This window comes from Bubalus bubalis, chromosome X (assembly GCF_019923935.1).
Source record: "Bubalus bubalis isolate 160015118507 breed Murrah chromosome X, NDDB_SH_1, whole genome shotgun sequence".
In the NCBI taxonomy this organism is placed as follows: Eukaryota; Metazoa; Chordata; class Mammalia; order Artiodactyla; family Bovidae; genus Bubalus; species Bubalus bubalis.
Window position 1 is genome coordinate 112,283,745 of NC_059181.1, and position 72,089 is coordinate 112,355,833.

Consider the following 72,089-nt stretch of genomic DNA (forward strand, 5'->3'; position numbering starts at 1 on the left):
TGAGCGCTCGCTTTCCTGACACGGCAATTTGGAAGCTCAAGTGGAGATGGTGGCATCACAAAGCAAGCCAGGTCTCAGTGATGACAATCAGCAGAATGCCCCTGTCAGTCTGTGCTGGGCCAGGGATCTAACCTGATCTGAGGGTTAGGAAAGTTCTCCTGAAGAAGTGTGGACAAAGATGATGTCACTCACACACACACACACACACACACACTGGAATGTTATTCAGCCATAAGGAAAAAGAAAATCTGCCATTTGTGATAACATGAATGGAACTTGAGGACATTATGCTGCTGCTGCTGCTAAGTTGCTTCAGTCGTGCCCGACTCTGTGCGACCCCATAGACGACAGCCTACCAGGCTCTTGTATCCATGGGATTCTCCAGGCAAGAATACTGGAGTGGGTTGCCATTTCCTTCTCCAATGCATGTATGCATGCTAAATCGCTTCAGTCATGTCCAACTCTGTGCGACCCTGTGGACAGCAGCCCACCAGGTCCCTCTGTCCATGGGATTCTCTAGGCAAGAATACTGGAGTGGGTTACCATTTCCTTCTCCTGAGGACATTATACTAAGTTAAATAAGGCAAATACTGTGTGGTATCACTTATATGTGGAATCGCAAAAAAAAAAAAAAAAAACAGTGAAACTCAGAAACAGAGAGTAGGGGGCTGGTGGGCTGGTGGGCAGAGGAAACCAGGAGAGGTTGGTAAAGGGTACAAACTTTCACTCGTAAGATGGATAAGGTCTGAGGATCTAACATATAGCATGCTGACTATAGTCACTAACATTATATTGTATAATTGAAATGTCCTAAGAGGAGAACTTAAAGTTTCTCACCAAAAAAAAAGAGAGAGAGAGATATGAGGTGATAGATGTGTTAATTAACTCGATGGTAGGAATCTGCTCACAATCATCACGTGTACACACTTTAAGTATCTTTCAATTTTGTCAATTATAGCACACACAAAAAAAACTGGGGAAAAAAGTTGACTTACTAGAACAATGAAATCAATGATTGAAAAACTAGTTATGATACCACCTCCGAGAAAGCACGCTCTGAGTCTGGGGTGCTGTCTGGCAGGATGTGTGGTGCATTCCGAACCAGGGCCAGTAACCAACATGAGGCACCATGTTCCCCAGACTCAGAATACACGGGGCTAAGGACTAAGGGATGATGATGAGAATGATGCCTAACGACATGCTAGTACAAATGTTTGCACTTTGTTTCTTATTCTCTGATTTCTGCTATTTTCGAAGCTTATTATTCAAGAGAGAAATATCTCTTTCAGGGAACACAACAGTGGTTCCACGGAATTAGAAGCTGAAACTGCCACCTTATGCCACTAGGCCGATACACTCCCCAAAAAATAAATAAATAAAAAGAAACCGTGTCAGCTAAGGTGATTGATCCTGATCATCACTAAGTACTACCTATTAATACATTGCAGAAACAATTTGTTTCCACTTCCCTGCATCACAAGGCAAGCCAGGTCTCAGTGATCCTTTACGTTGTTTTCATCATAACAGTGAATGTTCTTGTACATGTCATGGGTGACAGGAGATATACCTAAAATTGGAACTTCTGTGTCACAGACAATGTGAATATTTAACCTTTCAAGATGCTGTCAAATTACTGTCTTAAGTGGTTGTACCCTTTTGCACCTTCACCAGCAATGATTGAGTTCACATTTCTGTACATTCTTGTGAATATTTATTAATTTTTGCCAATCTTATGAGCATAAATTATCTCATTGCTGATTAATTTGCATTCCCCTGATTACTTGTCTATAGTGATATTTTTAAAAGTGTCAATTCTCAATTGTCCACAAGAATGATAGTTACATTCTGAGCAGTGGATGTACCATCTCATGAAGCACTTCTTGTATTCACACCCATGCAACAGATTTTTCTCTCTAATTACATCTGGGTTGACTACTATCAAATTTTGTTCTTGTTGAGTCACCCAGTAGTCTCCAACTCTTTGCAACCCCATGGACTGAAGCATGCCAGGCTTCCCTGTTCCTTATCATCTCCCGAAGTTTGCCCAAGTTCACGTCCATTCCATCAGTGATGCCATCCAGGCATCTCATCCTCTGATGCCCTCTTCTTCTGCTCTCAGTCTTTCCAAGCATCAGGGTCTTTTCCAGTGAGTCAGCTGTTTGAATCAGGTGACCAAAATACTGGAGCTTCAGCTTCAGCATCAGTCCTTCCAATGAATATTCAGGGTTGATTTCCTTTAAGATTGACTGGTTTGATCTCCTTGCTGTCCAAGTTACTCTCACGAGTCTTCTCCAGCACCACAGTTTGAAGGCATCAATTCTTTGGGATTCTGCTTTCTTTATGGTCCAGCTCTCACAACCATATGTGAACCACTGGGAAAACCATAACCTTGACTATACGGACCTTTGTTGGTAGAGTGATGTCTCTGCTTTTCAACACACTGCCTAGGTTTGTCATAGCTTTCCTGCCAAGAAGCATTGTGTTCTTATTTCATGGTTGCAGTCACCATCCACAGTGATTTTAGAGCCCAGGAAGAAAAACTATCAAATTTAGTTCCCTTAAAAATACAGGATGAAAGAGGAAACCCAGTGCAGGATTTAAATCTCCATCTGATAGTCTATAAGGTGGATACTTCACATGGCTTTTATTGCCCCCCACCAATCTTGAATTAGTGTTTTGTAAAACAGGAAGTGCCTAGGCTCAATCCTAGAGATTTCATCCTCCTGAGTTTTTGTTAATAATGCAGATTTCTAGCAGCATAATGTGAATTGCTCAGGAGTATTGCACTGGTACAGAACTGCCATGCCTTGCCTGCTGACAGCAACATCAAATGCTGCAATCAAGTACAAGTCACAGCGAGCCAGAGCTGACTCTTCACAACCAGGATGTCCACAGCCCATACTTTGCAGAAAGGAAAACTAAAGCTCAGAAAGCACAACCCATGAAGTGGCAGAGAGCTGAGTTCTTAACCGTGTGCTCTAGCTTAGTCCATGAGAGATCAGGGTGGCTATGTGCACCTGGTCACAGGCTCATTTTCCACGGATTCTATGACACGAATGAGGTTGCTGTTGGACAATTGTTCATGAGTCTTTCGAGTGTCCGCATGTCTTGGGGAGGTTTTGTCCTTTGTCCTTAACCCAGCAGTCTTGCATCTTCTGCCAGCATTTATGAGACTATGGCAGTCTGCCTTGTTACTCAGAAGTACAGTAAAATCTCAGACACTTTTCTCAGACACTTCAACTTACAGTTGAAGACAGTAATTTCAAAAGCTGTTAATACAGTTGTCCTCTGGTCAAATTAGTTTTGGAAAAGTTGAGGCCAAAAAAAAAAAAAAAAAAAGAGAGAGATTAAAAAAAGATAAAAGGGAAGGAAAGCAGTGTCTTTTTCTGTCAGCTCCTTTAATAAACTACAGAGCATTATGAATTGCTCCTAGATGTGGGGGTGAGGTGGAGTATGCTACATTTCAAGAATTATTTATGTAGGAAAAATTCCTTCCTCCTCCCCACTATGCTGCTGCTGCTGCTAAGTTGCTTCAGTTGTGTCCAACTCTGTGTGACCCCATAGACGGCAGCCCACTAGGCTCCCCCGTCCCTGGGATTCTCCAGGCAAGAATACTGGAGTGGGTTGCCATTTCCTCCTCCGATGCATGAAAGTGAAAAGTGAAAGTGAAGTCGCTCAGTCGTGTCCGACTCTTAGCGACCCCATGGACTGCAGCCTACCAGGCTCCTCCGTCCATGGGATTTTCCAGGCAAGAGTACTGGAGTGGGGTGCCATCGCCTTCTCCGCCTCCCCGCTACACTATAGAATGCTTATTAACATTGGAAAGAATAACAAGGACAATAGAATACGATTAGTAGAAAACCATTTGGAAGGTCAGAGTAAAATTTAGAAAGAAAAAAGATGGAAATGCAGTTGAAGGGGATCGTTTTCACATCACTTGAAAACTAGACCAAGGTAGTTGAACAAGTGCTCCAGCATCACCTACAAGATGCTTTTCCAGATGTGGCCAAACCAAGTGAGTTAATGGGATTTTGCCCAAGAGTCAGATTTTAGAATCAGGAGGGGACTTTCAGACAATGTTAACTCTCTCATTTTACACATGCAGCACTGAGGCACAGGAGAAGGCAGGCACCTAATTCATTAGTGACAAATGATGGGATTCAAACTGAAGGGTTCTGAGTCTCTTTTTTGTGTTCCTCACACACTTTGCAGACAAGGCAATGGCAACCCACTCCAGTACTCTTGCCTGGAACATCCCATGGACGGAGGAGCCTGATAGGCTGCAGTCCATGGGGTCGCTAGGAGTCGGACACGACTGAGTGACTTCACTTCACTTTTCACTTTCATGCATTGAAGAAGGAAATGGCAACCCACTCCAGTATTCTTGCCTGGAGAATCCCAGGGACAGAGGAGCCTGGTGAGCTGCCGTCTGTGGGGTTGCATAGAATTGGACACAACTGAATCGATTTAGTAGCAGCAGCAGCACACACTTTGTATTATCATATTGTCCCACTGTATAATTTATTCATAACAACTTTAAGGTCTCTAAAGGCAAATACCATGTTGTTCCACTTAAAAGCTCCTACTGCAGGGTAGCAAGCACCCGAATATATATCATAGTCCCAACGGTCACTTGTCCTATCCAGCGCTGCCCATAACGACTTTCTGCCATGACGGAGATCCTCGTTTTTTCCCCGTCTGATATCGTCACCAGAGCCGTGTGTAGCTACCAAACACTTGGTGTGGGGCTACAGGGACTGAGAAAGCAATTTTTTAATTCCATTTAATTTTAATTAATGAAAATGTACATTTAAAAAGCCACATTTATCTGGCGGTGTTGCAGTGACTAAATGTGGTGACCACAGAGGTGTCAGAGGACTGACTTTGAAGCGGAATTAAGAGCCAAGGCTGATGTACAAATTCCAGCTAGGCTTTTTTGTTGGTGCTTGATGCCGCTCAGCGGCTGGCACAGGCCGTTTGGGTCCACTCATTCATTAGACAACGTTTACCACGCCCTACAAGGGCCGGGCCTTGCGTGGGGCGCATGGGCAGAAACAACTAGACATGCCACGCCTTTACGAATGGGCGTGGCCTAGGAACGGCAGGAGAGCCGCACGTGCCACAGGGGAGAGGATGTCACGTAAGCGTCACTGCCCCGAGGTCTTCTGGGTCTTGGGCGGCCATCAGAGAGGGAGTACCTCAGCGTGGCGGCCACCCCGAATTATGCCTACTGATAGAAAGTCGACCCGGGGGAGGATTCGGTCGAGGACCCTGGCAAAGATCCGAGCACTGCAGTGGGCGCGCTCCAAGAAGGTCAATTTGGGAGGGGAGAGCAGTGCGGAGAACCCAGCGACGGGGTCACAGCCTAGGGGTAGAATGGCGTCCGCACAGCAGTCTAGGGGGCAGGCCACATCTGTGCATGGCGTCCGGGGTGGGACACGCCGGTCTACACTAAAGGTGTGGGTCAGCCAGCGCTTCGGGCTGTTCCTGATAGGTTTCTGGTTCCTCCTGCTGCTGTGCTTCTACATGAGTACTGGTGAGTGCCTGCCCAGAGGACATTGGGCAGGGGTCCCTCAGGGGAACTGGAGGGTGAGGGTGAGGGGAAGATGTCAAAGCGGGTGGCGGGGGGGGGAACCTCTGCGCGCTGTGGTGCGAAGGCCATCCATGCCTCCCTCACAGTCGGCCCTCTTATTGATAGACAAATGGCTTCCCTCCTCCTCTCCCTTCAGAAGCACCTTCCGTCCCTTCCATCAGCTCAGAAAAACCTTCCCTCCCCACTTGCCTGCACAAAGCCCTACCCCCTCTCACCTCCTGCCATTTTATAAAACAAAATGGAGGTGAAATTCTCGGAACATAAAATAAACTGGTAGTGAACAGTGTGGTGGCATTTAGATATTGAAACGTTGAGCAGCCACCACCTCTCTCTAGTTCCAAAATATTTTCCTCTCCCCGAATTTAAACCTATACCCACTAAGACTGCAGTTACTCCTCATTTCCCAGGCCCTGTCCCTATGGATTTGTTTTGGACTTTTACTATCCATGGGAACATGTAATATTTGTCCTTCCTTGTATATGGCTTATTCTATTTGGTGTAATGGTTTCGAGATTTTGGAACGTTGTAGCATATGTATTGGTGCTTCATCCCTTTTTTATGGCTGAATACTATTCTGTGGTATGAATATACTCCATTTTGTTTGTCCATTTATCAAATTGCTGGGCTTTTGGGTTTTTCCCCAGGGTTTTTCTCTTTCCACTTGCTGGGTATTTTGAATAATACTGTTATGAATGTGCTTAGTCACTCAGTCATGCCCGACTCTACGACCCCATGGACTGTATGGTATGAATATACTCCATTTTGTTTGTCCATTTATCAAATTGCTGGCTTTTAGGTTTTTCCCTAGGGTTTTTCTCTTTCCACTTGCTGGGTATTTTGAATAATACTGTTATGAATGTGCTTAGTCACTCAGTCATGCCTGACTCTACAACCCCATGGACTGTAGTCTGCCAGGCTCCTCTGTGCATGGGGATTTTCCAGGCAGGAATACTGGAGTGGGTTACCATGCTTTTCTTCAGGGGATCTTCCCAACCCAGGGATCAAGCTCAGGTCTCCCACATTGCAGGTGGATTCTTTACCATCTGAACCACCAGGGAAGCCCAAGAATACTGAAGTGGAGTGCCGTTCCCTTCTCCAGGGGATCTTGCCAAGCTAGGAATTGAACCAGGGTTTCCTGCATTGCAGGCAGGTTCTTTACAGCTGAGCTACCAGGGAAGCTCCATTGTTATGAATATTCCTCTACAAATTTTTGTATATGTTTTCACTTCTCCTGAGCATGTACCTAGGAGTGGAATTGCTAGGTCAAATGGGAATTCCATGTTGACCTGTTTGAGGAAGTCCCCAATTTTTTCCAAAGTGGTTGAGCCACTGACAGTGTATGTGTGCTGTGTGCTAAGTCTCTTCAGTCATGTCTGACTCTGGGACCCTATGGACTGTAGCCCGCCAGGTTCATTTGTCCCTGGGATTCTCCAGGCAAGATTACTGGAGTGGGTTGTCATGCCCTTCTCCAGGGCATCTTCCCAACCAGTGGTGAAACCCATGTCTCTTACATCTCCTGCATTGGCAGGCAGGTTCCCAGGTGGCACTAATGGTAAAGAACCCACCTGCCGATGCAGGAGACTTAAGAGACACCGGTTCAATTCCTAGGTGGGGTAGATCCCCTGGAGAAAGAAATGGCAACCCACTCCAGTATTCTTTGCTGGACAATCCCATGGACAGAGAAGCCTGACAGGCAGTAGCCCATAGGATTGCAAAGAGTCAGACGTGACTGAAGCGACTTAGTACATAGCACAGCACAGCACTCCCTAGGAAGCCCATGACAGTGTATGAGGGTCCTCATTTAACCAGGATTTTTTACCATCTCCCTTATGTATGAGCGCCATCCTAGTGCAAGTGAAGTGGTATCGTATTGTGGTTTTCATTAGTATTTCCCTAATGACTAATGATATTGAGTAGCTTTTCATATGCTTTTTGCAGAAATACCTATTCAAATCATTTAACCATTTAAAAGTGGATTGTTTGTGGTTTTGTTACTGAGTTGTAAGAGTTCTTCATATATTCAGAATATGTGATTTTTAAATATTTTCTCTCATTCTGTAGGTTTTCTTTTTAAAAAATTTATGCATTTTTAATTGAAGGATACTTTCCTTACAGTATTGTGTTGGTTTCTGCCATATATCAACATGAATCAGCCATAGGTATACATATGTCCCCCTCTCTTGATTCCCCCTCCCTCCTCCCACCCCATCCCACCCCTCTAGGTTGAGTTCCCTGAGTCAAACAGCAAATTCCCTTTGGCTATATATTTTACATATGGTAAAATGTAATATGTATATGTTTCCACTGTACTCTCTCCATTTGTTCCACCCTCTCCTTCCTGCTTCCACCCCCATATTGGTAAGTCTCTTCTCTATGTTTGAGTCTCCATTGTTGCCCTGCAAATAGATTCATCAATACCATCTTTCTAGATTCCAGATATATGCATTAGTGTACAATATTTGTTTTTCTGACTTCACTGTATGATAGGCACTAGGTTCATCCACCTCATTAGAACTGACTCAAAACATGTTCCTTTTTGTGGCTGAGTAATATTCCATTGTATGTATGCATCACAGCTTCTTTATCCATTCATCTGTTTTATTTTAATAGTTTTGTGGTTTTAGTCCTTATATTTAGGTTGTTGATCTGGTTTGTATTAATTTTTGTTTGTGGTGCATGTTAGGGGTCTAACGTTCTTTTACATGTGAATATTTGAACTGTGGTGTTGGAGAAGACTCTTCAGAGTCCCTTGGACTGCAAGGAGATCCAACTAGTCCATTCTAAAGGAGATCAGTCCTGGGTGTTCATTGGAAGGACTGATGCTAAAGCTGAAACTCCAGTACTTTGGCCGCCTCATGCGAAGAGTTGACTCATTGGAAAAGACTCTGATGCTGGGAGGGATTGGGGGCAGGAGGAGAAGGGGACGACAGAGGATGAGATGTCTGGATGGCATCACTGACTCAATGGACATGAGTTTGAGTAACTCCAGGAGTTGGTGATGGACAGGGAGGCCTGGCGTGCTGTGATTCATGGGGTCGCAAAGAGTCGGACATGACTGAGCGACTGAACTGAACTGAACTGATTCAGTTATTTCAGTGCCATTTGTTGAAGAGACTATTCATTCCCCTTCGAATAGTCTTGGCACCCTGTTGAAAATCAGTTGACCATAGACCTATGGGTTTATTGATGGACTCTTAAGTTCTGTTTTGTTGGTCTATGTGTCTGTTCCTATGCCAGTACCATACTCTGATTGCTATAGGTTTGTAGCAAGTTGAGAAAGTTGGACATGTGATTCCTTCAGTTTTGTTTCTTCTCATATTGCTTTGAGTATTCAAGGCCTCTTATAATTCCATATAAATTTGAGGACTAACTTTTCTATTTATGCAAAAAGGTCATAAGTTTTGATAGAGATTGTATTTAATCTGTAGATCACAGTGGACAGTATTGCTATCATAACAGCATTAAGTCTTTTAAGCTATGAACATGGCATGTCTTTCCATTAATGGATATCTTCTTTAATTTATTTCAGCAATGTTTTATAGTATTCATTATACAAGTTTTTAACCTCCTTGGTCAAATTTAGTCCTCTATATTTTATTCTTTTGGGTGCTATTGTAAATTGAGTTGTTTTCTTAATTTCCTTTTTGGATTATTTATTGCTGGTATATAGAAGCACAACTTACTTTTGCATGTTGATCATGTACCCTACAACTTGGCTGAATTGTATGAGCTCTAGTAAGTTTTGTTGTGAACTTTAAAAATATTCTGCCTATAGAATTATTTTATCTGTGAATAGAGATAGTTGTTTTTCCTTTACATTTTGGATGTCTTTTATTTCATTTTATATTCTACTTGCTCTGACTAGAACTTTCAATACAGTGTTGAATAGCAGTGGTAGAAGCGGGCATCCTTCTCTTCTAATCTTAAAGGGAAAGCTTTTGGTTTTTCGCTATTGATTATGATGTTAGCTGTTGATTTTTCATAAATGCTCTTTATCATATTGAGGAAAATCCCTTCTATTCATAGTTTGGTGAGTGGTTTGATCATAAAAGTTGTTGTATTTTGCCAAATATTTTCTCCATACCAATTGAGATGACCATGTGAGTTTTTTTTTCCTTTATTCTGTTAAGGTGGTGTGTTCCATTGATATTATTATGTTGAACCATCCTTGGATTCTTGGGATTAAACCCCACTTGGTTATTTTGTATACTGTTTTTAATATGCAGTTGCATTTGATTTGCCAGTATTTTGTATCTGTATTTATATGTGATATTTGTTTGTATTTTTTTTTTCTTGTGGTATCTTTGTCTGGCTTTGGTATAAGATTAATACTGGCATCATAGAATGAGGAAAGACCTGTTCCCTCTTTTTCTGTTTTTGGAAGAGTTTGAGAAGGATTAGTATTACTTCTTTAAATATTTGATAGAAATCACCAGTGAAGCGACTTTTCTTTATAGGGAAGTTTAGATGAGTGTTTCAGTGTCTTTACTTAAAATAGGTCTTCTCTAAAAGGTCTTCTTCCCTAGCTTCCTTTCACAAGCTACTAATTTTCCTCAACAACTTGCACAAACACCCTTCTTTCCCTCATGAATGACTTCCATCCCTCATTTCTCCTAAGAACTTTTTATTATCTCCTATCACATAATCAGTATCAGTTCAATCTCAGTTCAGTCGCTCAGTTGTATCTCTTTGCGACCCCATGAACCTCAGTACACTAGGCCTCCCTGTCTATCACCAACTCCCGGAGTTCACCCAAACCCATGTCTATTGAGTCGGTGATGCCAGCCAACCATCTCATCCTCTTTTGTCCCCTTCTCCTCCTGCCCTCAATCTTTTCCAGCATCATGGTCTTTAAAATGAGTCAGCTCTTCACATCAGGTGGCCAAAGTATTGGAATTTCAGCTTCAACATCAGTCCTTCCAATGAACACCCAGGACTCATCTCCTTTAGGATGAACTTGGTTGGTTCTCCTTGCAGTCCAAGGGACTCTCAAGAGTCTTCTCCAACACCACAGTTCAAAAGCATCAATTCTTTGGTGCTCAGCTTTCTTTATAGTCCAACTCTCACATACATACATGACTACTGGAAAAACCATAGCCTTGACTAGATGGATCTTTGTTGGCAAAGTAATGTCTCTGGCTTTTTAATATGCTGTCTAGGTTGGTCATAACTTTCCTTCCAAGGAGTAAGCGTCTTTTAATTTCATGGCTGCAGTCACCATCTGCAGTGATTTTGGAGCCCCCAAAAGTAAAGTCAGCCACTGTTTCCCCATCTATTTGCCATGAAGTGATGGAACCGGATGCCATGATCTTAGTTTTCTGAATGTTGAGCTTTAAGCCAACTTTTTCACTCTCCTCTTTCACTTGCATTGAGAGGCTCTTTAGTTCTTCTTCACTTTTTGCCATAAGGGTGGTGTAATCTGCATATCTGAGGTTATTGATATTTCTCCTGGCAGTCTTGATTCCAGCTTGTGCTTCTTCCAGCCCAGCGTTTCTCATGATGTACTCTGCATATAAGTTAAATAAGCAGTGTGACAATATACAGCCTTGACGTACTCCTTTTCCTATTTATCATTACTAAGCTCCCTCACCTCACTGTTCAAAGTGCTAATCTCCACACTTCCTCTCTTAAAGCTCTTCCACCTCTAACCTCACCTTACTAACCCCCCTTACCTAACCTATCAAATTCATTTCTATATCACCTCCTTTCTCAAAGACCTTTCCTTGCTTACTTCCTCTCACAAAAGTGGAAGTGAACGTGTTAGTAGCTCAGTCATGTCTGACTCTCTGTGATCCCATGGACTGTAGCCCACCAGGCTCCTCTGTCCATAGAATTCTCTAGTCAAGAATACTGGAGTGTGTTGCCATGTCCTTCTCCAAGGGATTTTCCCAACCCAGGGATCGAACCCGGGTCTCCTGCATTGCAGGCAGATTCTTTACCACTGAGCCACCAGGGAAGCCCTTCCCTTTTTTTCATGGTTGCCATCCCTGCCTCCTCTAACCTCACAAAATGACTTCCCTTCCTCCCCTGTAAGGCCTCTTTCCCTCCAGTCCTTTCACAAAGTAGGAACTTCCCTCTCTGCACTTAGTACTAAACTCCCTCACCTTTCTCAAAGAACTTTTCTCCTTTACGTATGCTCACGAAGACACTCCTGCTGTCACCTCAGTCACGAATCCCTTTCCTCTTTTATTCTCACAAGTGCTTTCCCCTCTTCATCACCACTCCAGAAGTTCTTCTTAACCTTTAGTCAAGGTCCTTTCATTCTTTACCTCCCCATAATGACTTTTCTTGGATCACCATACAAGTCTTCTCTCCCCTCATTCAAAAACTTTTCTTCCTTATTTCACAAAGCCCTTTACTCCCCTCACTCAAGGTCTTCACTCTCTCACCTCCCTCTTAAAATGCCTTCATTGTTCTTCTCACTCTAACATACCTTCACAAAGAGCTCCTCAGTCAAAATCCTTTCCTTCTCTTATTTACCCTCCTTGAGACCTTTGCTCACTCCCCTCCCCTAGATGCTTGTTTTGGCCCTCCAAAGGCCCCCTAATCTCCCCACTCACAAGTTTTTCTTCCTCACCACCCACAGGTACTCTCCTTCCTCAGAAGTCTTCTTTTCCTCCTCCTACTCAGTGCTCTTGTGGCCTCACTTTCCTCACTCAAAGTCTTTCCTCCTCCAGATCTTTCTTGCTGCCCCGCCCCCAAATCCAGTACTTTTCCTTTCCCCACAGCCTGCTCTCTTAGCTCAAAGATACCCTTGTCAAGAAAGGGCCTTGTCTACCTTACCTCCTTCAGGCTGCCCTCCCTCCCAACCCCCTCACTATGGTATTTTGTCCCCTCCTCTGCATAAAGGACTTGGGTTTCCCACAGTATTCTTCCCTCCCTCCTTCCCTCAAGCTCCAGCTTCAAACCCAAAGACCTTCCATGATCCCCACGTCTAATCTCAGTGACTTCTCTCTCCCTGCCCTCCCAAGAGTCCTTCCATCTCTTCAACTAAGATCCTCCACAGTCAAAAGGAGGAGGCAAAAATTGGGCAGAGGCATTGTAAGTAAAAGGAACAGAAACCACTATATACTGTGTCATGGTTGCTTGGGGATAAAATTTAGTGTTAAATATAGTATACGTTATGCACTCTTTTATCAACTATTTTAAGTAAGGTAGAAAAATATGATTCCTGCTCTTTAAAAAATATTTTAAGATGCATTGTAAATGATCATTTACAAATCATATTATTTAAGATTATTCATATGTATTTTTCCTACTATTCATCTAAAATACAAAGTATTTCTGAATTACTTTTAATGTATTTGTAAATGTTAGTTACAAATAAAACTGAGAACCTTACAAACTGAGACCTTTTTCATTCTCTGAAAAAGTAATTTAGAAAATACAACTATATATTGTTGTATTTTCTTAGTTCATGAGTTCTTCATTTTCTACTTCTGTTTTGAGTAGATCTCTTTGAAAAAGAGAATACTGTTATTCAGTGTAATTTCTTTATTCCCATGAGGACTTTTTCCAATATAGGTTTAACATGTTTTCTCTTAAAATAGTCCATGATTCATTCTTTATGTTGTCAAATTTCCCAGATCCTCAAAAGGTAACATACGACTGGATGGATTAAATATCATTTTGCATTTAAAATGATTTAACTCAATTATGCGATGGGTTAACGTGTATCTCCCCGCTCCCTGCATCAAAAAATGTAGTACATTTTTTGTACTGGTACCTCAGAATGTGACCTGATTTGGAGATAAGGTCTTTATAGAGGTAATCAAGTTAAAGTGAAGTGGGCCCTAATCCAGTATGAATGGTTTCATTATAAAAAGGAGAGATTTGAACACAGAGATAGACATTGATAGTATAAAGACTATATGAATAGACACGGGGAGTAGACAGCCATCTATAAGCCAAGGAGAGAGGCTTTCTTTCACAGTTCTCAGAAAGAATCAACCCTGTTGACATCTTAATTTTGAACTTCTGGCCACTGGAATTGTTGAAACAATAAATTTCTGTTGTTCAAGCCACTAGGTTTATGGTGCTTTCTTACAATGACCCTAGCAAACTAAAACATACTATTGTTGTTAATTAAGTTGCTAAGTCATGTCTGACTCTTAGCGACCCAATGCCAGGATTCCCTGTCCTTCACTATCTCCTAGAGTTTGCTCAAATTCATGTCCAGTTAGTCGGTGATGCTGTCTAACAATTTCATCCCCTTCTGCCCTCTTCTCTTTTGCCTTCAGTGTTTCCCAGCATCAGTGTCTTTTGCAATGAATCGGCTCTTTGCATCAGGTGGTCAGAGTATATTCAGGGTAAAATAAATAAAAATAATTTGGCCACGCCCTTGGAGTATTGCAGTGAAATCAGGGTACTTGGTCCCAGAGCTAAAATTTCCCTTCTTCATAGACAGGCCCTTCTGAGTTCTCTTAGATTTAATGCCACCAGAGGGAATTGAGGTTGAGGGATCTGAAGTAACTGCTGGGATAGCTCCAGGTTGTATTGTCATTTTGACCTTGCTTTTCACGTTGTTTTTATGCACAAGGCATATAAACTAGTGGCATACAGGATGAAGAGACCAGTAGATCAGGACTGGGAATTTGATCCCATTTCCTCCACCAGTTCTCTAACTTACTGGGTTAGTCCTTATTGCATGTCCATTTTGGGGGGGAGATTAAAAAAGAGAAATAAAGATTGACCAGTAAGTAACATATTCAGAATGTTTTAGCTCCATGGGGGGGCGGGGAACCTCTTGACTAGTTTTTGTATTATTATACTTCATTTCTCTGTTATGCTTGGTGAGTAAATGAGGCAGTGCACCTTGATTGACTGCCTGGTACCACACTAAACACGAACTTTGGTCTTGATTTAACCATTTGTATATGTGGTGTAGTTGGAGGAACCCTGAACTAGGAGTTAGGAGACCTGAGTCATCGTGATTCTGCCACTGACTTGCTATGTGACTTTTGAGGAATCGTTTTACCTGTTTAGGTTTCAGTTATCTTGTCTAAAAATTGAGATTTCACTAGACAGGTGTTTCTCCTGCTTCAGTCATTTGTATAACACCTTCATAATTTGTTATCTTAATGCTACCGGTTATTCATATTTTCTTTAAATTGCCTCACTTTTTAATATAAATGCATTTGTTTTAAAAGGAAACTGTAGCACTGTTATAAATGGAAAACTGGTCATATTTGTGATTAAGAGAATTATTTATAAAAATCAATATCATGAAAACAAAGTAATGTTATTAAAGTTAGAAACAATATAAAAAGTGAAAGACATATGATGAAATATTTATGGTTTTACATTGTATTAAGCATTTCGTGTATGACTTCATGTAATGCTTAGAATTCTTCAAAGTAAATTCTATTCCCATTTTGCAGATGAGTAAACTGAGGCAAAGAGAAGTTTACTAATTTGTCCAAGTTGACTAGCTAGTACCTGGCAGAGTCAGAATGCAAATTCAGGTCTGTTTGAGGCTGAGGCCCAGAAAAGACTGCAGCATAGGTAGACCCTCAAATAAAGCCCTAGCAAAATCCTCTTCAAGCTGATACTGTTGCAGGAAAGCGGACCCCTTCCAGGGCCCGAAACTGGGCTCTTGTCTAACACTCGGAAATGAATTGTCCAAGGAGACACATGTGCTGGCAAAGCAAGAGATTTTATTGGGAAAGGGCACCCGGGTGGGGTGCAGTAGGGTAAGGGAACCCAGGAGAACTGCTCTGCCACGTGGTGGGATTAGTTTCCGGGTGGTCTTTGACCAATCATTCTAAATCAGAGTCTTTCCTGGTGGCGCACACATCACTCAGCCAAGTTGGATGCTAGCGAGAGGGATTCTGGGAAGTGGACGGACACGCGGTGTCTCCTTTAGACCTTTCCCGAACTCTTCCGGTTGGTGGTGGCTCATTAGTTCCATATTCCTTATCAGGATCTCCTGTCATAAAACAACTCATGCAAATGGTTACTATAGTACCTGGCTAGGGTGGGTGGTCTCAGTCTGTGTGCTTCCCCTAACAACTCCCCCCTGAGAGACTTCATACTCAATATACTTCTTGGGAATTGGGGCAGAGGTCTCTTTCTTCTGTAACTTCTTCCTGCCGTGTATGGGCATAGGCCTGCCTAGCAGAGCAGAAGTCTCTCTCTCTACCTGATCTAAGTTGGGGTGTTTCACATCTGAAACCAGCTTCCACCTTTGTAGTAACAGCAATTTAGTTTAAAACTGTTGGCCCCTCTCAGAGATGAAATGGACAAGGGCCAAAACAGGAGGCCTAAAAGGATGGTCATGTCTGGTCCCTGGAAACACAAGGCAACATTTGGGGTGAGGGTTGCAGGATTTGTGACCCTTTTTGATTGGTTAGTGGTGAGGCAACAGAGCTGTGCTCCAGGAATCTTGTGTTCAGTCTGAAGTTACCATCCTCCCCCTGGATGGGGGCTCAAAGACACTGTTAGGCATATTTCTTTGAGTAGGAACCAGGACTCTGTCTGGAGGCTGTACCAACCTTTGTTTCTCCTGTTTCTGTATCCACTCCCTTCCCTGATTAGTAATTATTTGAATCCACCCTTTGGCACTCAGGGAAGGTCAAGGAGGCTGAATGAAGCCTATATCCTACAGACAAGCAATGGAGAACACAGAACAGATCTCTACTCCAGAGCCCCACAGAGTTCTACTCAGTTTTAATTTAGGGAACTAGGCAACTATGACTGTGATAACTTCCTGTCAAAATGGGACATAGGACTCCCTCAGCTTGGAGTGTAGACACTGAATTGGAAGTATTTCTGAGTTCCAAGTTCTAGATCTGAGTCTTGTATGATTAAAATCTCAATGCCTTGGTCTGCCGTTTTGGTGTAACAGACCCAATTAGAAGTAGTTGGAGGAGTGATAACTGGAATTTAGTAGGCAAAATAAATCTCATTTCTTTTTAGAAGAATAGGCTTGAAACCCAGTCTGGACCTGGCACTTCAGGGAGACTTGTAGTGAGGTAACCAGTTGCCTCAGATCATATCAGTCGCTCAGTTGTGTCCGACTCTTTGCGACCCCATGAATCGCAGCACGCCAGGCCTCCCTGTCCATCACCAACTCCCTGAGTTCACTGAGACTCACGTCCATCGAGTCGGTGATGCCATCCAGCCATCTCATCCTCTGCCGTCCCCTTCTCCTCCTGCCCCCAATCCCTCCCAGGATCAGAGTCTTTTCCAATGAGTCAACTCTTGGCATGAGGTGGCCAAAGTACTGGAGTCTCAGCTTCAGCATCATTCCTTCCAAAGAAATCCCAGGGCTGATCTCCTTCAGAATGGACTGGTTGGATCTCCTTGCAGTCCAAGGGACTCTCAAGAGTCTTCTCCAACACCACAGTTCAAAAGCATCAATTCTTCAGCGCTCAGCCTTCTTCACAGTCCAACTCTCACATCCATACATGACCACAGGAAAAACCATAGCCTTGACTAGATAGACCATTTTTGACAAAGTAATGTCTCTGCTTTTTAATATGCTGTCTATGTTGGTCATAACTTTCCTTCCAAGGAGTAAGCGTCTTTTTATTTCATGGCTGAAATCACCATCTGCAGTGATTTGGGAGCCCAGAAAAATAAAGTCTGACACTGTTTCCACTGTTTCCCCATCTATTTCCCATGAAGTGATGGGACCAGATGCCATGATCTTCGTTTTCTGAATGTTGAGCTTTAAGCCAACTTTTTCACTCTCCACTTCCACTTTCATCAAGAGGCTTTTTAGTTCCTCTTTACTTTCTGCCATAAGGGTGGTGTCATCTGCATATCTGAGGTTATTGATATTTCTCCCGGCAATCTTGATTCCAGCTTGTGTTTCTTCCAGTCCAGCGATTCTCATGATATATTCTGCATATAAGTTAAATAAACAGGGTGACAATATACAGCCTTGACGTACTCCTTTTCCTATTTAGAACCAGTCTGTTGTTCCATGTCCAGTTCTAACTGTTGCTTCCTGACCTGCATACAGATTTCTCAATAGGCAGGTCAGGTGGTCTGGGTATTCCCATCTCTTTCAGAATTTTCCACAGTTTATTGTGATCCACACAGTCAAAGGCTTTGGCATAGTCAATAAAGCGGAAATAGATGTTTTGCTGAAACTCTCTTGCTTTTTCCATGATCCAGCGGATGTTGGCAATTTGATCTCTGGTTCCTCTGCCTTTTCTAAAACCAGCTTGCACATCAGGAAGTTCATGGTTCACATATTGCTGAAGCCTGGCTTGGAGAATTTTGAGCATTACTTTACTAGCTTGTGAGATGAGTGCAATTGTGCAGTAGTTTGAGCTTTCTTTGGGATTAGAATGAAAACTGACCTTTTCCAGTTGTGTGGCCACTGCTGAGTTTTCCAAATTTGCTGGCATATTGAGTGCAGCATTTTCACAGCATCATCTTTCAGGATTTGTAATAGCTCAACTGGATTTCTGTCACCTCCACTACCTTTGTTCATAGTGATGCTTTCTAAGGCCCACTTGACTTCACATTCCAGGATGTCTGGCTCTAGGTCAGTGATCACACCATTGTGATTATCTGGGTCGTGAAGCTCTTTTTTGTATAGTTCTTCTGTGTATTCTTGCCATCTCTTCTTAATATCTTCTGCTTCTGTTAAGTCCATACCATTTCTGTCCTTTATCGAGCCCATCTTTGCTTGAAATGTCCCTTTGGTATCTCTGATTTTCTTGAAGAGATCTCTATTCTTTCCCATTCTGTTGTTTTCCTCTAATTTCTTTGCATTGATCGCTGAGGAAGGCTTTCTAATCTCTTCTTGCTATTCTTTGGAACTCAGCATTCAGATGTTTATATCTTTCCTTTTCTCCTTTGCTTTTCGCTTCTCTTCTTTTTACAGCTATTTGTAAGGCCTCCCCAGACAGCCATTTTGCTCTTTTGCATTTCTTTTCCATGGGGATGGTCTTGATCCCTGTCTCCTGTACAATGTCACGAACCTCATTCCATAGTTCATCAGGCACTCTATCTATCAGATCTAGGCACTTAAATCTATTTCTCACTTCCACTGTATAATCATAAGGTATTTGATTTAGGTCATACCTGAATGGTCTAGTGGTTTTCCCTACTTTCTTCAATTTAAGTCTGAATTTGGCAATAAGGAATTCAAGGTCTGAGCTGCAGTCAGCTCCTGGTCTTGTTTTTGCTGACTGTATAGAGCTTCTCCATCTTTGGCTGCAAAGAATATAATCAATCTGATTTCAGTGTTGACCATCTGGTGATGTCCATGTATAGAGTCTTCTCTTGTGTTGTTGGAAGAGGGTGTTTGTTATGACCAGTGCATTTTCTTGGCAAAACTCTATTATAGTCTTTGCCCTGCTTCATTCCGTATTCCAAGGCCAAATTTGCCTGTTACTCCAGGTGTTTCTTGACTTCTTCAACTACCAGTTGCCTAGTTTTATAAAAAGTCAAGCTGCAGTTACTAGCTTCCAGCAGACATTGTTTTGAGAATGGTGGCATCCAAGCCTGACAAGACTCAGAAAACTAAAGTGTTTACCAATACAAGATCTAATCTGAAAGTACACCCATAGCATCACCTAGTTATTTCCCAGGATATCTCAACCATAGCTACTGTATTTTGACTTTTAATTGTAAGCTTTTCCTTAATAGCCAAAGCAGATTTCACCATTAATGACGTCAGTGTTTCTCTAGGTATGAGAAGATGCAAGAATTGGGACTCAAAAAATCTTCTCCTGAAAAGATCTAACTATCTGAAGGCCTGTTCTGCCAGTTTTTCCCAGAGCACAGCGTGCCTCATTCCTGATTTTCACCTTGAACTCCTTTCAGGGGCGTTGAAAGTCAGCAGTTGCAGCAGCCATGATTTAATCTTTGTAGATGTAGGTGGCAAGTGTCAGTCTTCAGTTGGTAGAGCCCCTTTTTGCTCATAAACTTGACCATGATTTTGAGGGGGGCATTTCATGACCATTTTATCCCATGGTGCTAAGAATATCCATTCTCAAGAGGTTTGGCAAAGATTTTGTTGACAGGCCACTCAATGTGCTGTTACTGGAGTAGGCCATAAAACAGTATCCAAAATTCTCTGGACCACCTGTCTTACTAGCCTCTTGGTCCAGGAAAATATTCCCTCTTGTTGCTTCTTCCCATATCTAGAGTTACACTGTTAGCATCATCGATCTCATATGGGACTATATATTATTCCATTAGAGGCCTCAGACACACATTTGACAGTGTAAGAAACAGCAATTTTGTAAAACAGGTGAAATACAAATAACATAGCCAGCAGTATTAGTAAAGTCACAAGTAAGACTTAAGAGCTTCCATTAGATATAGCCCAGTCATCTCAGATGTATCTCAGGTCATCTGACTTAGTTCTGTAGAATCTTTATCTTCCAGGGAAATTATATGTTGGCACCACCGTCTATAAGGCACATAGCCCAGTTTTCTAGTGTTACTAGACTGATTATTCTTAGTATGATTTAATTGTTTCCAACACAAAGGAGACTTTAAACCTGAATTACCATAGCCTTGTGTTATCTATATAAATCCATCCCATAATTGTGGGAGATTTTTCCTTCTTTGCTGAAACTTTTCTTATTGCTCTGATTGAGCTTGAGTAATAGAAAAAAGCTCAAATTTATGGCCAGAGTCAGAGCAGGCATTATTAATTGGCCCAGTGAGGGGATCCCATCTAGTAATACCACAGTAACCTGACTATGACTATAATTTTTTTAAGTAAATTTTCTCAGAGCCAACCAGTTAGAGTCTTGTAGTAGAGAAATTTACCAAGGTAACCCAGAACTAGACACAGGTAATTGGCCACAAACCCAACAACTGAATTGATTTCTAAAACTAGCATAGAATCAGGCCTATGATAGAAAAGCATTTGATTTATATGCAAAGGTCTAAGAAATCAAGAAAACATAAATGATCATATGAATCAGGTCCAGCATCCTGGGCAAACTGTCTACCTCTGATGTCGTCATCTTCTCATCTTGGTGTAGTGTAGTTTCTCCTGCTTGAGCATCATTTTAAGGTGAGATCAGGTCAGCTGTCTTCTCTATAGACCAATCCAGTGTAGGGGCCTTTGGAAGTGGGAATTAATCTGAGTTAATTTCCCTTCAGTTTCATTGTGCATGAGCTAGTTAAGAGTACCTGGTAAAAAAGAGTCCTTCCATCCAGACAGTCCCTTAAATTATGTCTTTTTCCAGTCCTGGTTGCAGGTCATGAGGCATCTGATACTCATCCAAAGATAGATTACTGAGATAAGCTTCAGAAACAAACTTAGGGTATTCTTTAAGAATTCAATTAAATTTTACATTAATATCACATAACAGCAAAGAACTATCTACGAGATGCAGACCTCCATTGACAAACTGGGATTTAACATTTTTGAAGTAGCTTTTTCTCCCTAAAATTACCCTCATTTTTATCAAATATAACCAAATTAAGGCTAGTTTGTTTGCAAAATAGGTCTGTTCTCACTAATTTTGGTCTGATGATTTATATAACCATAATTGATCATAGACTTTTTATTTTGCTGAAACATTCATAGAATCTCAGACTGAACTTTTAAAATAAAACAGGGCTGGGGAAACTCACACCAAAGGCTTATCACAGATTTTGCCTAACAAATCTAGGTGAATTCTTCCCTTTTTAAGGTCTCAAAAATTTCTTGAGATTTTTGTACCCGTGAGTTAACCTTCCTAACTCATTTGATAAACCTACTGGAAACCTAAGAATTTCCAATTTTTGGAGGAGTCAGATAGAGAGAAAATATAATTGTTTTGTTTATAACATTTAATTTTACCAAAGTATTGTCATAATTAGTTTGAGGAAGGTTTTCCCTACTCGCTGAAAACCAGTAATTTTTCAGATAGAAACCATAAAAATTATAAGCATATCTGCTGGTTCATTCAGTCCTTTTGTTAACTTTTGTGAAGTCATCAGGTTTTCCATTAGAATACCAGGACATATCAGAATGTTAAGAACTCCATATAATTTCTAGGATATCTGTATTAGTAATTTTAGCATACATTATAATAGGAGCAGATTTATTACTCATTTGATAATCTTTTTCATGTAATTTAACCAACCAAATAAACACAGTTTAATATCTCTTTTTGGGATGTTTCAGGGGCCCTCTGAAGCACCCCAAAGTTAGCTAGAGGTCAAAAGAACTTCAAAAGAAGTCTAAATAAGAAGTTGTATCAAAAAGATCAATTAAAAGGGTTTAGAACATTTGGTCAGATTTAGTCCATGTTGATGGGTGTATCATTTAGCTTGTTGATATGTCACAATAGGCCTAAATACCAAGGCTCAAGGTCTAGTGAAAGTCAGCTCCGCCATCTTGGACCTAGTTGACTCTAACCAGTTTTCTTAAGGCTGTGTCATTTCTAGCAAAATCCATTTATCTAACTAATTGTAATCCAATTTTAGAAAATCCTGATCATGCATAACTCTTTAGTATTTTTCACACCTTTTTCTTTCTTTTTTTTTAATACTGAGAACACACTTACTACTTTCATTTAGCAACCAAGAATTAACTTTTATATTAGCATTTTATAGATTGGTGAGCATAAATATCAGTGATAATTTCTAAAACCCTTGCTTTCTTAAAACATTTTAGGATGGCACCAAACATTATTCATTTATAGTCCCAAATCTCTTTAGTTTCTCTGTAAAAGGAAATTAGTGCTTAGTAGTAAATGTTTCCAGAGAAGGCAATGGCACCCCACTCCAGTACTCTTGCCTAGAAAATCCCATGGATGGAGGAGCTTGGTAAGCTGCAGTCCATGGGATCGCTAAGAGTTGGACACGACTGAGCTACTTCACTTTCACTTTTCATTTCATGCATTGGAGAAGGAAATGGCAACCCACTTCAGTGTTCTTGCCTGGAGAATCCCAGGGACGGGGGAGCCTGGTGGGCTGCCATCTATGGGGTCACACAGAGTTGGACACAACTGAAGCAACTTAGCAGCAGCAGTAAATGTTTCAAAATCTTATTTTATTTGGAAATGACCTAACTATTCAATAGACTTCCAACACTTAGCACAACCCTTAGAAATTTAAGTTATGCCAATCTGGAGAGACAATTTTAGACAGATATTTCTAAAGAATAATTATTCTTAATAGAGTTTATATTAAAGCTCATATCTCATTTACATTTTTTTAGAAGTTTCTTCACTCGAGGTAATTTCCTTATTGACAGACTTGTAACAGATATAATATTTAACTTATATTAAACCTAGGTACAATGAAAATATTCTACTTAATGTTAATTACTCTAAGACATGTCTATATTAGATAGGTCAACAAACAAACATTAATATAGGTATTTAATACTGAATATTTCCCAGTTCACATGAACCTGGAATTTATTGTTTAATTTAGAATTATTTGATTTGTAAGTGCTTACCTTTTTTAAGCCAGTTAAATAGAGCTCATTTACAAATTAACCTCAAAAATATTACCCAGAGACAAAGACATATCAAGACATATTTAGACAGACACAGTGCAAGATCTAGCTTCATTTTCTAAGTTTAGTCATGAATTAGATATTACAATATAAAATTTACTAGTTTATAAAAAAAGTTGAAATAAATAAAAATTTTAAGTCTTTTTCCCCTTTTCCCTCAGTCTCAGGAGTTAGAGATGGTCTAGATAAGTGTTCCTGAGAGCCCTGGTCTCAAGGCACAGGGAAAGAAAATCAAGTTCTAACAAAATGGCGGCAGGTCTAAACCAAATGGTGGCCAGACAAAGCAAAATGACCATCAAAATCACAACACAGAACACAGAGTTAAAACACACACATATAAACCTGGCAGTCCTCATCAGACACTCCCTTAAATACAAGAATACAGTCTCTCAGAAAGCCTCCTATAGAGACACAGAACTTCAGATCCAAGTACTAACATCAAAGATTTCAAAGGGAGAAAAGGAAGCCAGGTTGAAAGAAGAATGGGGAGGAGGCGGGAGAGGGGAGCAAAAGGGGTGGCCTTACAGATGTCTCCTGCCACCTACAGATATCCAGGCGTTATGGGACTTTTCCCTGGGCCTCCAGAGAAGGGAGGACTGGAACTCGGCCCTACCAGAAATCAGACCAGACCAGAACCAGAATTCAAGTTCTCTGCCAAGAGGAGGTGATCAGTCTCCAATCCTCAGCTCAGACTGAGGGCCCTTCGACCAGATTCCTGCATCCAGGACAGGGGACTAGAAAAACGGGGAAGGATAAGAAGGGTTAAGGAGAGGAAAGAGAGAGGGAAGGGGAGAGAGGTCAATAAAGTCTCTTGTTCCTTACTGGTCGGGGCACTCTGGCCAGTTGTCCGCATCAGGAGGAGACCAGGGACAAAAGGGTCCCAGTTGCGGCCTCTGGATCTGGTCCATTGGCAGGCAAGCTGGCCCCTGAGTACCCTGAGTGGTCAGGATGTCAGTCTCAGCTAACAAGAGTCCCGGCAGAGTCGCCATTTGTTGCAGGAAGGCGGACCCCTTCCAGGGCCCAAAACTGGGCTCTTGTCTAACACTTGGAAATGAATTGTCTGAGGAGACACATGTGCTGACAAAGCAAGAGATTTTATTAAGAAAGGGCAACCAGGTGGAGAGCAGTAGGGTAAGGGAACCCAGGAGAACTGCTCTGCCACGTGGCTTGCAGTCTCGGGTTTTATGGTGATGGGATTAGTTTCTGGGTGGTCTTTGGCCAATCATTCTAATTCAGAGTCTTTCCTGGTGGCGCATGCATCACTCAGCCAAGATGGATGCTAGGGAGAGGGATTCTGGGAAGTGGACGGACACGCGGTGTCTCCTTTAGACCTTTCCCGAACTCTTCTGTTTGGTGGTGGCTCCTTAGTTCCGTATTCCTTATCAGGATCTCCTGTCATAAAACAACTCATGCAAATGGTTACTATAGTGCCTGGCCAGGGTGGGCAGTCTCAATCCGTGTGCTTCCCCTAACAATACCATTAGCTACTGTTCACATTCTGTCTTTTCACCCTTTAATCTAGTTCTTCATCTGACATACTTCACTACAGAGCAGGGTTGGCAGCATGATTTTCCAAACGAAAATGTAGGATGGGGGGCTCCTTTGTTCAAAATGTATTATGAATTTCAAGATGATAGAAGAACATTAAACCAACTGTAGGACTGTTTTGGAGAAGGCATTGGCGAACCACTCGAGTACTCTTGCCTGGAAAATGCCATGGACGGAGGAGCCTGGTAGGCTGCAGTCCATGGGGTCGCTAAGAGTCAGACACGACTGAGCGACTTCACTTTCCCTTTTCACTTTCATGCATTGGAGAAGGAAACAGCAACCCACTCCAGTGTTCTTGCCTGGAGAATCCCAGGGACGGGGGAGCCTGGTAGGCTGCCGTCTGTGGGGTCGCACAGAGTTGGACACGACTGAAGCGACTTAGCAGCAGCAGCAGCAGGACTGTTTTAAGAGTCACATTCTGTAGACTGCACAGGTCACATGCCCATGAAGCCCACAGCTTTGAGTCTGTTTTATTTTTTCACTTTGAAACTTAGTTAGATTTTCAGTCTTTTTTTTTTTTTTTTGGTAACAGGGAAATTAAAAAATAAAAATTCTTTGTGACAGGGAAACATAATTGGTGTTTTACCATTTCTTGTTGCCATTTAGAGATGCTGGTTCCTAATCTTTTATTTGCTGAGCTTAATAAGTGTACAGATGCAAATTAGAAGCATAGAGGATAGAATTATTCTGCATATGAAAAACAATGGGGGAGGGGAAAGAGTATGGAGCCTAATGAGGTGAAGAGGAAGCTCTGAAAAGACCTGGGCACTGGCTGATGGGAGATTCTAGAGAGAGAAAAGGACAGCTGCTTCTGAGAATGAAAGAACAGGGATATCAAAGGGGATTTTTATAAAGGTTTGCCATATGGTGAGTGGTGTCAAACCTTGTTTGGTGTCATGGTAGTTTTTCTATACTAATCATGTATATTTTTTTCTACACTTTCATAATAAATACCTAAATAGTGAAAATTAAATACACCCATAAATACTCAGCTGTGTTCCACCTAAAATCAAATCATGTAATGCTGATGATACTTATACATACTTTAGGAAATAGTGTTCATGTTAATTTTAAAATAATTGTCTTTCAGAGTAGGGAAAAGAGCAGTGGTAGGGAGCAGATTAAACATGCTGGAGGCTTTTGGTTCAGGCTGCTGCTGATGGGTGCTTACCTGAGTAAACATTTAATTGCCTCTTTCTTTTGTACCCATTGAAGTGACCAAAATATCTGTAATAGTTGAAAACTCAGAGAGCCAAGAAGGGTGCTATCTTTATTTATATACCAAAAATTTGGAGGGATTTCTGAAAGATAGCCAAGCTAGACACTACTGAGAGAAGTTGCAGCAGACCTGTATTTCACTTCAGCTAAAGCCAAGCCTGTCTGGGAGGGTTTGGAGGCTAGAGTACCCTGAATTGGAGATCAGTTTGCATCCTGCAAGGACTCCAGAGAGCACACCCCCTGCAGAAGACAACCTGGTATGGAGACTCAAGTCACTTTATGCTACTGCCAGCTGATACTTCTTCAGATGGTGTGTTGACAAGGGTAGTCAAGGTCAGCACTGAGTAAACAAATGGCAGTACAGAACACAAAGATCCTGTCAAGGCTCCTTCCAACTGTGGTTCCTTTTCTGTATGATGCAGAGCAATGAGCCCTCTAATCTGGCAAAATATGGCTGGCAATATTAATCTAATTTCTTGTTCCCTGGGCTTCCAAGCCCCTTGTATGGTCAGTCTCTCCTAATCTTTTTTTTTTTTTTTGTAAGCTGAAATATCTCAGAGAGGTCAGCTCCTGTTTAAAGTAGATCCTCTACCCTATATTGTATTGATATCCACTTTCCTCATAGCACACATTGCAATTTATAGTTATTTAATTTGTTAGTTTACTTTTTTTTGTTTTCTGTACTATATCATAAGCTTCATGAGGGTAGGGATCTTATGTGATTTGTTCACTGATGTATTCCCAAAACCTCAAATATAATAGGCATTAGCTGAGCCAGAAGGGAAGCCCAGGAATACTGGAGTGGGTAGCCTATCCTTTATCCAGAGATCTTCCCAACCCAGGAATTGAACTGGGGTCTCCTGCATTGCAGGCAGTTTCTTTACCAACTGAGCTATCAGGGAAGCCCATAATTATTTGTTAGTTTACTTTTTTTGTTTTCTCCACTATATGGTGAGCTTCATAAGGGTAGGGATCTTACCTGATCTGTTCACTGATATATTCCCAAAACCTCAAATATAGTAGAACGAGTAGGGGTTAGGATAAAACAAACAGAACAAAATGAGGTATTTTTAACATTGCCAAGATATTGTAGTACACAGTGAAGATAAAACTATAATGAATGAACATTTATGCATAATGCTAAAATATATAAAACAAATGGTCTTAGAAATTGAAGTGGGAATGGACAAATATACAATTGTAGTGGCAGACTATGATACACATATTTTAGTCCTTGACAGAAAAAAGTAAAAATATTGACCATTTGAATAATACAATTAGATTGATTTAACATGTATAACAAAGTTCATATTCATATAATAAAGTTCATATCGCAATAAAGTACCCTACAGGCTGAGAATATACACTCAGGTACATGTGTATGGAAGCTGGTCTCATTAAAATAAGAAAGAATATTTCATTGATATAAAGGAGATTTACAAATTGCAAGTGAATATTCTTATGATTCAATCTTGATAATTACTTTATAAGCAAATGATTTCCTAGGAAAATTAAACTCATGAGCATGAAGCAATAGTTATTTTCTATAGAATAGAACCATCTAGAAAGGAACAATCCCCCTTCAAAACTTACAGACTCAGACTTTATGGATGAGTTTTTCCAAACCTTTAATGTATCAAATATTTCCTATTCTGTTTAAACTGTTTAAGTATAGAAAAGAATATGAAAAGCTTCCCAGATTATTTTAGGAAGAAGATATAACTGTCATGCCAAAACCTATAGAGATAGCAAACAACAGAAAGCTGCAGGCACACTTGACTTAGAAATGTTGATCCACAAATTCTGTATACAGCATTAACACTTTGGGCTTTATTTCAGGAATGCAAGAATATTTTAATATTGGGAAATATGTTAATCTTCAACAATTAAGAGGCAGAGGAAAATATCATCATGGTAGTAAATATTAAAAGCATTTGATAAAATCCCACTTCCATTCTTGCTTAAAAATAAAGCAAAATAACAGAAAATTTATAGTAAACTAGGACTAGGGGAGTACATTCTTAATTTAGTAAAAAATTTCTTTCTTAAGCCAGAAATTTCTGTCTTCATCTGTATTTAGTGATATTGTAGTTGTATAGATCTAAAATGAAACTGAAGACCAATGAGCAGCACTAAGGAGAGTAAAATAGTAAGTTAGAAAATAAACTCCTTGCCTTTCTTTCATACCAGCAGTAATCAGCTAGAAAATGTGGTGAAGTAGATCATATTCATATAAAAAGAAAATATACTTGACATATGGAAATGAGTGTAATAAGAATGGTATAGGACCTATATGAATGTAACTATAAACCTTACTCAGGGAGATAAAAAAGAGACTTGAACGAGTGAGATTCTTGAGTGAGGTAATTTTGTACTGTTATCCATTCTCTCTCAATGAATCTACATTTAAGAAAATTCAAACTAGGTATACAAGGCACACAATAAATGTTTTTGAATGAATGTTAAATAAGGAACATAATTACCATAAAAATATTTTTAGGATTCTTTGAACTGACAGAATGATTCTAAGTTTCATCTAAAAAATTCTTCAGAGTTGAGAATAAAATTTTGATAATGAGGATTAATGAAAAGATTGCCAGATCAATTACTAAAGCTTATTGGTGCATGAATGGATAGTTTAATGGAACAAAATAGGAAGTCAAGAAACAAATCTATGACTGAGGACTTAGACTATTCTGGTGATATCATAAGTAGGAAAGGATGGATTTAATAAATGGACTTAAGAAAACTGGAAAAAATGTATCCCTACTTCATATATCAAAATATTTTCTAGGTGAATTAAAGATTTACATTTAAAAAGTGAAACTAAATTTCTCAAGTGCACATGGAACCTTCTCCAGGATAGATCACATCCTGGGCCATAAATCTAGCCTTGGTAAATTCAAAAAAATTGAAATCATTCCAAGCATCTTTTCTGACCACAATGCAGTAAGATTAGATGTCAATTACAGGAGAAAAACTGTTAAAAATTCCAACATATGGATGCTGAACAACACTTCTGAATAACCAACAAATCACAGAAGAAATCAAAAAAGAAATCAAAATATGCATAGAAACGAATGAAAATGAAAACACAACAACCCAAAACCTATGGGACACGGTAAAAGCAGCGCTAAGGGGAAGGTTCATAGCAATACAGGCTTAACCTCAAGAAACAAGAAAAACGTCAAATAACCTAACTCTACACCTAAAGCAACTAGAATCATATCTTATTTTCAAGACTATGAACTCTTCCCTCTGGACTGGTTCCAAGAGTCTCATAGCATCCAGTTTATCAATAATTATAAATTTCTTTTGTGGCCCTTAGCGGGACATGCTTTTCTTTTATTCTTCCTGTCTCCTACACTCTGGTTCCTCTGCCTTTTGTAAAACCGGCCTGAACATCTTGAAGTTCACGATTCACATATTTTTGAAGCATGGCTTGGAGAATTTTGAGCATTACTTTACTCGTGTATGAGATGAGTGTAATTGTGCGCTAGTTTGAACATTCTTTGACATTGCCTTTCTTTGGGATTGGAATGAAAACTGACCTTTTCCAGTCGTGTGGCCACTGCTGAGTTTTCCAAATTTGATGGCATATTGAGTGCAGCACTTTCACAGCATCATCTTTCAGGATTTGAAATAGCTCAACTGTAATTCCATCACCTCCACTAGCTTTGTTCGTAGTGATGTTTCCTAAGGCCCACTTGACTTCACATTCCAGAATGTCTGGCTCTAGGTGAGTGATCACACACCATCATGATTATCTGGGTCATGAAGATCTTTTTTGTACAGTTCTTCTGTGTATTCTTGCCACCTCTTCTTAATATCTTCTGCTTCTGTTAGGTCCATACCGTTTCTGTCCTTTATTGATCCCATCTTTGCATGAAATGTTCCCTTGAAATTGGTATTTCAATTTCCCATAAAATTGGTATCTCTAATTTTCTTGAAGGGATCTCTAGTCTTTCCCATTCTATTGTTTTCCTCTATTTCTTTGCACGGATTGCTGTGGAAGGCTTTCTTCTCTCTCCTTGCTATTCTTTGGAACTCTGCATTCAAATGGGTATATCTTTCCTTTTCTCCTTTGTTTTTCCCTTCTCTTCTTTTCACAGTGTTTTGTAAGGCTTCCTCAAAGAGCCATTTTGCTTTTTTACATTTCTTTTTCTTGTGGATGGTCTTGATCCCTGTCTCCTGTACAATGTCATGAACCTCCATCCATAGTTCATCAGGCACGCTGTCTATCAGATCTAGTCCCTTAAGTATTATTTCCCACTTCCACTGTATAATCGTAAGGGATTGATTTAGGTCATATCTGAATGGTCTAGTGATTTTCTTGACTTTCTTCAATTTAAGTGTGAATTTGGCAATAAGGAGTTCATGATCTAAGCCACAGTCAGCTCCCGGTTTGTTTTTGCAGACTTTATAGAACTGCTCCATCTTTGGCTGCAAAGAACATAATCAATCTGATTTCGTTGTTGATCATCTGGTGATGTCCATGTGTAGAGTCTCCTCTTGTGTTGTTGGAAGAGGGTGTTTGCTATGACCAGTGCATTCTCTTGGCAAAGCTCTATGAGACTTTGCCTTCCTTCATTCTGTACTCCAAGGCCAAATTTGCCTGTTACTTGCTTTCTACTTTTGCATTCCAGTCCCCTATAATAAAAAGGATATCTTTTTGGGGTGTTAGTTTTAAAAGGTCTTGTAGGTCTTCATAGAACTGTTCAACTTCAGCTTCTTCAGCATTACTGGTCGGGGCATAGACTTGGATTACCATGATATTGAGTGGTTTGCCTTGAAAAAGAACAGCGATCATTCTGTCATTTTTGAGATTGCATCCAAATACTGCGTTTTGGACTCTTCTGTTGACTGATGGCTAGTCCATTTCTCCTAGGGGATTCTTGGTCACAGTAGTAGATATAATGGTCACCTGAGTTAAATTCACCCATTGCAGTCCATTTTAGTTTGCCGAATCCTAAAATGTCGCCGTTCACTCTTGCCCTCTCCTGTTTGACCACTTCCAATTTGCCTTGATTCATGGACCTAACATTCCAGGTTCCTATGCAATATTGCTCTTTACAACATTGGATCTTGCTTCCATTACCAGTCACATCCACAACTGGGTGTTGTTTTTGCTTTGGCACCATCCCTTCATTGTTTCTGGAGTTAGTTCTCCACTGATCTTCTGTAGCATATTGGGCATCTACTGACCTGGGGAGTTCCTCTTTCAGTGTCCTATCTTTTTGCCTTTTCATACTGTTCATGGGGTTCTCAAGGCAAGAATACTGAAGTGCCTTGCTATTCCCTTCTCCAGTGTTCTTTGTAATATCAATAAATTGTAAAAAACTTAAATGTCTTGGTATGGGAGAAATTATCAACTCATTTATAATAGAGTTGTATAATGGAATGCCGTTAAGTTATTAAAGACAATGTTGGAAAATCCTTAATGATATGGACAAATCCTTATTATGGGAATGAGGATGGATATACTCTCCCCTTATATAGGAGGGAATCATGCCAGTAAAACTACAACCAGATTGTTCTGAAGTGGTGAGGAAGGAGGTAATGTTTACAATGTCTAAAACCTTGTTTTTTTTTTTAAATCAGTAAATAAAGAAGCCAACATATTTGCCAAGAGTTTCTGTGATGGCATCTAATTTAATTGGAATACATACTGTTTCCAAGTTGTTAATTGATTGGGCTTCTGAATGTCAAGGACTTCTCTGGAAACTTAACTGGTAAAGAATCTGCCTGCAATGCAGGAAACCCCGGTTCAATTCCTGGGTCTGGAAGATCCTCCACAAGTGGAGGCTACCCACTCCAGTATTCTTGTTCTTCCCTTCTGGCTCAGATGGTAAAGAATGCACCTGCAGTGCAGAAGACCTGGGTTGGATCCCTGGGTTGGGAGGATCCCCTGGAGAAGGGAACAGCTACCCACTCAGTATTCTTACCTGGAGAATTCCATGGACAGGGGAGCCTGACAGGCTATACAGTCCATGCGGTCACAAAGAGTAGGACATGACTGAGTGACCTTCACACTGAATGTCAAGACTATCAGAGGCAAATTCACTATTGTAGTTTACAGTTCAACAATGGCATGTTCCAGCCTATGGTTTAAACATCTTAAAATGTATTTTTTAATTAATTTATTTCAACTTAATACTCAGTTTTTTGTTTCACAGCAAAAATGTATTCTGATTATTAATTGTACCTAGCTGCTATGAGTTTTCTTGCCTGGAAAATCCCATGGATGGAGGAGCCTGGTGGCTGCAGTCCACGGGGTCGCTAAGAGTTGGGCATGACTGAACGACTTCACTTTCCCTTTTCACTTTCATGCATTGGAGAAGGAAATGGCAACCTACTCCAGTGTTCTTGTCTGGAGAATCCCAGGGACGGTAGAGCCTGGTGGGCTGCTGTCTATGGGGTTGCACAGAGTTGGACATGACTGAAGTGACTTAGCAGCAGCAGCAGCAGCAGCTATGAGTTTTAAATACAATGTCTATTAGTTCTTAGACTTTGCATATTTAATTTAAGCAAAGGTAATTACTTTTAAAGGGTCAAGGAAGGTGATAACTTCATGTTGGGGTTAATAATTTCACTTTTCTTAAGGGTTTATGGATTCTGTATCTGCAAATAACTATATTCTGTGGAGCAGTGAAAATGCTGATGGACAATCTCTGAATGAAACTTCTGCCTTGGGATCTCTGACAAGATTTTTCTTTCCAACAAGTAAGTTCCTGTTTTGTTTTATTCCTCCCAGTGTCCTTGTTTTGAAAACAGTAGTTAAATGTTTAGGAGGCAGTGTAGTCTATTGGTAGTGGAATGAGATACACCTGATTTTTAATCCTGACTCTGCCCTTTGCCTTAGGCAAGATAACCTCTGAGCCTCAATGTCTTCATCATTAAAATGAAAATGCTTATCAGAAATAATTGTGAAGATAAATTGAGGCAGTATTTTAAGGCATTCCATAAATGCTTGTTAATATTTTTCCTTTACAAATTTCGAAACCTCAATTTACCTTAATGGCATTGCTTGAAATTTAGTCACTGATCCAGTTTTGTGAAAGCAGTGTCTTCTGTGGCATTAATCAGGGTACTGTGTAGTTCTAATATTATGGAATATACCAGATGTTTTCCCATCTGTTTTAATGATAAAAAGTTCAGGCTTCAAGTCACATTATCTTTGTCTTTTTGTGGTTCTGTATATAATGTGTTTATCAAGCACATGATGGCTCCTGAGATTAACCACGAATAAACACATTTCATTTTGTACAGCATGTGGTGCCCTTTCAAGGAGAAAGTTCAAATAAATTGACATCTGTGAATTACAAAGATGAAGCTTTTATTAAAAATCATGCAGAGTTTATTCTAACAAAATTTGATATATAAATATAAGCACAAAATTGTGTCCATTGTTTAATTCCAGACTCTACCACTGAATTCTTCTGTGACTTTGCATAAATCTCTTCATGTTTCTCTATAGAGATTTCAAGTTCAAAACAAGCATTATAACATCTACTACTAATGAGAATAGCAAAATAAAGAAACTCAAATAATTTGTTTAAAATACTTCTATGGTTAAATTGATTGGAGAAAGAGAAGTCTGATAAGGTGGTTTGTTGTGAAGCTAAGAGAATAGTTTAATGAGTGTTGGAGTTGGTCATAAACAACAAATGATGATTCAAGCTTTAGAGCTTAAGAAGATAGCAGATGTAAACTATCCCAAGCTACTTATAATAAGTACATTATACAAACACTGAAGCCACCTTTAAAAATAGTCTAAATAAAATATCTGCATTTATGAAATACTCCCCCAACCTAGTGCAGTAAGTTGAGTGAAAACCAATTTATGAATTGATGTTTTTGCCCAGTAAAATCAAACTGTCCCATTTTAAGAGAAATATCTTACCTAGGTTGATTCAGAGCTTCCCTGAGGGCTCAGACAATAAAGAATCCACCCATAATATGGGAGACCTGGGTTGGGAATATCTCCTGGAGGAGAGCATATCAACCCACTCTAGTATTCTTGCCTGGAAAAATCCATGGACAGAGGAGCCTGGCGGGATACAGTCCATGGGGTTGCAAAGAGTCGAACAGGACTGAGAGACTAAACACAGCACAGGTTGATTTCACATCTTTCAACAGTGATTAAATATTAATACTTAAAAAATGTACTTACCTTATTCTCAAAAAAGAAAAACTATAAGTTCATAAAATATAAAGTACTTTTAGCCAATATATTTCTTCCCCTATGTAATTAAAAATGAATATCCATCCCACTTAAGCACTAGCAAAAAGGCTGTCATCTCATTATTAGACTGTTTTTAGTACTTTAGTGGGCATAGCAACCCACTCCAGTATTCTTGCCTGGAGGATCCCATAGACAGAGGAGCCTGGCAGGCTACAGTTCATGGGGTCACAAAGAGTCAGACACGACTGAAGCAACTTAGCATGCACACACAGTAGTAGATTCATCTCTTGCAGATTTAAATGATAATGTTGAGACAGACAGGGAACTTTGAGAGGTCCCACAGTCCTTCTCCCTTTGGACAAAATCATATACTTATAGCTGATATAAATTGTTCTACTTTTTTATTATTCAAAATTGGTGATTTGAATCTGAAAGCTAATTTTAGTATCTGGCATAAACTCCAGATACTAATTTAGATATAAAATAACAGAAGCCCAGCATTAGAAGGGACCTTACAGATGATCTAGCCCAGTCTCTTCTATGATTTAAAATCTTTTCTTGTATGATTTTCATTCCTGGAAAGTGGTCTTTAAATAATACCAATAGTGAGGAACTCAGCATACAGGAAGTTCATCAGCTCTCTGACCAGAGCCTGACAGTTATCACTCTTTCTTGAGTGTGTGATGTCCAGGACTGAACATGGTATTCCAGATGCAGTCCATCCTGGGGAGGAGAGTCACTCTGGGCCTGGCAAGATTGAGGAACAACTTGTTTAGAGTGTAACAACAAAGTAGGCTAATCTCTCACATGTCTAAAATGTTTGGGAAATGAGTATCCAGGCCAACCAGTAATGTATTAAATTTGTGACCTTGCACAAGTTACTCTGATCCTTTATTTCTTAATTTTAAAACTGGAGATTGTAAAACCAATTTTGAGAGTTTCTTGTGAAGATTAGAAATAATATGTGTAAAGCAAGATACTTGGCCCAAATAGATGACTAATGAATGGTAGCTGTTATTATTTTTACCTGAGCTTCAGGAATTGTCAATCTTTAAAGAAGCGGAATATAATAAGAATATACCAGGAGGTAATAATATAACCATTATGGTGTTTTTTGCTGATGTTGAAGTGCTTTAGAGTGATTGTAAAACATCACTTAACTACTTTTCTAAGTCTGTAGTTGTTGATAATATTGGAGATTGATTCTATGCTGACCTTAAGCCATACTGTAGAGGTTTTCTTTTTGAATAAAAATCTGATATCTGCCTATTTAGTTGTCATTTGTTTCTCATATAAAGCAAGGTGTTTTAAAAAAATCAGCTATTTGAGTTTGTGAATTTTACAGATTCAGTTATGTATGAACTTATTGTAGTTGCATGAATCTTGGTATTCATGCCATAAATTTGTGCCTATTCAGAATTAGAGTTGTAACTTAAGGCCAAAAGGAAGAATCTTAAAACATATTGCAGTGCCAATATGATTAAGTGTTGACAGAAACTAGGTCGATGCCAATAATATTACTTTATTTTCTAGCAGTGAATGGTGTGAATTTTACTTACATTCATTTTCATTGATGAATTCAGTACATTTCTGTAGCTTAGTAACATTGAGTAAGAGGGTATCTGTGGTATTCTTTTAACAAGGTGTTAGTTTTAAAGGCATTTGGCCTGTTCTAGCTATTTAACACCTTCTGTTCTGTGTTATATTTGTATCACTACTGCTCAACTTATGTTTAAAGTCATTTTAAAACTACCTTACCAATGATCTGTTAACAATTTATATTTTTCTGGAGTTCATCTAGAATTGGAAATGTGATGTTAAGTAATTTTGTGATAACTTTTATTTTTTCAGCATTCATTACTATTTGTATATGTCATTCAATCTTTTCTTTAAATGTACAAGCTTGTTTGTTTTTTTTTTTGTTTTTGTCTTGCATAATTATTTAATTTAGGGGAAGTGCTTATTAACCATGCTGAAATCTCTTTCTTGCATTTTGTTTCTAAAAGCATGCGTTCCAGTGGAGGGTCAGGTGCTAACGCCTTGCAAGCAGGGGCAAGATCTTAACAAGGATGAATGTTTGAAATACAAATGCTGTTACTCTTCCGTTGAGACCGCTACGGTTAGCTGTTTTGCCCCTCTGAGAGACAGTAAGTTAATCCTTGAACATTTATTATATTCCTGTTTTTTAAATTGAATAAACAGGTCACAATGGCATATGTTTACAGTTGGATCTCTTAGCTTAACCCTTAAAGGAGGCTCCCAGCCCTAGAGCAATACTACCATCTTTAGAAAGGCCTGGAGACCTCTATGCATGAGCTGTTTCTGCATAGTCCTTAGGTGTGACTATGGCGGGTTTTTGTTGTTGTTTTTATTATAAGTTTTTGGCCAAGTGGCACGTGGGATCTTAGTTCCCGACCAGGGATCAAATCCGCACGCCCTGCATTGGAAGCATGGAGTCTTAACCACTGGTGCCTGCATGCTCAGTTGCTCAGTCAGTTGTGTCTGGCCTTTTGCGATCCTATGGACTGTAGCCCACCAGGATCCTCTGTCCATGGGATTTTCCTGGCAAGAATATTGGAGTGGGTAGCCATTTCCTCCTCCAGGGATCTTCCCTACCCAGGATCCAACTCGCATCTCCTGCATCTCCTGCCTTACAGGTGGATTCTTTACTGCTGATCCAACGGGGAAGCCCCTTAATCACTGGACCACCAGGGAAGTCCTAACTGTTGCAGTTTGAGTTTGTTTTAGTCACTATCTTCTCCCATAGATCCCAGGCTTTACGAGATGTAACCATCAATGTGCCTGGGAGATAATACCAGTCAGGCATGCCTTAGCTTACTTTCTCTTCCCACCTTCTCTTCCTGAGTAGAATTCTTCTCATTTATCTTTTTCTTCAGCATCTCAGTATGTAACAGTAAATTGAATGTTTCTTGTTAAGTCTGTTTATCAGTTTCTTTTTTTGTTATTTTGTTTTTGAATTAGGTTCTTCTCTTAAGAATTTTTTTCTTTACAATGTTTTGAGCACCAGACCATCTGCTTTTACTCCTTCATTTGGACAGTGGGAACATACTACCAGTTGGTCCCTTGATGGACATATTTGATTTATATGATTAAGCACTAACAAATGGTACTAAAAGGATGCATGCAAAACAGTGTCTTAGGTTAGTATAGGCCCCATTCAGTTGTTGCTGCTGCTAAGTTGCTTCAGTCGTGTCCAACTCTGTGTGACCCCATGGACTGCAGCCTACCAGGCTCCTCCACCCATGGGATTTTCCAGGCAAGAATACTGGAGTGGGTTGCCATTGCCTTCTCTGCATTCAATTGTTGAGCATCTAGTATTAATGATGGAAACCTAAACTCGATCGTGAATATAGTATTACAGTTTTAACAATGTCATATGGTGTTATAATTCATTCATTGATTTAGTCTTTATATTATGTGTGAAGAAACATTTGATTCTTGTAGAGGGAAAAATTGAACCGTGACTTACAATCCCCCAGTCATATTAGAATACATTTCCCAATGAATATAAGAATAAAATATACTTAATCACCTGCAAATTCTGGATTTTTCATTTAATATAATGTTTTATATTTAGAAGTAAACATTTAAGAAACCATTCCTTTCTCAAGTTAGCTATTCATAGATTGATTCACTCCCTGAGTATTCTAGAATGTATAACATATGGCCAAGGAAAAAACATGCTTACGTCACAGGAAGAAATATATATAGTCTGAATAGTAGTAATCTAGTATATTAACAGAAACAGGATTGTTTTGTTAAGGCTTCCTTTGGGGTTGTTGTTCAGTTGCTAAATCATGTCCATTGGAGAGAACACACAAACTGAACCTTTAGTTGTATTTCTAGAACATTTCATAAACTCCTGCTACTTACAGAGTACCAATGATATTTACCTGCCATATAAGAATATCTCCTTATTTTACTTTATTAACTAATAGTTTTTTTTAATAAAGACTTTATGAAAGAGCTCAGATTTGCTTCTCTTGCTTAAGTCATAAAAGTAACAGGATATAATTAAACCACCAGAGCCTACGCAGATGTTCCGGATGTTTGGGTTTGGTGCGATGATCATGATCTTCCTGGGATGTCTGCCCATTTATTGCTGCTCTTTTTGCTGGAGGAGGTAGGCAAACAACTTTTATTTGCCAAGTGCTGCGTATACTTGAGCATTCCTGTGTAGACACATTCATTCATAGCTTCAAAAGTACAGGGATTACGTTTTGGTTCCTTTTGCTTAACAGAAGGTAGCTTGGGAAAAAGTTAAGTTGCCAGAATATTTCTTCATGCATGCTATTTTTATTTTTCTACCCATTTAAGACATCCTCTTGCATGTCCTAGTTTGTACATTCCCTCATCAAACAAAACAAAATCCCAACTGAAAGGAAAAATAAATCAGCGAGCTGAGGGTATGTGGAGTAGAGGTGGTTAATGCAAATCAGAAGGATTCCCAGAAGCGCTACTCTCCATCTAATAGATGGTCATCTACTATTGGGTTTGAAAACCTTGATCTGACTTCAAGCCAATTTGTATCAGATTTCTTATCAAAATCCCACTGGGCTGTTGGCATGATGCTTGTTAAGTTTTTTTTTAAATAGCTTCCCGCCTACTGAGACAGAGTGTGTGTAGAGGTAGAGAGCAGGGCCAGGACTAAGATGGAGTGAGTGAGGCACTCACTGTCAGGTTTGTGCAAGTGCAGGGTTGGCACTAGCACAACCCTGAGAACAAGTACCTATTAAATTTTCTGATAAAGTGCCTGTTGAAGATTAAGCATCTTTTATGTTTTTATTTGAGTTAGATTTCACTGGAAGATTTAGACTATACATGTTACCTTATTTTGCATAAAGATTCTGTCTTAAAAAAAGATTCTGTCTTTTTTCTTTTCTGTACCTTTTTCTTGAGTCTGGTGAATCTGTCATCTTCTTCATTGTATTTTCAATTTAAAGCAAAGTGCCTGAGATACAGTGGATGCTTAATATATTTTTGTTGAATAAATGAGTACTTGAACAAATAAAGGAATATGGTGGATGGAGATGGCTAGCCTGGAAGGCAGTTCTATATTGATTTAAACGTTCTCATGCTTTCATAACTTTCTCAGACAAATTTGAAGACACTGTTGGATCACAGCCTTTCTTTCAGCTTTTCCAGTTTGCATGACTGTCAATTCTTTTCTCAGTTTTTACTTAGTTTCTTATACTGAGTGAGTTATCTCTATTCCTAAGTTTATTTCTTTTGTTTCTTTTCACAGCTGAATGGGAATAGGAGTAGAATTTTTGATCCTTATATCTTCCCTTCAAAGCTTGTGTTCATGTAAAAGAAAACCCATGAATAAAACTGAAATATTATTTCTTAGAAATAGGTGGCTAGGATTCAGTTCAGTTCAGTTCAGTCACTCAGTCGTGTCTGACTCTTTGCGAACCCATGGACTACAGTACAACAGGCCTCCCTGTCCATCACCAACTCCCAGAGTTTACTCAAACTCATGTCCATTGAGTCGATGATGATATCCAACCATCCCATCCTCTGTTGTCCCCCTCTTCTCCCGCCTTCATTCTGTCCCAACATAAGGGTCTTTTCAAGTGCGTCAGTTCTTCGCATCAGGTGGCCAAAGTATTGGAGTTTCAGCTTCAATACCAGTCCTTCCAATGAACACTCAGGACTGATCTCCTTTAGGATGGACTGCTTGGATCTCCTTGCAGTCCAAGGGACTCTCAAAAGTCTTCTCCATCACCACAGTTCAAAAGCATCAATTCTTCGGTGCTCAGCTTTCTTTATGGTCCAACTCTCACATCCATACATGACTACTGGAAAAACCATAGCCTTACTAGACATACCTTTGTTGGCAAAGTGACGTCTCTGCTCCTTAATATACTGTCTAGGTTGGTTGTAACTTTTCTTCCAAGGAGTAAGTGTCTTTTATTTTCATGGCTGCAGTCACCATCTGCAGTGATTTGGGAGCCCCCAAAAATAGTCTTATCACTGTTTCCACTGTTTCCCCATCTATTTGCCATGAAGTGATGGGACCAGATGCCATGATCTTTGTTTTCTGAATATTGAGCTTTAAGCCAACATTTTCACTCTCCTCTTTCTCTTTCATCAAGAGGCTCTTTAGTTTTTCTTTACTTTCTGCCATAAGGGTAGTGTCATCTGCATATCTGAGGTTATTGATATTTTTCCCAGCAATCTTGATTCCAGCTTGTGCTTCATCCAGCCCAGCGTTTCTCATAATATACTCTGCATAGAAGTTAAATAAGCAGGGTGACAATATACAGCCTTGACGTACGTCTTTTCCTATTTGGAACCAGTCTGTTGTTCCATGTCCAGTTCTAACTGTTGCTTCCTGACCTGCATACAGATTTCTCTGGAGGCAGGTCAGGTGGTGTGATATTCCCATGTCTTTCAGAATTTTCCACAGTTTATTGTGATCCACACAGTCAAAGGCTTTGGCATAGTCAATGAAACAAAAGTAGATGTTTTTCTGGAACTCTCTTGCTTTTTCAATGATTCAGCAGATGCTGACAATTTGATCTCTGGTTCCTCTGCCTTTTCTAAAACCAGCTTGAACATCTGGAAGTTCATGGTTCACATGTTGTTGAAGCCTGGCTTGGAGAATTTTGAGCATTACTTTACTAGCCTGTGAGATGAGTGCAATTGTGCAGTAGTTTGAACATTCTTTGACATTGCCTTTCTTTGGGATTGGGATGAAAACTGACCTTTTCCAGTGGTGTGGCCACTGCTGAGTTTTCCAAATTTGCTGGCATATTGCGTGCTGCACTTTCACGGCAACATCTGTTAGGATTTGAAATAGCTCAACTGGAATTCCATCACCTCCACTAGCTTTGTTCGTAGTGATGCTTCCTAAGGCCCACTTGACTTTGCATTCCAGGATGTCTGGCTCTAGGTGAGTGATCACACCATCATGATTATCTGGTTTGTGAAGATCTTTTTTGTATAGTTTTTCTGTGTATTCTTAATACACCTCTTCTTAATATCTTCTGCTTCTGTTAGGTCCATACCATTTCTGTCCTTTATTGATCCCATCTTTGCATGAAATGTTGCCTTGGTATCTCTTAATTTTCTTGAAGAGATCTCTAGTCTTTCCCATTCTGTTGTTTTCCTCTATTTCTTTGCACAGATCACTGAGGATGGCTTTCTTATCTCTACTTGCTCTTCTTTGGAAATCTGCATTCAAATGGGTATATCTTTCCTTGTCTCCTTTGTTTTCCCCTTGTCTTCTTTTCACAGTGATTTTTAAGGCCTCCTCACTGAGCCATTTTGCTTTTTTACATTTCTTTTTCTTGTGGATGGTCTTGATCCCTGTCTCCTGTCCAGTGTCGCAAACCTACGTTCATAGTTCATCAGGCACTCTGTCTGTCAGATCTAGTCCCTTAAGTATTATTTCCCACTTCCGCTGTATAATCATAAGGGATTGATTTAGGTCATACCTGAATGGTCTAGTGATTTTCTTGACTTTCTTCAATTTAAGTCTGAATTTGGCAATAAGGAGTTCATGATCTAAGCCACAGTCAGCTCCCGGTCTTGTTTTTGCAGACTGTATAGAGCTTTTCCATCTTTGGCTGCAAAGAACATAATCAATCTGATTTCGCTGTTGACCATCTGGTGATGTCCATGTGTAGAGTCTCCTCTTGTGTTGTTGGAAGAGGGTGTTTGCTATGACCAGTGCATTCTCTTGGCAAAACTCTATAAGCCTTAGCCCTGCTTTATTCTGCTTTATTCTCCAAGGCCAAATTTGCCTGTTACTCCAGGTGTTTCTTGACTTCCTACTTTTGCATTCCAGTCCCCTATAATGAAAATTACATCTTTTTTGGGTGTTAGTTCTAAAGGTCTTGTAGGTCTTCATAGAACCGTTCAAATTCAGCTTCTTCAGCATTACTGGTCGGGAGATAGACTTGGATTACCATGATATTGAGTGGTTTGCCTTGGAAACGAACAGAGATCATTCTCTCGTTTTTGAGATTGCATCCAAGTACTGCATTTTGGACTCTTTTGTTGACTATGATGACTATTCCATTTTTCCTGAGATATTCTTGCCCACAGTAGTAGATATAATGGTCATCTGAGTTAAATTCACCCATTCCAGTCCATTGTAGTTTGCTGATTCCTAAGATGTCAATGTTTACTCTTGCCATTTCCTGTTTGACCAGTTCCAATTTGCCTTGATTCATGGACCTAGCATTCCAGGTTCCTATGCAATATTGCTCTTACAGCATCAGACCTAGCATTTTGCCAAGCTATTTAGAGTGTCTTATATATTCTGCCTTGTATAATACCTCTGTTATGGTCCCTCCTAGTGTTCGCCTGCCAAGGTATGGGGATGTTAAAGTACACTGGATTTTTATCTAAAATGAATTCCAGAGGATTATCCCTTGATAGGAATGTATTTTCTTCGTTTTACATAATAAACAAACTGCTTGAGAGACTTAAACAATGTGAATAGTATGTACATATTGAACACCATAAACTTTGGTTTACTATGATTTATTTATCTCCTTACTTATTTTACTATTTTGTGTAATAGTAGTGGGTACCTTCAGTCGTCCTGAGCTGTTCGTTGCAGCCTCAGAGCAGGTGTCAGTTTCAGCTTGCTGCTTAGCTGAAGTTTCAGGAACAATGGATGGCTGAGGGTGGATGGGGCACTGGCAGCTTTTCCTGGTAAGCTGATTTTATAGTCAAGGGCAATCATTATGTTAGACTAAAGATCCTATCCTTGATACCAAACAAGGAGTTTAAATGAAGGCCAAAGTCTGCTAAATCCTCCTTTAGGGGGGCAAGGTGTCTTTTTAGAGCTATCCCATTAACTCACTTTCTGTTTTCCATCTCAAAGAAGATTACCCCCAGAGAAGGGAATGGCTACCCAGTCCAGTATTCTTGCCTGGAGAATCCCATGGACAGAGAAGCATGACAGGATACAGTCCATGGGGTCTCAAAGAGTCAGACATGACTTAGCAACTAAACAACCACCAGCAACCTAAGGAGAGCTATGTTGTACTTAGTAGCTCAGTCGTGTCTAACTCTTTATGACCCCATGGACTGTAGCTGGCCAGGCTCCTCTGTCCGTGGAGACTTTCCAGGCAAGAATACTGGAGTGGATTTCCATGCTCTCCTCCAGGGTATCTTCCCAACCCAGGGATTGAACCTAGGTCTCCTGCATTGCAGGTGGATTCTTTACCATCTGGGCCACCAGGGAAACCCCAACCTAAGGAGCTAACAACCTGCAAGAGTTGGAGGGATGAAAAATGAGAAATAATATGAGGAGAGGGGAGAAATGAAAGCAGTTTATGTAAAGAGGATAGTCACTTTCCAAAGACAAATGCATTTCATTTTTAATGCCTAATTCAGGCTTTCTGCAATTGACCATATTCAGTCACTACTTATGCTAGATATTAGGATACAGAAATATCTTAGATGGATTTTCATTTTGAGGAACTTAAATATACCTTAAAATAAATCCCAAGCATGACATACTAAGAACAATATAAGGTGGAATATAATTAAGGATTAAAATTAGTGGTGACAGTGACTTGTAAAAGTTGTGAGGCATTGGGGATCAGGTTGAATGGTAGAGAGCAGGTGGGCTCCATGATGGAGATGCTATTTGAGCTAAATTTCTGAAGGGAGAACAACATTTGGGCTAGGTGGGAAGGGGGCTGTCCCACAGAATTCATTACATTAAGATGTAGTCTCCTTAATAATATAGACCCCTTAAATGCCTGTCATTTCTTAGCAAGAGTGGCTGAACTTTGTCCCTTTAATAATCTGTAACTGAATCTGTAGTTTACTTATTTTGTGTGTGTAGTTTACTTCTACTTGACTTGAGTTCAAATGTAAACAGAGAAGCTAGTTTGAACTGGTTCACATATACAATAGGGAGCAGAGAATATTAGTGAAAAGCTTTCTAAGAATTTGCTATTGATAGCCTTATTAACATATATAAGATGCATTTTGAAATTCATTATGTCCTCAAGGTTACGTAAAATCTATTTTTATTCTCATTAATAGGGATCAGAAACCTCAACTGGTAGACTTAAGACTTACATAGAGATGAAAAGCAAAAATATCAGGTGGATTGGGACAAAAGGAAGCAGGTAGGGGCTCTAGAGTGAGAGAGAAGGAGAGTGGCTGAATTATTCCTGTTACAGTTGTAGAGTGCCAAGAACAGTAGTTTCAAGTGCGAATTTAGCTTCTAATATTTACCTGTTTTTATATAAAGTTTAATCTGTATGTATATGCCAGTTAAACATCTGTGTATTATATAGGGGTATGGTACTTGAGTGTATACATAGCTTTGGCAAGGGGAAAGATTCAAACACTGTAATGCAGTGCCTGTTCAAATCAGATGAAATGTATTTTCATGTTCTTTTTCTTCCTATCAGATTGAATTTGTAACCTCAAATTAAGAAAATTCAGAACTCAGTGTGAAAATGACAAGACTATGTTTCTTTCAACTAATAAACCATGTTTTTTAAGATTCTAGATCATCTGATACACAGATGATGTAAATAGCACATCCCCCATACTCTTTCAATGTTGCTGCTTGCCAGATGGCTGCTACTGAAAATTTCTACATTTAGACAAATCCTGCTGAGTGATTCTCTGTATTATAATGTGGTTTTCATTATGTAGACAGTCTTATTACCACTTACTTTCATAGAATGGGAGGTAAAGAATTGGGAATAAGTATGCCAAAAATTGCCTAAAAATCATGACCCATTGAATTTTAAAAATGAGCATTTACATTTTCAAAACCCCATGTTTGTTTGTCTCATTATACTGTACAATATAATTAGTAATGTTATTTTGAAAAGGTTTATGCAGTAATTAGCCAACTGCTGAAAGGTTTGAAGTTCCTAGGATTATAGACATATGAATTCAAAGAAAGAAAATAGAGTCTATAAAAGTATTGCTGTGCTCTAAGAACTTTGATAAAATACGATCAGATGAGAATGTGAGCAACTGGAACCCTTCTTGAACATGAGTCACTATAGGCTTGAAATTCACATAACACCAGTTCTTATTGGACCCCATTCAAGGTAATTTAGTTATTGAAATAATAAGAGAACCTCATTATATGTGGATTATATGTCCAAGGTGTTCCTATTGCAAGGACTCCAAGGGCAGCATTTTAGAAAATTCTGGGATATTAGGTACTATTAAAAGGAAGAATTTGTTGCCAAGTAACTAATAACCTCATTGCAAAATTCAGTGACCTTTTCTGAATTTCCATCTGACTTGACATTTTTATCACATAAGTACACTGTTGACTGCTCCCTTTTTGAAAGTTTCCTTCCTTGGATTTCATTGTTCCCCTTCCCATTCTTATCCATCTAGGTTTGGTTTTCTTTGTTTTCCCAACTGTGGTTGTCTCCCAAAGCCTTATTCTCATCTATCAGAAAATATTACAAGTATGTAGCAGAAAGAGTATTTTAAAAGATCTTTGTTCTAGTTCTGCCTTTACTACCAGTTTTATAGTGAGCTTAACTTCTTTTGATGTTGATTTTCTCATAATATTAGAGTAGAAAATTGAGTTAATTTCTGAAGTCCTTTCTGAACATAGTGTTCTGGGTTTCTCTGGATAAATGACTCATACATCCTGAAATCACCTCTACCTGTTTTGTATTTTTAACTGCATTTAATGCAGTGTATGCAAAACTAGACTTCTTTTTCTCCCAAATCATCTCCCCTTGACACCTGTTCATTTCTATCAGTGATTTCTTTAGTCTCTCATGCTAGAATCCTTGGAATCATCTGTGACTATTTACTTTCCTTTATCTTTAATATGTAATTCTATTCTTTCAGACTCCCTGTCATTTTTGTTTGTTTGTTTCCTTTGGGATGAATTGGGGATTCACCTCTTCTCATATTTTATAGTCACAGCTTAGTCCAGGTCTAGTCCTCTTGTCACCTGCTGTCCTAATAAGCAAGGGGTTTCCCGAGGGGCAAAAGAAGGGCAAAATGTATTAGTCTTCCATTGCTGCTGTAGCAAAATACCACAGTTGGCTTAAACAATAGGCATTTATTTTCTCATGGTTCTGTAGGCTAGAAGTCAGTGATCAAGATGCCGGCTGATTTGGTTTCTGGTGAGGGCTCTCCTGGCTTGCAGATGGCCACCTTCTCTTTGTGTGCTCACATGGCCTTTCCATGATGTGTGTGAAAGTAAGATGAGCAGGCATTCTGATTTTTAGTAAAACAAAAATTTATTATTTTTATATTGAGATTAATTTTACTGATCAGCACCCCACCTTTATGACCTGATTGAGCCTTAAGTATTCCCTAGAGGTACTGTCTTCAAATCCAACCATACTGGCAGCTAGGTCTTCAACATGAATTTTAGGAACACAATCATTCAGTCTGTAACAGGAGGCTAGCTGGCATTCAAATGCAAATGCAGAATTGGAAACTGAGGAGAACATTGAGATGATGCATCCAATCCAAAGAATTTATACAAGAGAGACAATAACTGGAATGGGGCTGCAAGTGGAGTTTAGAAGATGGCTAGGAGTTAGGTCCTGAAGAACTTTCCTGGTACTTCAATAGAAAAGTATGGCTGTGCCTTTCACATGGAGGGAGTGAGTAAGGAGCTTGCCAAGCTAATTTGGACGTATACATGAATTCCTCATCTACTCTCCTTCTAATTCACCCTGTTACATCCAGCCAGCCTTATCTCCCTAAAACAGCATTATTTCATCTCATTATATCATTCAATAACTAAAAATTTGGGCAGTACTGGAAGACAAAGATGGCGACCACCTTAGTGGCTGCTGGGGAGCCGGGCTGGCACCATCCTGGGGACCTGAGGCCATTGCCTCCGACTGGGAAAACAGGGAAGTTTCCACAGGGACCACTGTCATGGCCATGCAATTTGCTGAGGGCGTGGTTCTAGGAACCGACTCCAGATCAACCACTGGGTTGTACATCACCAATCGAGTGACTGACAAGCTGACCCCTATTTGTGACTGTGTTTTCTGCTGCCACTCAGGCTCAGCAGCTGATACCCAGGCAGTAGCTGATGGAGTCACTTATCAGCTTCGTTTCCACAGCATTGAGCTGAATGAGCCTCTGCTGGTATACACGGCAGCCAGCCTCTTTAAGGAAATGTGTTACTGATACCAAGAAGACCTGATGGCAGAAATCATCACTGCCGGCTGGAACCCCCAAGAAGGGGGGCAGGTGTACTCAGTGCCCATGGGGAGTATGATAGTACAACAGTCCTTTGCCACTGGGGGCTCCAGGCGCTCCTGTTTCTTTGGCTGTGTCAGTGCTACCTACCGGGAAGGCATGACCGAGGAAGAATGCCTGCCTGCAGTTCACTGCCAGTGCTTTCACTTTGGTCATGGAGCAGGATGGTTCCAGTGGAGGGGTTATCTACCTGGCAGCCATTGAGGAATCAGGGGTAGAGTGGCAGGTACTTCTGGGAGACCAGAGTCCCAAATTCACCAATGCCACTTTACCACCTCTCTGAATCCTGAGATTCTAAGATACAATAAGAGACACCCCATACTGCTTCAAAATTCAATAAACAGTTTGTCAGTGAGAAAAAAAAAAAAGAACTTAAAATTCATTCAAGATGATACTGATTCCAGGCCTTCTGTTGGGTGTTATGAAGGGCAAAAAGGTGAATCAGATCATGGTGTGTGCTTTGAAGGGGCACATAGTCTAATAAAAATATATAGAGGTATCCAAGATAGAAAGTCACACTCCATAAAAAAGGTGCGGTTCAGGTCAGTCACTCAGTCATGTCCAACTCTTTGTGACCCTATGGATTGCAGCATGCCAGGCCTCCCTGTCCAGCACCAACTCCCAGAGTTTACTCAAACTCATGTCCATTGAGTTGGTGATGCCATCCCACCATCTCATCCTTTGTCATCCCCTTCTCTTCCCGCCTTCAAACCTTCCCAGCATCAGGGTCTTTTCAAATGAGTCAGTTCTTCACATCAGGTGGCCAAAGTATTGGAGTTTCAGCTTCAACATCAGTCCTTCCAATGAACACTCAGGACTCATTTCCTTTAGGATAGACTTGTTGGATCTCCTTGCTGTCCAAGGGACTCTCAAGAGTCTTCTCCAACACCACAGTTCAAAAACATCAATTCTTCAGCACTCAGCTTTCTATATAATCCAACTCTCACATCCATACATGACTACTGGAAAAACCATAACTAGACAGACCTTTGTTGGCAGAGTAATGTCTCAGCTCTTTAATATGCTGTCTAGATTGGTCATAACTTTTCTTCCAGGGAGCAAGCATCTTTTATTTTCATGGTTGCAGTCACCATCTGCAGTGATTTGGGAGCCCCCCAAAATAAAGTCTGTCACTGTCTCCACTGTTTCCCCATCTATTTGCTATGAAGTGATGGGACCAGATGCCATGATCTTAGTTTTCTGAATTTTGAGCTTCAAGCCAACTTTTTCACTCTCCTTTTTCTCTTTCATCAAGAGGCTCTTTAGTTCTTCTTCACTTTCTGCCATATGAGTGGTGTCATCTGTGTATCTGATGTTATTGATATTTCTCCCAGCAATCTTGATTCCAGCTTGTGCTTCATCCAGCCCAGCGTTTCTCATGATTTACTCTGGCATATAAGTTAAATAAGGAGGGTGACAGTATACAGCCTTGATGTACTCCTTTCCCGATTTTGAACCAGTCTGCTATTTCATGTTCAGTTCTACATACAGATTTCTCAAGAGGCAGGGCAGGTGGCTCGTAGTCCCATCCCTTTCAGAATTTTCCACAGTTTATCGTGATCCACACAGTCAAAGGCTTCGGCATAGTCAATAAAGCAGAAGTAAATGTTTTTTCTGGAACTCTCTTGCTTTTTCGATGATCCAACGGATGTTGGCAGTTTGATCTCTGGTTCCTCTGCCTTTTCTAAATCCAGCTTGAACATCTGGAAGTTCACGGTTCACATGTTGTTGAAGCCTGGCTTGGAGAATTTTGAGCATTACTAGCATGTGAGATGAGTGCAATTGTGCAGTAGTTTGAGCATTCTTTGACATTGCCTTTCTTTGGGATCGGAATGAAAACTGACCTTTTCCAGTCCTGTGGCCACTGTTGAGTTTTTCAAATGTGCTGGCATATTGGGTGCAGCACTTTCACAGCAACATCTGTTAGGATTTGAAATAGCTCAACTGGAATTCCATCACCTCCACTAGCTTTGTTAGTAGTTATGCTTCCTAAGGCCCACTTGACTTCACATTCCAGGATGTCTGGCTCTAGGTGAGTGATCACACCATCATGATTATCTGGGTCATGAAGATCTTTTTTGTACAGTTCTTCTGTGTATTCTTGCCACCTCTTCTTAATATCTTCTGCTTCTGTTAGGTCCATACCATTTCTGTCCTTTATCGAGCCCATCTTTGCATGAAATGTTCCCTTGGTATCTCTAATTTTCTTGAAGAGATCTCTAGTCTTTCCCATTCTATTGTTTTCCTCTATTTCTTTACACAGATTGCTGCGGAAGGCTTTCTTATATCTCCTTGCTCTTCTTTGGAACTCTGCATTCAAATGGGTATATATTTCCTTTTCTCCTTTGTTTTTCCCTTCTCGTCTTTTTACAGTGATTTGTAAGGCCTCCTCAAAGAGCCATTTTGCTTTTTTGCATTTTTTTTTCTTGTGGATGGTCTTGATCCCTGTCTCCTATACAGTGTCACAAACCTCCGTCCGTAGTTCATCAGGCACTCTGTCTGTCAGATCTAGTCCCTTAAGTATTATTTCCCACTTCCACTGTATAATTGTAAGGGATTGATTTAGGTCATAGCTGAATGGTCTAGTGATTTTCCCAACTTTCTTCAATTTAAGTCTGAATTTGGCAATAATGAGTTCACGATCTAAGCCATAGTCAGCTCCCAGTCTTGTTTTTGCACTGTATAGAGCTTCTCCATCTTTGTCTACAAAGAATATAATCAATCTCATTTTGGTGTTGGCCATCTGGTGATGTCCACATGTAAAGTTTTCTCTTGTGTTTTTGGAAGAGGGTATTTGCTATGACCAGTGTGTTCTCTTGGCCAAACTCTTATCAGCCTTAGCCCTGCTTCATTCTGTACTCCAAGGCCAAATTTGCCTGTTACTCCAGGTGTCTCTTAACTTCCTACGTTTGCATTCCAGTCCCTTATAATGAAAATGACATCATTTTGGGGTGTTGATTCTAAAAGGTCTTGTAGGTCTTCATAGAATCGTTTAGCTTCTTCAGCATTACTGGTCAGGTCATAGACTTGGATTACTGTGATACTTAATGGTTTGACTTGGAAACAAACAGAGATCATTCTGTCATTTTTGAGATTGCATCCGAGTACTGCATTTTGGACTCTTTTGTTGACTATGATGGCTACTCCATTTCTCCTAAGGGATTCTTGCACACAGTAGTAGATATAATGGTCATCTGAGTCAAATTCTCCCCATTCCAGTCCATTTTAGTTCACCAATTCCTAAAATGTCAACGTTCACTCTTGCCAGTAGTAGATATAATGGTCATCTGAGTCAAATTCTCCCATTCCAGTCCATTTTAGTTTGCCGATTCCTAAAATGTCAACGTTCATTCTTGCCATTTCCTGTTTGACCAGTTCCAATTTGCCTTGATCCATGGACCTAATATTCCAGGTTCCTATGCAGTATTGCTCTTTACAGCATCGTACCTTGCTTCTATCACCAGTCATATTCACAACTGGGTGTTGTTTTTGCTTTGGCTCTATCTCTTCATTGTTTCTGGAATTACTTCTCCACTGATCTCCAGTAGCATATTAGGCACCTACCGACCTGGGGAGTTCCTCTTTCAGTGTCCTATCTTTTTGCCTTTTCATTCTGTTCATGGGGTTCTTAAGGCAACATTACTGAAGTGGTTTGCCTTTCCCTTCTCCAGTGGACCGCATTTTGTCAGAACTCTCCACCATGACCTGTCTGTCTTGGGTGGCCCTACACAGCAATGCTCATAGTTTCATTGAGTTAGACAAGGCTGTGGTCCATGTGCTTAGATTTGTTAGTTTTCTGTGATTGTGGTTTTCATTCTGTCTGTCCTCTAATGGAGAAGGATAAGAGGCTTCTGGAAGCTTCATGATGGGCGAGACTGACTGAGGGGAAAATTGGATCTTGTTCAGATGGGCAGGGCCATGTTCAGTAAATCTTCAATCCAATTTTCTGTTGATGAGTGGTGTTATGTTCCCTCCCTATTATTTGACCTGAGGCCAAACTATGGTGGAGGTAATGAAGTTAATGGCAACCTCCTTCAAAAGGTCCCATTCAGACACAGCTACACTCAGTGCCCCCACCACTGCAGCAGGCCACCACCCACCCACACCTCTGCCGGAGAGTCCTGGACACTCACAGGCAAGTCTGGGTCAGTCTCTTGTGGGGTCACTGCTCCTTGCTCCTAGGTCCTGGTGCATACAAGGTTCTATTTGTGCCCTCCAAGAGTCTGTTTCCCCAGTCCTGTGTAAGTTCTGGCGGCTCTATGATTGGGTTAATGGTGACTTCTTCCAAGAGTGCTTATGCCATACCCAGGTCTACTGCACCCAGAGCCCCTGTTGCTGCAGCAGTCCACTGCTGACCCGTACCTCCTCAGTAGACACTCAGCACATTTCTGTCTCAGTCTCTCTGGGGTCTCTGGGTCCCAATTTTTCCCCTCCTTCTGTCTTGCTGTGGCTTCTCTGCCCTTGGACCTGGGATGTCTCCTCACAGTAAAGGGTTATGTTACCAAATAACCTTTTCCTTATAACCCACCATTGTTATTTATTATTTTATCACTCTTGAGAAATAAAGTTTCACTTTGAACTTTTAATATTACAGCAGGTGGGCTGGTCTTTTACGAAGAAGATTCAACAGAAATTTAAAGCGTTTGAAGAAACACAGAAAGAAACCAAAGAGGAATACTGAAATGTTGGAAACAGCAGTGGATGAGGAAGGATATGGTGATGAAAAGGACCAGGAGACTACAGGTAATGACAAGGATTTAAAGTTGAAGTATTTGATACTTGATTGTTATCCTCATCTTGGTTCAGTTGATGCTTATTTTTTTATGCTGCGAATGTTTGGACCAAAGGAATATCAGCTTCTGAAATAATATCATTATTACCATTTGGATGGAAAGAAGGTGGACAAGAAATGTGCTAGGTTGTTTGGGTACCATACTATTTGGTATATGTAGTTCAGCCCTTCAGGGAAACAAAGAAATAGAATCTGCCTGCCCTAATTCTGAAGCTCCATAATAGACACCCTTGCTAAGTATAATAGTGGCCATGGTCCTCCATGTTGTGTTGACTACATGACATATCCAGTCGTCAGATCAGATCAGTTGCTCAGTCATGTCTGACTCTTTGCGACCCCATGAATTGCAGCACACCAGGCCTCCCTGTCCATCACCAACTCCCGGAGTTCACTGAGACTCATGTCCATCGAGTCAGTGATGCCATCCAGCCATCTCATCCTCTGTCGTCCCCTTCTTCTCCTGCCCCCAATCCCTCCCAGCATCAGAGTCTTTTCCAATGAGTCAACTCTTCCAGTCCTAGATCCTAGCTAATCCTAGTTTCAGCTTCCTGCTCCCCAAAGGTACAGAATATAGTATTAGAAAAGGTTCAGAGAGGGGATCCCAGAATCAAACACCAGGGACTACCTGGGCCTCACTTCACTTGTGTAGGCTTACAGATCCCTGAGCCTTGGCCTGGATTCCCTCATCCCAAATTAATTGTGAGGGACCAAGTGAGAATAAAATGATTTGTGGGAAAAGGAGTGTTCTTCAAGGAGTAGAGGACTGGATTGCGAGTCAGGAGACTCAGGCCATTAACTAGTGTTTCCAATGGCAAGTAACCTTTCAGGTCCTTGATTAGCTGAGATAGTGTGTGTGTGTGTGTGTGTGTGTGTGTGTGTGTGTGTGTGTGTGTGTGTGTGTAGCTGCAGCAATATAACATATGTGAAAATGCTTTGAAAATTGCAGTGCATTACTCAAATGTAAGGTGTTAATTTCTAGCCTCAGTTATGGGGAAGGGCAAGAGTGGAATACTAGACCATTAAACTGTCAGGAGATTCTGGCTTTAGTCCTAGTTTTCCTGTTATTTACAACGGGAGCTTGGGTAAGTCCCTTAACCTTTGCTCAGTTGATTAAACTGCAAAATAGAGATTTGGACTATATGAATAAGAAAAGTGACTTATATCAGAAAAAACAAAATAAAATCCTTATACAAGGTATTATATATGTGTATGTAATTGATATATTATTTATATAAGGTAATACATAAGTATATACGATAATAGTAATACATGTATATTATTACACATACCTGTATATTACTATGTATAACTTTAATGCAGTATTCACATGCATATATATATGCACATACATATGAAATTATAAGTAGACTAACAAAACTTGATTTCTGTGGGCAGTTCTCCAGGGCATGAGATTTACCTTCATTATTCAGAAATTGTCATTGTAATGGTATTTGTTGTAGTATATCAATATTTTGTCTGTATGCCTCACTGTAATAAGATGATATATTGGCAAACTGAAAATAAACTAATTGTAGCATTCAGTATATAGTTTGAGAACTTTGTTGCAGTCAGTTCCTTGTATAACAAAGTATGATGTACGTATACTAGTTCTGAAGTTGTTTTAACTCTGCTTTACTTTTTCTCCTGTAGCATTATTTTCCCATTGAGAAGAATGCGTATCTTTCAGAGAAGAGGAGACTGTCCCAGTCATCTAAATCTGGTGGAACGTTTTAGAAGGATAAAAACTTTTGTTGTGCTTATTTTCAAATATAAAATAAAGTTGTATTTTAGTTTGTGTGCATCAAACCGTAATCTGAATTCTTATTAAAAGTAGCTTCTATAGAATTTAAAAAAGCATATGAAAAGTACTGCTTGCATTTCAGGTCCTGGACAGTGATGGATTTTTGCAACTTGGGTTACGTTATCAACATATATACTTCTGTTGGTGTTAAATAAGGCAGAGATACCACGCTGTTATTCACCTTCAAGCAAAGTGATGAAAAAAAAAGTGATCAAATTTCACTGTATATGACACTTTGTTTTGAGGAAAAGAGGTAAAAGTATTTTATATTAGTGTTCTTTGTAGTTTATAGTTTATAACATTTTTTCCACCCTGAAAGTAAGACACACTCATTACAGAGAACTTGGTAAAAAGGTTATGTAGAAGAAAGAGGGAAAAATCAACCACAATCCACCACCCAGAGCTGAACACTGTTACTATATATTTTTTTTTTACTTTTTAAAGAAACAGTTACATCCTGTGACATACCTAAAATTGACTTTTTAAGAAATTGATACATTTTTATGATTTACTTTCCTCTTTGAAATGTCTAGGGCTCAAGTTTACCTGAGCTTGTTGCTCATTCATTCAACAAACATTGCTTTAGCCCCTGCTAGGGTATGTACTTGGGATATAGTCATGAGCAAGATAGACTTAACCTTTCCTTTGTGGAGCTCACCATCCAGCTGGGGAGGAAGCCACATAAAGAAGTAATGACAGGGCTGTGATAACAGGAGTACCAAGTTCTATGGGAGTAGATGGCAGGGGAACTAGCCCAGACTTTAGAAAGAGATATAAAATGAAAGATAAGAGGGCTGAACAGGGTTTGCCATGCAGTCACTGTAGTGGCAGGAATGTTTCAGATATGAAGGCCAAATTTCATGGAGTATTTGAAGCACTGCAAACAGTTTAGGGTGGCAGCAACTTTGACTTAGATATTAAATCAGAAGAACTTATAACCCACATTAAAGGGTTGGGTTTTATCCTGTGGACAGAAGGGAAACAATGATGGATTTCAAGCAAAAGAATGGTATGGTTAGATCTAATCCTTAGAAGTCAGTCTGACTATTGTGTGGATAATTGGGAGTGAACAATATTGGGGTCAAGGGAACCAGTTATGAGGCTGTTGTATTAATGTGGATGAGAAAGTGTGTCCTGGGCTGGGGTAGTGGCACTTGTGGATAGAGGTAGATTTGAGAGCTGTTAAGTGTGTAGCATCAATAGGACTTGGTGATTAATGTATGTGCGGCAAGAGTTAGCATGCTGAAAGGAGAGTATGAATTTCAGGTTTCTCAATGATGGGCCAACTGGAAAGATAGTGGTGCTGAGCTGGACCAATGAGAAGGGCAGGTTTGGCAGGGGAAGATGGGTCATTTTGGATGAGCTCTTTTTAAAAAATTTATTTATTTTAATTGAAGGCTAATTTACAATATTGTGGTGGTTTTTGCCATACAAGACATAAATCAGCCATGGTGTGTCTATGGGCCATCCAAGATATGACTAGGTTCTGGAGCGCAGGAGAAAGGTCTGGCTGCATATATAAGTTGAGAGTCATCAATACATAGATGATAATTGAAATCACAATGAACGATTGATTCTAAACAGAAGGAATAAGGGGGGAAAAGGGGACTGGAATAGAATCCAGAGGAACACCGCAAGCATCCCAAGCATTTTTTAAAAATTAGTTATTTTAATTGGAGGATACTTACTTTACAATATTGTGACAGTTTTTGCCATACCTCAACATGAATCGGCCATAGGTAGACTTGCGTCCTCCCATCCTGAACCCCTCTCCCACTCCCCCCCCCACCCTATCCCTCTGGCTTGTCTCAGAGCACCGGCTTTGGGTGCCCTGCTTCATGCATTGAACTGGCACTGGTCATCTGTTTTATATATGGTAATGTATATGTTTCAATGCTATACTCTCAAATTATCTTACCCTCGCCTTCTCCCACTGAGTCCAAAAGTCTCTTCTTTATATCTGTGTCTCCTTTGCTGCCCTGCATGTAGGATCATCATTACTACCTTACTAAATTTCATATATATATGTGTGTGTGTGTGTGTGTGTTAATACACAGTATTTGTGAAGAAGAAAATAGCAACCTACTCTAATATTCATGTCTGGAGAATTCCATGGACAGAAGATCTTGGTGAGCTACAGTCCATGGGATCGCAGAGTCAGACACGACTGAAGTGACTTAGCACACATGTATACAGTATTTGTCTTTCTCTTTCTGACTGACTTCATTCTGTATAATAGGCTCTAAGTTCATCCACCTCATTAGAACTGACTCAAATGTGTTCTGTTTATAGCTGAGTAATATTCCATTGTGTATATGTACTACAACTTCCTTATCTGTTCATCTGCCAATGGACATCTAGGTTGCCTCCATGTCCTAGCTATTGTAAATAGTGCTGCAGTGAACATTGGAGTACATGTGTCTCTTTCAATTCTGGTTTCCTCGGGATTTATAGGATGGTCAGAAGTAGTGTGGCTGTCAGTGGAAACTGAAGAGTAGGAGGATAGGTAGGAGAGAACAGTATAATGAAATTCAGCAGGATGGCATGTTTCAAGGAAGAAGTACTCAAGAGTATCAAAGTTCAGATTCATTTCCACTGGATTTGATAACATGGAAGTCGTTGGTGACTTTGGCAATAGCGGTTTCAGGGAAGAGGTAGGAGCAGAAACTAGATGACTTTGAGTTGCAGAGTAACTGGAAGGTGAGAAAGTGAAAGAGTGTAGACTATTTGTTGAAAAACTTTCTGAAAGGAATCAGAAATAACAGTGCAGTGATCGATTGGTAACAGAATGGGGTAGAATAATTTTTTTCAAGATAGAAGAGTAGATGGGACATTGAGTATAAAGGCTGGGGATGTAGGGACATTTCCATCTGCCCTCCTGATCCATGGGGACTGTACCCTGCTCTATTTTCTCCTTAGCATCTATCATCTGTGAATATATTATGTAATTTAATAATTTTTGTGCTTACTGTCTTCCTGTGCCAGAATATAAGTTCTTTGAGGGCAGGGATTTTTATGTGTTTTGTTCAGTGATATTTCCCAAGTGCCTCAAACAGTGTCTGGCACATAGTAAGTGCTCAACAAATAAAATACCCATTGAATGATTAGATTAGGAAAAAAGATGTTTTGCTATGATGATCAGATACTTTCAAGTGAACTGAACTCTTAGGGAAGAAAAACAGTTCAGTAAAACAAATGGTTGCTTTTAAAGCTGTTGCCCAAGAATCTAATACTGCTTCTCTAAATTTTAAGAAGTGCATTCAGGGAAAACTAAATGAAAAAGAACAACCAAAAACTTCTTTTGGTAGAAATAAGTAAGACAACTTCATAAGGAAACAAATGCTTTAGAATACAAAATTGAGATTTTAGCAAAAGCTGCTGCAGTCTATGCAGAATATAAGCATAGTCTGAAACAAATAGTACCCTGAAAGCAATAGAGAGGAACATCTGCAACTCTTCTCTGTTTAACAGATTAGAAGCTGAGTTGCAGGGTCTACTGACAGAGATTACCACGAAGTGGGTAACATGAGAGGAAAGAATGTGAACATAAGTGGCAGCCAAATAAATACTGGACCCAAGATGAAAAGTTAAAACAATTGAAGGTTGCTGTTATCAAAGATTAAAAGCCAAAGGGACCCTCACAAGAGTGGGAAGGAAATAAGGTTGTTCAGAGTGCTGGCTCCCAACAACAGTGCCAACAACAACAGTAGTAGTCAGCAGTACTAAAGTCTGGTTAGACAACAGATGATCAAGCCCAGCGAGACAGATGAGTAGATCATACATATGTCACTAGCATTCAAACCTTAACAGTCACACAGGCATTTCCCGTAAGTTATTACCATATCTATTCCAAATGGAAAGATACGAGTGAAGTAGCAAGTACTAAGATGCAGAGCCTGAACTTAAACTGATCATGGTGACTGCTTTAAAATTACAAGTGATAGATATTCTCCCAAACTCCATGGGCGTTGAGACTTTAAATTATAAATCACCAGTCAAAAGATCTCATATCTGGATCATTGGCCAACCAGACATTGGTAAAAGAATCTGGATAGAGGGACTTCCCTGGTGGTTCAGTGGTTAAGACTCCACACTGCCAGTGCCAGGGGGCACAGGTTCGATCCCTGGTCAGGGAACTAAGATTCTGCATGCTGTGTAGCGCAACTATTTGGAAAAAAAAAAAAAAACAATCTGGATAGATGTAAAGTTATGTCACTTGGAAAATGAGGACAAAAAATTTCTTGAATGTCACTGTCACAGATAATTGGAGCTCTCCATAAAAGAAGGGCTTCTCTTTACTGTGATAAAGGCCTATTTTATTTGCTATGGCATTTTGTGACTTTTTTTGTCTATTTATGGCCTAAGTGATTCACAACTTGCCCTTAGGAGGACTGGGAAACTGATATACCTACTATGGAATTGCTAGGCTGAATTTAGAGCCTTAGACCAAGCTGTAACATGTGGACCATCGAAGTTACTTGCTGCCTGCCCCAGACCTCAGAGACTTGCTAAGAAAACATAGCTGTGCATGGGTTATCGCTTTAGGGTAGAAGACAAAGCAAAGGGAGGTGATACTCAAATGGGAAGGTATCCAGGAATAGTAGGACTGGCTATACAATATGTGGGGTTTAGTGCAAAATGAAAATACAGGACTCCATATTCAAAATTATTAAGAATTTTAAGATGGTGACAACAGGACATTAAACCAAGTACAGGGCTGTTCAAGGAGCTGGGCCTTACGTGATCGCACAGGTTGCATATCCATGCACACCTTGGGGAATAGTTGTGACATGGCAAACCAAGTTGTATATGGATTCCTCCACCACCTTCACACCTGTCAGTGCTAAAAAAGTGATAGGGAGGTTAATGGAACTCAACATCAAACTTAACTAAAAACCTGTTAAAGGCCCCTGGGCAGAGTCAGTATATGAAGGGAAATGTGGGAGATGGCTAGGCCTACAGATGTCAGAATGGTTAGGCTAAAGGCTTCTAGTTGCACTCTTTATTTTTCCTTCATTGCCCCCCAGATCTGACCCCAATTTCTTAGGTGACTCTTCCAAATATTTCAAGAACAGAGACCTCCAATCTTACACATTTTGTTTCAGAAAGTAGAATAACAGAAAAAGCTGTCCATCACTTTTATGAAGCTAGTGTGTTGTAGATAACACAGCCAGAAGAAGAGCGTGCAAGAAAAGAACATCAGAGGCCAATTTAACTTAAGGACATGGATACAAAAATCCCACAAGTGTGTGTGTGTGTGTGTATACTGAATCCAATAATGTATTAAGTAGGCTTTGTTCCAGAAGTGCAAGTATGTTTCAGTGCTGGAATGCAGAGGAATAGAATCGCAATGGGCTGAAGGATAAAAATGATACAATTTTCTGAAAACGTGAAGAAAACCAGTTGAGAAATATCAACACTCATTTATGATTTTAAAAAATCTTAGCAAGCTAGGAATAGCAGGGAGCTCCGATAACCTTATAAAAGTAAACTAAACGTATTTAATGGAGAGATTCTAGAAGCAGTCCCGTTGAGGTCAAGAAAAAGGCTATGAAGCCCTATATCACAGCTGCTATTTAACATAATACTAGACGGTCTAGTCAAAGAATCATACAATAGAAACATGATTTGTAATGGCTAAAAGACAACAACTGTTATTTGCATACAAATATCATTTACATAGACAATCTGAGAAAATCTACAAATCACTGGGACTAATGAGTGTTGGATCTAGCCCCTAGAGTCATTATCAGTCCTGGTATGTCTACAGATATCCATTATTTGTCAGCTTCTTACTGCTCTGGGCAAGTATGCCACTGCAGGTTGCCCAGGACAGGGATTTCCCTGGATGCAGAATTTTCCATGCTAAAAATGAAACAGTCACCCTAGTTCTGACTTGGATTTTCTTCTCTCATAACCCCTGGATATTTGCTTTCAAGCTAGGCTATGTATTTAAATTTGTTTTATATTACAGTTTATCCAGCATTTCTAGATATTTTTAGCATAGGGTATGGATCTGCATCAGCTCATCTTTACTTTTGCCAGAATTTCCCTTATTAAGCCTTTAAGAATAAGGAAACATTTAATGACACGAGCAAATGTTCATGTGTAGAGTGAAAAAAAGCAGACTATACAACTCTGTTTTTATTGTAAAGATATGTATTCACATCTTTGAAAATTTTTGAGATAGCTAGCAGAACTTCAGATAGAATTGACTTCAGTCTCTTTCAGAGGAGATGACTATGGATGAATGGAAAAGAAATCTTACAGGATGAGCAGCTGGAAAGGGAGAAGGATGGAGGATAGGAGAGAAAAATGGTGAAGATTGCGAGACGTAACCAAGGGGGAATGCTTTCATTACAGTGAGACAGTTTGTATTTTAAACACTTAAAACCTGTAGCTCTTTCTCTCACATTGTCTGACTACTTTCATCTTGGAGAAAGTGATCAACTGTTATTCATCAGAGCCCTGGATCCAGATTACATTGTCTTAGTGAGCATGCAGCTAGGTCATTGGAGAAGGCAATGGCACCCCACTCCAGTACTCTTGCCTGGAAAATCCCATGGATGGAGGAGCCTGGAAGGCTGCAGTCCATGGGGTCACTGAGAGTCGGACATGACTGAGTGACTTCACTTTCATTTTTCACTTTCATGCATTGGAGAAGGAAATGGCAACCCATTCCAGTGTTCTTGCCTGGAGAATCCCAGGGACGGGGGAGCCTGGTGGGCTGCTGTCTATGGGGTCGCACAGAGTCGGACACCACTGAAGCGACTTAGCAGCAGCAGCAGCAGCTAGGTCATTGGAGCAGGCATTTTAAACAATCACTTACTAACGGAATTTTTTAAAAATCTGCATTAACCAGGGAAAGAATAAAATAAGTTAACTAAAATACATTTGAATGTTAATTAGTCCTAGAAAGACTCTGATATGGCTCAAGTCAAGTTTTTTTTTTATGTTAATTAAGCAATCCAGTATCTGTAAACCCAGGCTCAAAACAGAGCTTTGATGAGTTGTTAAGAGGTTTCTTAGTCATGAAAATGATGGAGGTCTATTCTTAGAATTTTTAGGTATAAGTGCATCAAAATAGGGAAATCCTGCCTGAGGAAGTATATTCCTTAAATAGTTAGGTAAAATAGGTTTTGTAGGAAGGAGGAGGATGGGTGTAACTATTGATATAAAGAAGGAACACTAGGAAGATCTTTGTGATGATGGAATAGTTCCATATCCAGATTGCAGTAATGGTAACAGTGAACCTACACATGTGATAAAATGGCTTTGCACACTACCAATGTCAATTTCCTGGGTGTGCTGTTAATTGAAGTATATTTGATTTATATATTATTTTAGTTTCAGATAACTGTACTGTAGCTATGTGAGATGTAACCAGTGGGAGAAACTGGGTGAAGGATTTGTGGGACCCACTTTGTTCTCTTTGCAACTTCCAAGGAATTCAGAATTATTTCAAAATAAAAGGTTTTTTAAAATTTATTTATTTTAATTAGAGCCTAATTACTTTACAATATTGTATTGGTTTTGCCATACATCAACATGAATCCGCCATGGGTGTACATGACAAGAACAGCAAAAAATAGGTCGTGTAGACTAGCATCTCCCAGGAAAAGCCAACATGACCCCCAAATATCCTGCCTATTTTGTCTTAGTTGGGTACCAAGGCTGGCAGAAGAGGTTTGGGCTGACTGACACTTGTGTGCCTTGCCAAATTATGCCTTAGATGACAGAAAGATAAATACAGACTTAAGAGCTTTATTTTCACTTTTATATAGGCCACAGTGTCTTGCTGCAGTTAGAGAAATGGCCTTCTAAAACATTATTCTACAACTGTTTTATTTAGACATATCAGTCAAATGACCAGTTTATTTACTGGAGGATGAAAAAAAATCAGCTAATGAATTGAATCAGGATGTCAAGTCCTTCACTTAATATAGACAGACATGAGATACACATTCGTGATAAAATAGCTCACAGAACAGCTTTTAGGCAATTTGACTTATAATTTTTAAAGTAGAGAATCATACTTGAAATGAGCATTAAAGTAATTAGTATATTAGGTATATTAAAGTAATTAGTATAATTAGTATATTAGGACATTGACCTTAACTGTTAAAGCTAAGTTTAGATACAATAACATCAAGAACTAGAAAAGACCAAAAATTATCTCATCCAATTACCTCATTTTATATATAGCAGAAGTTTATATCTGAGTAAAAGCTATAGCTGAGTAAAAGCTAAGATTCTGATATATCTAGGCATCCATTTTCACAGGTTTCTCACCTAGGGTATGAGGCCTAGTTTGGTTTATGTCTAGCTCCTGGGGAACTTTGGCTTATGTTCGACTCTTGGAGGCAGAATTTTGGTGATGAATGGGTGAACAGAGTGCCTGTCTCTCTAACTGGCCCCATAGACTAGGCTGGAGTCTTAAGGAGAGAAGAGCATTTTTTATTTCACCTTAGAACATAGGATTAAAGTGCAGTGAGGACTGAAGGGCAGCTGCAGGTTGAGAGCACTGGAAGACAGCATCCTGAGCATAGAAGTTTCTCAAGGACAAGAGCAGCAGTGACAGTGACTTTTCTCTGGAAGAACTGGAGCAAATTTGTTTGTTCGCTCAGTATGTTTATTGGGGCGTCCCTGCTTGCTCAGTGGTAAAGAATCCACCTGCCAGTGCAGGAGACATAGAATTCGATCCCGGTTCCAGGAGGATCCTGCATGCCGCGGAGCAACTAACCCTGTGTGCCACAACTAGTGAGCCCGTGTGCCCTAGAGCCTGTGCTCCGCAACAAGAGAAGCCATCGAGATGAGAAGCCTGCGCACCACAATTAGGAGAGTAGCCTGCCACTTGCTATAACTAGAGAAAAGCCTACGCAGCAACAAAGACCCAGCACATTTTTACATTTACATCTAAAGTCGCTCAGTCGTGTCCGACTCTATGACCCCATGAACTATATATACAGTCCATGGAATTCTCCAGGCCAGAATACTGCAGTGGGTAGACTTTTCCTTCTCCAGCAGCAACAAAGACCCAGCACAGCCAAAAATAAATAAATAAAAATTTTAAAAGAAATTGCAGAAAAGTTAATATATATGTTTACTGAGTACTATGTTCCAGGCAATGTTCTAAGTGCTTAGACTACATCATGGGAGACAGTAAAGAACCCTGCCATCAAGAAGTTTACATTCTACTGAGGAGCGGGGTAACACAGAGAAGAAACAATAGGCATAATAAGTAAATCATGTGATATGTTAGAGTGTCATAAACACTGTGGAAAAACAGCAGAAGGAGAGTTCAGGGTGGCATCGAGGGGAGGCACAGGTTGTACTACTGAATAGTCAAGGTAGAAGATGTGAGGAAAGATTTGAAGGATGTAAAGGAGTCAGCTGAACTAATATCCAAGTACATCCCACCAGAGGAGACAGTCCAAGCAAAGGCCCCAGTGCAGGAATGTGCCTAGCTTGTTTGCAGAGGAGCTAAAAGGTCTGTGTGACTGATTCGGAGAGCAAGGGGAGGGGATAAGGTGAAGAGATGAGAGTAGTGGTCAGGGCCAGAAGACAGAAGGGGCCTGGTAGGCTGTGGTGAGGACTTGGGTGCTCATTCTGGGTGAGATGGGAGCTGGTGGGGGGTTTCAAGCAGAGCAGGGATGGGACTTGACTTGTGTTTTAATAGAATCACTTAGGGTATTGTGTTGATAATAGACTGTAGAATGGCAAGAGGAGAAGCAGAGACACCAGGTATGAACCTGTTACAGCAGTGTAGGTAGCTCAAACCAGTGTGGAAGCAAGGTGAGAAGTGGTGTTAAGAAGGTCTGATCCTGGGGGTACTAAGAAGTGTTGATAGGATTTCCTGACAGTTTGGATGTGAGGTGTAAGGGAAAGCTAGTAATGCAGGAAAAACTGGAAGGATGGAGTTACTGTCAATACTGATACAGGGAAGGCTGGCGGAGGAGCAAGTTACAGGGGATAATCAAGAACCAACCATGGTGAATTTGAGACGATTATTAGATATTCAAGTGGAGATGTTGAATAGGATATATGAGTCAGGATATATGATGTATAAGTCAGGAATTCAAAAACTTGAAAAGTGTATTTAAAGCCATAGATTGCCACTCACCTGGTGGCTCAGTGGTAAAGAATCCACCTACCAATGCAGGAGACAGGTTCAATCCCTGGGTCAGGAAGATCCCCTGGAGAAGGAAATGACAACCCACTGTATTATTCTTGCCTGGAGAATTCCATTGACAGGAGCCTGGCGGGCTACACAGTCCATGGTGTCGCAGAGTCTGACACGACTTAGTGACTAAACAACAAACATAGAATGAATAAGATGGTTAAAGAAAAGGAGCAAAGACTAATCCCCAGGCCATGCCAGAATTGATACAGGGAAAAAGAGGACAACCAGGAAAGAAAGCTGGAAGTGCCAAGAGAAAACTGTGATTCATGTTCAAATTCTACTGATAGATCAGTAAAATTAGAGCTTAGACTTGAAGGCTTATCAATATAGAGGTCATTGTGGACCTTGATGAGATCCCTGTGATGAACTAAAAGGAGTGAAAGCCTACTTGGAATGAGTTTTAAAAGACTAAGAAGAATTAGAGACAGCAGATATAGGCAACTCTTTTGAGAGACTTGCTTCAGAGAACAAAGAAATCAAGCAGTAGTTGGCAGTTGGGGTGGGTGGGTGGGTAGTGAGAGCAAGGGAAGTATCTTTTAAGGTAATATATTTAATAATTGGGAAAAAGAGATCAGTTTTCCATTTGAAGTTTATTGACTAATGCACAATTAGTACGGATTGTGCTGAATTAAGACATAATGTGTCAAATAGATATAGAATTGACCTAAACACATGAGAAGATCAACCTCAGCAACCATTGGCAAATGCAAATCAAAACCAGAGTGTAATAATATTGCTTCATAACTGTGAGCATGGCTGCAGTCAAAAAGAAAGAAAATAATAAATGTTGGTGAGCATTTGGAGAAATTGGAACATTTATACCTTGCTAGTTTGACTGTTCTTCAACATGTTAAACATAGTAACACCATGCTGCTGCTACTGCTGCTAAGTCGCTTCAGTCGTGTCCGACCCTGTGCGACCCCATAGATGGCAGCCCACCAGGCTCCGCCGTCCCTGGGATTCTCCAGGCAAGAACACTGAGTGGGTTGCCCTTTCCTTCTCCAATGCATGAAAGTGAAAAGTGAAAGTGAAGTCACTCAGCCATGTCCGACTCTTGGCGACCTCATGGACTGCGGCCTACCAGGCTCCTCCATCCATGGGATTTTCCAGGCAAGAGTACTGGAGTGGGGTGCCATAGTAACACCATATGCCCCAGTAATTCCAGGTATATACTCAAAGAGTTATGGAAATGTTTGTTCTTGATCTTTAGGAGGAGTCTCCAGTCTTTCATCATTAATTATGATATTGTTGTTCAATTGCTAAGTCATGTCTGACTCTTTGTGACCCCATGGACTGCAGCACACCAGGCTTCCCTATCCTTCATTATTTCCCAGCTTGCTCAAACTCATGTCCATTAAGACGGTGATGCCATCCAACCATCTCATCCTCTGCTGCCCCCTTCTTCTCTTGCCTTCAATCTTTCCCAGCATCAGGGTCTTTTCCAATGAGTTGGCTCTTCACATCAGGTGGACAAAGTATTGGAGCTTCAGCATCTGTTCTTCCAATGAATATTCAGGACTGATTTCCTTTAAGATTGACAGGTTTGATCTCCTTGCAGTCCAAGGGACACTCAAGAGTCTTCTCCAACACCACAGTTCAAAAGCATCAATTATTCAGCACTCAGCTTTCTTTATGGTCCAACTCTCATATCCTTACATGACTGCTAGAAAAACCATAGCTTTGACTATACAGACCTTTGTTGGCAAAGGGCTGTCTCTGCCTTGCAATGTGCTGTGTAGACATTAGCTGTGTAGTTTTCCTCAATGCCTTTTATCAGGTTGAGGAAGATTCTTTTCATTCCTAGCTTGTTGTTATTGACAGGGTGTTAGATTTTTGTCATATGCTTTTCCTGTGATTATTGAGATGATCATGTGCTTTCCCCCTTGGTTTTACTGATACATTGTGTTACGTTGATTGATTTTCATATGCTGAACCAACCTTTCATTCTTGAAATAAGTCCCACTTGATGATGGTATATAAACCTATTTATATGTTGTGGGGTTGGTAGTTTTTTTGAAGATTTTTGTGTCTATATTCATAATAGATATTGGCTTAGCTTCTTTGTCTATGTCTGATTTTGGTATCAATAATAATGGCCTCAGAATGAGTTGGAAAATTTCCCTGTTTTTATATTATTTGAAAGAGATTATGAAGACCAGTGAGGCCATCTGGACCTGGGCCTCTCTTTGGGAATACTTTTAAAATTACTGATAGAATCTCTACTTTTAAAAGGTCTATTTAGAGTTTTCCATTTCTTCTTGAGTTTAATTTTTTCCTCTCTTGGAATTTATTCCTTTCATCTAAGTTGTCTAAGTTATTGGAATATAATTGTTCATAGTCTTGTTTTTATTTCTCTAAGTTTGGTAGTGATGTTATTTCATTCCTTAATCATTTGAATTCTCTCTTTTTTGCTTGGTCAGTGTAGCTAAAAATGTTCCATTTTTGCTGATCTGTTCCAAGAACCAACTAATGATGTCACTAATCTCTATTCTTCAGCTCTATTTTGTTTATTTCTGCTCTAATCTGTATTATTTCCTTCCTTTTGACTGCTTTGGGTTTAGTTTTGGCTTCATTTTTTGTTTCTTAAGGTGGAATATTAGGTTATTGTTTTGAAATCTTTTTTCTTTTAATATGGTTCTTCACAACTATACATTTCTCTCTAAGCATTGGGTTTTGGCTATATCCTGTGAGTTTTTTATACTGTGTTTTACATGTTCATTCATCTCAAAGTACTTTATTATTTTGTTTGTAATTTTTTCTTTGATTGTATGATTATTAAGAAATGTGCTGTTTTATTTCCACTCTTTTTATATAGTTCTGACTTTTGAACCATGTAAATATTTTATATATTCAAAAGGTAAAGTCAGAAGGGGTTTAAGAAAAACAAACCTTAAGTTGACTACCTACAAAAACAAATGATTTAGAGTGATAACATAAGCACAGAGGAAAAAATTAATTCAAGCAAATTTGACTCTGAACAATCTCAGAAGGATATAGCCTAAGGATATAAAAATAAGGTGATCATATAGTTGTGGTTTGTTCCTAAACTTTTTGTTTTGCTACACTGATGTGTTCCTTCTTCCCCTAATACCACACTGTTTTATAGCTACATAATAGGTCTTGATATCTGGGTGGGTAGGTCCTCCAGCTTTGTTCTTTAAGGTTGCTTTGGCTATTCTTGGCCTTTTGCATTTCCATATGTTTTCACACCAACTTGTCAGTTTTCATCACAAACATGCTGCAGTTTTCATTGGAATTTCATTGACTCCATAAATCAATTCACATATTAACAATATTTAGACTCAAACCTATGGACATAGTATATTCCTACATTGGCATACATAGGTTTTTTCTCAACAGTGTTTTCTAGTTTTCATTGTAAAGATCTTACATATCTTTTGTTAGATTTATTTCTAGGTATTTTATGACTTTTCGTTGGTAATGTAAATTTAAAAAACATCTATTTTCTACTGACTTGTCCTGATCTGTAAAAATTAAATTGCTTTTTGTATTTTGACCTTATACCAACATTATTAAACCCACTTATCAATTCACATTGTTTGTAGATTCTTTTGGATTTCTTATGTATGCAATCATGTCATCTGCAAATGATAGTTTTAATTTCTTCATTTCTAATCTTTATGTCTTTTATATCTTTTTCTTGCTTGATTACACTGTCTAGGACCTCCAGTACAGTGTTAAATGGAAGTGTTGCTAGCAAACATCCTTGTGTTATTCCTGACCTCAGGTGAAATTTAAAAAATAATTTAGCAATGTGATTTTTTTGGTAGTTACTATTCAGATTAAGGAATTTCCCTTTTCTTCCAAATTTGCTAAGAGTTTTTTTTGTTTTTTGTTTTTTGTTTTTTACCACAAGTAAGAATTCAGTCTTATCAAATGCCTTTTCTGCATCTACTGAAGTGATCATATAATTTTCTACCTTCTCTTCATGCTAATATAGTAAATTATACTAATTGATTTTCCCATTAACTCTACTTGTTTGAGATATACTATCATTGTTAAATATCATTGGAGTAGATTAACACACACACTTTTCATCTATACATAATTTTGATTTCTTTTTAAAAGCCGTTTTATTGAGTTATAATTGATGTTAAAAAGCTGTACCTATTTAATGTATAAAACTTGATAAATTCATGTACTTGGAGGGCTTCCCTAGTGTCTCAGACTGTAAAGAATCTGCTTGGAATGCAGGAGACCTGGGTTCAGTCCCCGGGTCACAAAGAGTTGGACACTACTGAGCAATTAACACTTTCACTTTACATGTACCTGGAAACCATCATCACCATAAATATCCTAGACACATCTATCTTCTTGCCGAGTTTCTTCCTTCTCCATTACTATGTTATGTAATTTTCACTTCTTAGAATGTACTTTTCAAGTTTTAGTTATGCTGGCTTCATAAAATAAGATGGCAGGTATTCTTTTTCTTTCTTTCTGATCTCTGGAAGTATTTGTGTAAGAAGTATTTATTCTTCAAGTGTTTGAAAGAATTTATCATGAAGCCATTTAGGCCTAGAGTTATACTTCATTGGGAGGTTTTTAATAACAGGTTTTATGTCTTTCAGAGATATAGGAGCCTTTCTTCTGTCAGATTTGTTGACTTATGTTTCTCAAGGAATTTCTCCACTTCCTCTAGAGCTGGTTCTGACCCATTCTCTTTTGCTTTTTTCTTTCTGGGTCTGCCAACTGCACTTGCATTAGACTTTGCTCATGCTCGTGCTTAGTTGCTCAGTCATGTCCAACTCTCTGCAACCCCATGGACTCTAACCCACCAGGCTCCTCTGTCCATGAGATTCTCCAGGCAAGAATACTGGAGTAGGTAGCCATTCCCTTCTCCAGGGGATCTTCTCGACCCAGGGATCAAACTTGAGTCTCCTGCATTGCAGGCAGATTCTTTACCATGTAAGCCACCAGGGAAGCCCTACCATGTTTCATATGTCTCTTATGTTGTTTTCAAGAATTCTCATCCTTTTTCTCTCCATTCTTTTTTCTAGCTAATATCTACTGACCTATTTTTTAGTGCACTAATCATGTTTTCAATTTTGCCCAATCTCTTAAACCCATATGTTGAGTTCTTAATTTTAGCCATTTATTTTCTGTTCCAGACTTTAAATTTGACTTATTATATTTCCCAGTTCTATGGTGAAAATCTCTCTGTTGCCATATATTTTCTTGAACCTATTCATCACAGTTATTTCAAAGTCTGTATCTGGTAACTACAATATCATCTATGTTTCTGTTTCTATCCCCTCTTTTTCCCTTGTCTTGTGTATTTTTATGCCAGTAAATTTTTATTGAATGCTCAATGTTATGTATGAGAATGGTAGTGACTGTCGATCATGTTATCTTCCTCCAGAGAGAACTACCCTTTTCCTCTGGCAGGCAGCAGAGGATCTGATCACCTTAATTCAACTAGGGACTTGGCTGTCTCAAGGCTAGTATGCAGTCTTTATATGTCCAGGTTTACCTCTGGTTAACCCCCACTTGTAGGACATAGCCTTCTAGGAGTTCCAACTAAGAATCAAGGTTGGTTGCTAGGGCGCCTCCTACCTGGTAGGTCATAAACTCCAGTTTTTCTCTCTTCAGCACTGTGCGCCTGTCACAGCCTTGCTTTGCTTTGCCCATGCTTTCTCCCTGACTTCTTAGCCTCATTCTCTGTACAATTTAACCTGTTAATTCCTCTAAAGAAATCTGGTTCCTAGTATTGTATTCTATTCCATGACTTCCTAGCTTTCTAGGATCTTGGCCTATCAACATTCAGCTGCCTTGGCAGCCAAACTTCATTTTTAGTCTCCCTAGCCCATGAGGCGACTTAAAGCTAATCTGCTGGCTTCTCTGTCTCAACTCCATGCCAAAATTATCCTGAGGGAAAAGTAATATGCGGAAAGTAAGGCTCACCTTAACGAGCTTCCAGACTTCTTTCTAGATCTTGTCTCTCAAGTCCTGACTGCTTCAGTAGCTCTCCAGTTCTTTCTTCACAAAAGATATTTTTAATTAATTTATTTTAATTGGAGGATAATTACTTTACAATATTGTGGTTTTTGCCATACATCAACATGAGTCGACCACGGGTGCACATGTGTCCCCCTCATCCTGAACCCCCCTCCCACTTCCCTCTCCACCCTGTCCCTCTGGGTTGTCCCAAAGCACTGGCTTTGGTCGCCCTGCTTCATGCATCGAACTGGCACTGGTCATCTGTTTTACATATGGTAATATAAATTTTTTTTTTCTTGTAATGAGAACTTTTAAGATTTATTCTTTAACAATTTCAAATATGCAATACATTATTCTTAACTAGTCACCAGGCTATACATTAAATCACCATGACATTCATTTTATACCTGAAATTTTTTACCTTTTGACTCTCTTCACCCATTCTGATCACCCTTTATCCATCCTCTCCCTCTGGAAAGCACCTATCTGTTCTCACCTATCAAAAAGCTTGGTTTCATTTGTTTGATTTAAGATTCCATAAATAAGAGTGATCATACAATATCTGTCTTCCTCTCTATGGCTTATTCCACATAGCATAATACCCTCAAGGTTGAATGGATATCTTTTTTAAAAGCCAAGAATAGGGAAGCAGAGATGATGGAACTTTTCTTTTTTTTTTTAATTAGTTCATATTTTGTTTTTTTCTTTTTTTAAGTTAATTTTATTTTTTAAATTTAAATTTATTTATTTTAATTGGAGGCTAATTACTTTACAATATTGTATTGGTTTTGCCATACATCAACATGAATCTGCCACGGGTGTACACGTATATACATGTTTCAATGCTATTCCTCAAATCATCCTACCCTCTAGTTTTTCTGTTAGTTTATTGGTCTACTACAAAGCTAACTCCATCAGAGTTCTGAGCTCATGATTATAATGTGTGTGTGTGTATTTCCCCTGTACATTTTTATGTATATTGAACAAAAGGATATAGGAGCAATAACTCTCCAATAGCAGTGAGCACATCTAGCACTTGATCTTTGTTTCTGTGCATCATTTCTCACTAAAGATGAATCAGATTTCCTTAAAGAAATGGCTGGTTTTAAGTAAAGTACAAGTACAAGCCTGGGTATCCTGCTGTATGAGAAAGTAAGACAGTGACCAAAGAATGATGGGAACATGTCATAAGGACACAGAAGCCAACTTGAAAGGACACCCAATGGCTAAGTGTGGAACTGTTTGAATATCAAAAAAATGATGCTAAAGGTTTATAATGCATTTAATTAAGAAAAATGCATAAATGCATGGTGCATATTGAAAAGAAAGGTAAGGATGAAGAAAGCTCTGTTCTTATTTTTTACAGAAGAATGTCAGCTACTAAATGTAGAAACAATAATATAGTTAGAAAACTGCTGTTTTATAACCTCCAAAGTAATAAATTGTTTGAATAAGGATGATCAGTTAATGCAAATATGACTGGGTAAAATGTTATTGGGAACAAGTCTGAAGTTATCACTCCATAGATTACTTTTCATAAAGGCAAAAATATGCTCTCACAATGGAAAAGTCTGGTGGTCGTCACCTTATCCAAGTGGTCAAGCTTGGCATTGCCAGTAGTGGTTTGACCTAACACTGTGTGCTTTCAGTGTGACTCAGTGGTTGGTACCTAATGTCATTTATGTGATGCTCTTATTGAAAATGTTTGACCTGAATCTCATTGCAAGGAAATAGACAATTCTACAGTGAAGGAAATAGACAGTTCTACAGTGTGCAGCATGATAAAGGACAACTGACCTGGATTTCTTCAAAGGACTTGATGTCATGAAGAACAGAGGGAGTCAGGGGGATTGTTCTGGATTGCAGGAAACTAAAGAGACACAGCAGTCAAATGCTAGGAGTGAATCTTGAATGGATCCTGGACTGGAAAACTGGAATCCATAAAGGACATTTTGAGAACAATAAAATAAATTTAGTATGGGCTGGATGCTTGATACTGAATTTATAGTGAATTTTTTTAGGTGTGCTTATACCGTAGTTAAACAGGGGACTCTTACTCTTGGGAAATGTATACTGACATATTTCATGGTGAAGTGTAGTGATGAAAGTGTGATTTGAAAAACTGGATGTGTGAGTGTGTGGAGAGATGGAGTGGATGTTGC

At 39.6% G+C, this 72,089-nt stretch overlaps 1 protein-coding gene, 1 long non-coding RNA gene and 1 pseudogene across 3 annotated transcripts; 2 read left to right on the top strand and 1 right to left on the bottom strand.

The window, feature by feature from the left end:
* The first annotated feature begins 5,103 nt into the window (after window positions 1-5,103).
* Window positions 5,104-53,791, top strand: FMR1NB (FMR1 neighbor). 2 transcript variants are annotated; one of them, XM_006080186.4, is made up of 6 exons: window positions 5,104-5,536; window positions 32,397-32,516; window positions 35,985-36,125; window positions 38,026-38,122; window positions 51,788-51,936; window positions 53,636-53,791. In XM_006080186.4, exons 1-6 carry the CDS (start codon window positions 5,134-5,136, stop codon window positions 53,650-53,652), a joined length of 927 nt encoding a protein of 308 aa, XP_006080248.3. In that variant the 5' UTR covers window positions 5,104-5,133; the 3' UTR covers window positions 53,653-53,791. The 2 variants fall into 2 exon arrangements, with proteins under 2 accessions (XP_006080248.3, XP_025132262.2); XM_025276477.3 differs by lacking the exon at window positions 35,985-36,125.
* Window positions 15,468-24,059, bottom strand: LOC123331869. The gene is made up of 3 exons (XR_006548675.1): window positions 23,850-24,059; window positions 20,521-20,634; window positions 15,468-15,521 (listed from the first exon to the last, which is right to left on the bottom strand). It is a non-coding gene; the product is annotated as an uncharacterized LOC123331869 (long non-coding RNA).
* LOC102402586 lies at window positions 46,754-47,476 on the top strand (annotated as a pseudogene).
* Window positions 53,792-72,089: the final 18,298 nt, after the last annotated feature.

What these genes read in the sequence shown, in the direction of transcription:
- FMR1NB (XM_006080186.4), top strand. Translation starts at nt 5,134, where the DNA reads ATGTCACGTAAGCGTCACTGCCCCGAGGTCTTCTGGGTCTTGGGCGGC. An exon ending in GTGCTTCTACATGAGTACTG is followed by an intron (nt 5,537 to 32,396) that starts GTGAGTGCCTGC and finishes ACTTTTCTTAAG; the next exon opens with GGTTTATGGATTCTGTATCT. An exon ending in AAGATTTTTCTTTCCAACAA is followed by an intron (nt 32,517 to 35,984) that starts GTAAGTTCCTGT and finishes TGTTTCTAAAAG; the next exon opens with CATGCGTTCCAGTGGAGGGT.